The 68,252-nt window shown below is 37.1% G+C and overlaps 10 protein-coding genes and 2 long non-coding RNA genes across 18 annotated transcripts; 6 read left to right on the top strand and 6 right to left on the bottom strand.

Moving 5' to 3' along the window:
- Positions 1–5,870: 5,870 nt before the first annotated feature.
- LOC139195195 (uncharacterized) lies at positions 5,871–7,572 on the bottom strand. Its single transcript, XR_011579832.1, has 2 exons — positions 7,416–7,572; positions 5,871–6,369 (listed from the first exon to the last, which is right to left on the bottom strand). It is a non-coding gene; the product is annotated as an uncharacterized lncRNA (long non-coding RNA).
- Positions 7,573–10,710: 3,138 nt separating this feature from the next.
- LOC103427645 (thioredoxin H-type) lies at positions 10,711–13,955 on the top strand. Its single transcript, XM_008365712.4, has 5 exons — positions 10,711–10,932; positions 11,835–11,901; positions 12,258–12,380; positions 13,331–13,453; positions 13,653–13,955. The coding sequence occupies exons 2-5, from the start codon at positions 11,881–11,883 to the stop codon at positions 13,803–13,805; spliced, it is 420 nt and encodes a 139-aa protein (XP_008363934.2). The 5' UTR covers positions 10,711–10,932; positions 11,835–11,880; the 3' UTR covers positions 13,806–13,955.
- Positions 13,956–15,251: 1,296 nt separating this feature from the next.
- Positions 15,252–18,582, bottom strand: LOC103427709 (receptor-like protein kinase FERONIA). Its single transcript, XM_070819981.1, has 2 exons — positions 18,342–18,582; positions 15,252–18,230 (listed from the first exon to the last, which is right to left on the bottom strand). The coding sequence occupies exon 2, from the start codon at positions 18,117–18,119 to the stop codon at positions 15,444–15,446; it is 2,676 nt and encodes an 891-aa protein (XP_070676082.1). The 5' UTR covers positions 18,120–18,230; positions 18,342–18,582; the 3' UTR covers positions 15,252–15,443.
- Positions 18,583–20,766: 2,184 nt separating this feature from the next.
- Positions 20,767–22,335, bottom strand: LOC139194913 (uncharacterized). Its single transcript, XR_011579695.1, has 2 exons — positions 22,196–22,335; positions 20,767–21,056 (listed from the first exon to the last, which is right to left on the bottom strand). It is a non-coding gene; the product is annotated as an uncharacterized lncRNA (long non-coding RNA).
- On the top strand, positions 22,039–24,858 carry LOC103433770 (mannan endo-1,4-beta-mannosidase 6). Of its 2 annotated transcripts, none has more exons than XM_008372055.4 (6): positions 22,039–22,993; positions 23,087–23,369; positions 23,452–23,646; positions 23,793–23,915; positions 24,006–24,217; positions 24,306–24,858. In XM_008372055.4, the coding sequence occupies exons 1-6, from the start codon at positions 22,821–22,823 to the stop codon at positions 24,739–24,741; spliced, it is 1,422 nt and encodes a 473-aa protein (XP_008370277.3). In that variant the 5' UTR covers positions 22,039–22,820; the 3' UTR covers positions 24,742–24,858. The 2 variants fall into 2 exon arrangements, with proteins under 2 accessions (XP_008370277.3, XP_008370275.3); XM_008372053.4 differs by having other exon boundaries at positions 22,789–22,999.
- A 1,492-nt stretch (positions 24,859–26,350) lies between these two features.
- On the bottom strand, positions 26,351–28,805 carry LOC103433769 (serine/threonine-protein kinase STN8, chloroplastic). 2 transcript variants are annotated; one of them, XR_011579694.1, is made up of 5 exons: positions 28,186–28,805; positions 27,752–27,925; positions 27,199–27,603; positions 26,692–27,135; positions 26,351–26,596 (listed from the first exon to the last, which is right to left on the bottom strand). XR_011579694.1 is itself a non-coding variant. In XM_008372052.4 (5 exons), exons 1-4 carry the CDS (start codon positions 28,762–28,764, stop codon positions 26,708–26,710), a joined length of 1,506 nt encoding a protein of 501 aa, XP_008370274.3. In that variant the 5' UTR covers positions 28,765–28,803; the 3' UTR covers positions 26,351–26,596; positions 26,692–26,707. The 2 variants fall into 2 exon arrangements, 1 of the variants encoding a protein (XP_008370274.3); XM_008372052.4 differs by having other exon boundaries at positions 26,692–27,055; positions 28,186–28,803.
- Positions 28,806–29,117: 312 nt separating this feature from the next.
- On the bottom strand, positions 29,118–33,443 carry LOC103433768 (serine/threonine-protein kinase AtPK2/AtPK19-like). Its single transcript, XM_008372051.4, has 7 exons — positions 33,137–33,443; positions 31,301–32,239; positions 31,007–31,089; positions 30,801–30,921; positions 30,527–30,700; positions 29,975–30,079; positions 29,118–29,601 (listed from the first exon to the last, which is right to left on the bottom strand). Exons 2-7 carry the CDS (start codon positions 31,964–31,966, stop codon positions 29,314–29,316), a joined length of 1,437 nt encoding a protein of 478 aa, XP_008370273.1. The 5' UTR covers positions 31,967–32,239; positions 33,137–33,443; the 3' UTR covers positions 29,118–29,313.
- Positions 33,444–35,110: 1,667 nt separating this feature from the next.
- Positions 35,111–37,672, top strand: LOC103427644 (uncharacterized). The gene is made up of 7 exons (XM_008365711.4): positions 35,111–35,787; positions 35,918–35,998; positions 36,094–36,168; positions 36,462–36,506; positions 36,590–36,679; positions 36,790–36,891; positions 37,301–37,672. Exons 1-7 carry the CDS (start codon positions 35,155–35,157, stop codon positions 37,478–37,480), a joined length of 1,206 nt encoding a protein of 401 aa, XP_008363933.3. The 5' UTR covers positions 35,111–35,154; the 3' UTR covers positions 37,481–37,672.
- A 2,521-nt stretch (positions 37,673–40,193) lies between these two features.
- On the top strand, positions 40,194–41,370 carry LOC103433766 (high mobility group B protein 6). 3 transcript variants are annotated; one of them, XM_029101338.2, is made up of 3 exons: positions 40,194–40,820; positions 40,906–40,974; positions 41,076–41,370. In XM_029101338.2, exons 1-3 carry the CDS (start codon positions 40,374–40,376, stop codon positions 41,205–41,207), a joined length of 648 nt encoding a protein of 215 aa, XP_028957171.2. In that variant the 5' UTR covers positions 40,194–40,373; the 3' UTR covers positions 41,208–41,370. The 3 variants fall into 3 exon arrangements, with proteins under 3 accessions (XP_028957171.2, XP_070676080.1, XP_070676081.1); XM_070819979.1 differs by having other exon boundaries at positions 40,237–40,820; positions 41,064–41,370; XM_070819980.1 differs by having other exon boundaries at positions 40,237–40,820; positions 40,906–40,975; positions 41,071–41,370.
- Positions 41,371–43,701: 2,331 nt separating this feature from the next.
- LOC103433765 (phospholipid-transporting ATPase 1-like) lies at positions 43,702–51,300 on the top strand. 3 transcript variants are annotated; one of them, XM_029101336.2, is made up of 11 exons: positions 43,702–44,224; positions 44,308–44,360; positions 44,463–44,565; positions 44,730–46,700; positions 47,019–47,358; positions 47,727–48,519; positions 48,696–48,819; positions 49,051–49,270; positions 49,628–50,086; positions 50,186–50,490; positions 50,784–51,300. In XM_029101336.2, the coding sequence occupies exons 4-10, from the start codon at positions 44,978–44,980 to the stop codon at positions 50,385–50,387; spliced, it is 3,861 nt and encodes a 1,286-aa protein (XP_028957169.2). In that variant the 5' UTR covers positions 43,702–44,224; positions 44,308–44,360; positions 44,463–44,565; positions 44,730–44,977; the 3' UTR covers positions 50,388–50,490; positions 50,784–51,300. The 3 variants fall into 3 exon arrangements, with proteins under 3 accessions (XP_028957169.2, XP_028957170.2, XP_017187165.3); XM_029101337.2 differs by lacking the exon at positions 44,308–44,360 and having other exon boundaries at positions 43,743–44,224; XM_017331676.3 differs by lacking the exons at positions 44,308–44,360; positions 44,463–44,565 and having other exon boundaries at positions 43,743–44,224.
- A 7,379-nt stretch (positions 51,301–58,679) lies between these two features.
- On the top strand, positions 58,680–60,626 carry LOC103433764 (WRKY DNA-binding transcription factor 70-like). Its single transcript, XM_070820722.1, has 3 exons — positions 58,680–59,273; positions 59,928–60,032; positions 60,145–60,626. Exons 1-3 carry the CDS (start codon positions 58,816–58,818, stop codon positions 60,614–60,616), a joined length of 1,035 nt encoding a protein of 344 aa, XP_070676823.1. The 5' UTR covers positions 58,680–58,815; the 3' UTR covers positions 60,617–60,626.
- A 5,385-nt stretch (positions 60,627–66,011) lies between these two features.
- LOC139195080 (uncharacterized) lies at positions 66,012–66,984 on the bottom strand. Its single transcript, XM_070820269.1, has 2 exons — positions 66,694–66,984; positions 66,012–66,611 (listed from the first exon to the last, which is right to left on the bottom strand). Exons 1-2 carry the CDS (start codon positions 66,982–66,984, stop codon positions 66,012–66,014), a joined length of 891 nt encoding a protein of 296 aa, XP_070676370.1.
- Between the last annotated feature and the right edge of the window lie 1,268 nt (positions 66,985–68,252).

The following is a 68,252-nucleotide window of genomic DNA, read 5'->3' as shown; positions in this document are numbered from 1 at the left end:
AGTGTATGAAAAAGCAAATGTGGGGTGTACAAAAAATCTAATCTGGACAATCACCTTAAGTGTACGAAACCCACCAGATCACTTCTTGTGGCACCATGAGAAACATAGAAGATTTACGGTCCGGTCGGCTTACCATGTGGCAAGGAATTGGCTACAAAACACAAAATGTGGGGCATCGTCCTCGAATGGTGATGGAGCTAAGGTGTGGGTGAATGTATGGAATGCACAGGTACCACCAAAAGTCAAAATCTGCGTATGGAGACTTTGCCAATGAATTGGTTCCTACTGGGGCCAATTTGGTGGCGAGACATATTACCACAGATGTGGAATGTGTATTGTGTGGAGCCTATGGTGAATCTACCATTCATCTAATGAAGGATTGCCATTATGCGAGATGTGCATGGATGAGCTCGTGGGTGGGTACACTTTTGAGAAACAATCATCCTTCTTCCTTTATGATATGGATCAATGAAGTGGCTAACCTTATACCCAAGGCAAGTTTCGATGTTTTTCTGATGGTCTGTTGGGCATTATGGAGGGCACGAAACATGAAACACTGAGAGGAAAAACTGGAACCACCCGAGGTATGCACTGATCGTGCCATCCAATGGTGGCTGGAGTTTACTAGGACCACAAACGCAGGTTCGGAACGCGATATGAGGTTGAGGAACACCCCCCAGATGGAGTGTCCCACCGCAAGGTCAAATCAAGATGAATATTGATGGGTCCTAGAATGCAGGAAGACTCATTGCAAGATTCGGGGCCATTATCAGAGACAGCAATGGGTGTTTTGTGGTTGCTCGTACTGGAAGCTTTGAAGATATATCCTCCCCATTGCTCTCAAAAGCTATGGCAGTGAGGGCGGGTTTGCTATGGGCGATTGACAGGGGCTATCAATCCCTTATTATTAGCGTTGAGGGATCCTACTCTCAATTTGTCAATCATTGGGCAAGTTGTGGAGGATTGCAAAGTTTTGCCCAACACAATCAATGAAGCAAATATCACCCACATTCGTCGTAATGCGAACGCTGCTGCTCACCACCTTGCAAAAACATACACCCCACAATTTTTAAATCTTATCACAACTCAAAATATAAAAAATAAAAACAATTTAATAAAAACATAAAATTGTTGATTAGTAGCAGTAGTGGCAAAATCATACACGTCAAAATCATTTAATCTCCAGCAAACTGATAATTATAATACTTCTATAAGGTATAACATTGAAAATGGCAAAGGGATGTTAAGGAGGGATGGCATATACGAAAGTGCAGTGAAGGGTTTCAAGGGTGGGGTGTGTTGGATAATGAACATGCGAGATCCAGGAAGAGAAAGGGAAGGATCAGTTCAGCGGCGTTCTCGACAAATAGCAAAATTAGGCTTAAATAATTACCAATGTCGTTGAAATCACTAGAACAATGAAAAATATGAAATTTTATCTCATATGAAGCTTCTGAACATCAATTTCGTGTTTCTTTCATAAAAAACTAGCCTTTCTGCACGCGCTTATGCGCGTGCGAAAGATATTTTTTACATCACGGCATGTTACGCGCAACATCTAGAGTCATTTTTTTTCTTTTTACATTCACTAATGCATAAAGACATAATACGTGAAGTAAATATATTTATTCATGTTAATTGTTTTGTTCTTGCGCATGCAAAGACCGCCCTAAAGATCATATGTTTGGGTGAGAGGGACATCAAAATTCCAAAGAATTAAGGTCAAATTAGTAAGGAATGAACTACAAACTATTAAAGAAGAAAACAACTGCACTTCGTAGGCATTATAAAGGTTTGTGAATGAAGGTATCAGTCATTCATAACTCCTATGCCTTTTGTAACAATTATGTAGGGCATCTATCTAACATTTCTAGTCCATTCAAGACTAACTTGACCACATTAATCCCTTGAAATAAGTTCATTACCCCAATCATTAAAAGGGTGTCAAATACGAATACAAAAATGAACTCAAATTATTTTCAAAGTCACCATGTAGAAAGAGACTTAGTTCTCATGGAAGACAACAATAAAGTTGGAAATGATATCATATTACTTCGAAATCACCAACTAATTCAATTCATGTTCTTATAATAGCTGATTGAATCTGAAAGCAATCTTTCTCCTATAATACATAGTTCCCATACCAGAGGGCTTGAAGTCACTGTTCCTGCCCATACCATTGCCATACTCTACAAATAATGAGGATTTCATGCATTTGCGCACGGCAATTTGTAATGACAATTTTAAGAATGCAGTGAAGTATTTAAGGCTTGCTCTTCACTCCACATCCCCCAGTACTACTGGCCTTGCATCCTTTGGTACAGGTAAACATTTGTTCTAGTGAAATAATGTACTTGCAAGGATTGATATTTTTATCTAATAAAATAAAAATTAATAGAGAAGGGAAGAGGAGATCACGTCATACTTCAAAAATAGTCTTCAACTTGCCCTGTTCTAACTTGAGCAATAATCTTGAGAGTACTCAAGCTTGGGCAAAAGGAAATCAGCTACTTGTTGAACCACCTATTAAAGTTAGTTATAAATATGTAATTAATTGGTCCAAGAAAATTGACGAAGGCATATAAACAGAAAGTTAATAACTTTTCGCAACATTACAAAACGGAAAATTGTAGTACCTTTCAGATATGGGAATCACGAATTTCTTCCCTCTTTCTTCTTCATAAGCATCCAACACTATTGCATACTGTAATTATTCTTTTATCCTCGCTTTCTACAATCTAAACTGAAGTAAATCCCAGTGCTGAAAAAGCAAGCCAAAATAACATAAAAAATAGTTAGTAAAAAAGCTTCCACTGCAATGTATTGCCAATTAAATTTTACCAACTGGGTAAATACATATAGGGTTCTAGGTTCTGACTGCCAAGAAAGCGTGAGGTCTGAAATGGGATTTACGGAAGTTACACAGTTTGAGGGAAACTGTTTTGTATGGAACATGGTGCAGTTTTCTCTAGCCTTTTCCCACGTTTGAATTTCTTTTTTTTTTCTTCTTTTTTTTTTATCAATTTTTTTTTTGGTTTTATTTACACAAATGCCCATGGAACATTTAGATTCGTAATTTACTTCAATTTTAAATTTTTTTGTTTAAAGGGCTTTTATGTCTAGTTTTTTTTTGTGAAGCCTTAAGACACCAAAACTCACTTCTGGCATTCTATTAGTAGAGATAATTGGGTAAATTACAAAAAACTACCACAACTATTGGTGTCACGACACTTTTATACCTCATCTTTTAAAATTGACAATGTCATACCTCATTTTACGAATTTGTGCCAATGTCAGACCTCCGTCAAATTTTCAGTTAATTTCGCTGTTAAATGCTGACATGGCCAGAGAATAGACTCATTTTTTATTAAAAATTTAATAAAATATTATTAAAAACTAAAAAAAAATTTAATATTAAAAATAAAAAAAAGAAACCATCAGTTCTTCCCTTCCCCCTTCTTCTCTCTTTCTTCTCCTCCATCATCGTCTTCCCCCTTCTTCTCTCTCTCGCCCCCCTCTCTTCTCCCTCTCTGCGCACCTACATCCCCAAAACCCAGAAACCTTCCCACCCGTCCCTTCCCCCCAACCTTCCTCCATCCACCACCCTCTCTCTCTCCCCTCTCTCCTCTCTCTCTTTCTCTCTCTCTCTCTCTCTCGCCTCTTTCTCTTCTCTCTCTCTCTCTCTCTCTCTCTCTCTCTGTGGTCACCTGCATCCCCAAAATCCCAAAACCCAGAAATCCTTCCCACCCGTCCCCCCCCAACCTTCCTCCACCACCCCCTTCTCCCCACTTGTCGAATCAGGCTCTGCATCCTCGTCGCCTTGCAGATCTTGTCCCAGACCCGACGGACCCGCTGCAAAAAAAAAAAAAAAAACAAAACAAAACAAAATCTGGGTTTTTTTTGTCCAAATTTTTTAAAATAAAAAGGTGAAGAATGGACAAAGGAAGAAGGTGAAGAATGAAGGTGAAGGTGAAGGTGAGAGAGATAGGAGAGAGAGGTGAAGGTGAGAGAGATAGGAGAAAGAGAGAGAGAGAGAGAGAGAGATGGAACGCAGGGGAGAAAGGGAGAGATGGGTTAGGATTAGGAAGAAGGATGAGAGTGTAGACATCGAAATTTCGGTAAATAAATGTTGACCGATAAATTAAAGTTTCAATGCTCATGTATTACATAAATTTTACACGTAGCGTGTGTCTAAACAAAAAATCGAAATAAGTTGGAAAAGTCATCAAACAGGACACGTGTCAACACCTGGCAGAAACGACTTATTTCATCTGGAATATTATATTCAAAATTAGGCCTTGAAAAATTCTATAAATAGAAGCCAATTTCATTCATTTCGTTTTCACCAATTTGATATTACACCAAAACCTTGAAGCTCTGAAGCTCTCAAGCATCCAAGTTCACGAAGAATCAAGAAAGCCTTCTTCGTTCTTTGTTCATCGTTCTTCCAAGATCAAGCATCGACGGCCCTTGGATCAACAATCATCCACCTTCAACATCAAGCCCCGAAAACCCTTTGAAGAACTTCCACCAATTCAAGATCAAGCCCTAAAGGCCCTTGAAGAACTTCCACCAATTCAAGATCAAGCCCCGACGGCCCTTGAAGAAAGTGTTCATTGTTCATCATCCGTTCATCCTAAGATCAAGCCCCAACGACCATTTGGATCAACAACGTCGACAAATCCACACATATGTCCTTTAAGATCAAGTCCAAAAGCCCTTGAAGATCCGTTCATCATTGTTCTTCAAGATCAAGCTCAAAAGCTCTTGAAGATCCGTTCATCACTGTTCTTCAAGATCAAGCCCAAAAGCCCTTGAAGATCTATTCATCAATGTTCTTCAAGATCAAGCCCAAAAGCCCTTGAAAATCCGTTCATCACTGTCATTCAAGATCAAGCCTCAACGGCCCTTGAAGAAACTTTCAACCGTTCATCCAAGATCAAGCCTCGACGGCCCTTGGATCAATCGCACATCCACAAATACACACCTGGAGATCGAATCAAAGGATCAAGTTATAAAGAGATTGTAACCCCTAAATCATTAATACAAATATTATTTTGTACACGTTGTTCTTGTCTCGTTTGTTTCAGGAAAATTTCGTGTTTACATAGAGAAATGGAGAGAATTATTGGGGGTGGGTACCATATGTTTAAAATAAAAGTATTAAAATAATTTATCAATATTTAATTAATATTTTTATCCACTTGGTTAGGAAGTGGATCACGTCTTAAGCCACGTTAGCATTTAACAGAAAAATTAACAGAAAAATTGATGGAGGTCTGACATTGGCACAAATTCGTAAGATGAGGTATGACATTGTTACTTTTAAAAGATGAGATATGAAAGTGTCGTTCGATCTATAATTGAGGTAGTTTTATGTAATTTACCTAAAATAATTTTTCTCAATTAACGTATTTATAGTTTCATCAGTTAGAGTTTTGTTCAACAATGGAGGGTGGGAGAGTTTTTGATAGTTGAAAAAAATAAAAGTGATTTGGGGTGTATGTAGAATTTTTTTTATTTTTTTTAAACCTAAGAAGGGTCATTTAATATTAAATTTTGATGTGGAATGCATTTAACATTATGTGTGGTGCTAATATGAAAAGTTATTTATTTTTTATTAATTTATTTCACAAAAGGATCATCTCCTGATCGATCCGGGAGATTAATCAATCATTTCCGTTCATCGTACATCGTGCGGTCAGAAATCATTTAAAATTTAAAATTTAAAATTGAATATAAATAGTACTTAATGAAAAATGACCGTACGATGTACGATGAACATACATGATTGATTGATTTTCTAGATCCCCACAAAGAGGATTCGGAGAGGATCCTTTTCCATTTATTTCATACGTACAACATAGCAATATCATTGTGAACCGTTATTATAACACGTAAAATTTCATACCATAAAAAAAAAAACATGGGTAAATTACATTTTACCCCCTTAAGTTTGGGGTCGATTTCAATTTCTTACAACATCTTTAAAACATTTTAATTTCATACATTTACTTATAATTTTATTTCAATTTCATACTCCTTCCCTGCAACCCAAACACCCCACCCCACTCCACCCAAAACCCAAAAAAACCCAGCTATTCAACCCGCAACCATGGTTGGTGAAATCAAGCCGAAGACAAATAATCGAAGTCCAAACCGCCTCTGCTCCCGCAGCCCATCACCATCTTCAAGCCTAGCAAAACGTAGCAGCAATCCTGCACCCACCATCGCTGCCAAGTCTCTTGCACCGCTTGATTTGAAGGTTTATGGTTTGTGGGGCTTAGTCGTGGAAGGAGGCACGAAGACAGAGATGATGGTCGTTGGTGGATGGAGTCGACGATGAAGAGGAGAGAAGGGTGGATAGGGCTGTAGATGAGAGAAGGGAGAAAGAGGGTAGGGGTGAGTGATAGGTAATTATAACGCACCACAAAGTAGCACACAATAATCCTATTAATTTTCCTTATTAACACTAAGATTTGTCAATTGTAGCATATGAAAATAAGGGTCTTTCCCGCAGAAGATTGTTTTATCCAAATACTTAAAAATGTCACAAAAACAGGGTGGCTGTCTCCACTGACCAGCCACCGAACAATAATTATTAAACTAACTTACACTTATCCAAATGCAACAAAATTTTATACACATAAACTAGACACACAGTACGACAGTCTCACAAATTTTTGGGATTTTTGGAGTTGATTTGCTATTTAAATTAAATCGTACAAAAACAGTACAGAAACAGATTTTAAATAATACCAATAGATTTTAATTCACAAGTTAAGAAAACAAGTTAGGGGACATGCTATCCACCACCAAATAATCATGTAAGTATGTTATGTTTCATTCAAATCCCTTTTATTTCCAGATGAAGATGCTCAAGTTGGCTCACTGTTAGAACTCAACCTATTACTCTTTCTTACGTAGTATGTTAAGAGAATGGTGTTTTCAACTTAACTTAGTCCCTAGCATGCAATCTAGAATTGTGTGTTCATAGATTTAACAAGTAGAAATCATTAAGAATAAAAAGAGTTTGAGTCATCACAAGGCATCGTAAGTACTGGTGTTGTCTTACTTATCATAGAAATCGTTTCACATGTTAACCACAATTAACAAGTGCTACTCTAGAACATATGTAGGTCCTCATTCAACAAGGGCAGACAGACATATATTCATAGCATTAAAATCCTAGATATGCTCACTATGTATGCATCCATAGAAACACATAAAGAATTTATCAATGACATAAGTAGTGAAACAATTTTCATCCTTTCATAAAAATCATTCAAACAAAATATTACAACAAATTTACGATCATATTCGGGGCTTCAAAACAGCCCCTAACTACTAAAAATTAGTTACACATAATTCTTAAATTAAACCAAAAGTTAAACATGAATTTGAGAAGATAAAACCAAGAAAAATGGAGTGAAGCTTCTTCTCCCTGCTCTCTGCCGTTGTCTCTCCCCTCTCTCTGCGCTTCTTCGCACTGCACTCCTGACTTTCTTTTCTCTTATTTTGCTGTCAGTTCTTTTTCTTCCGCACAGTACATGCCCTCTCTCTTCTCTCCCCCGCCAGTCTATGTCTCCCGTGCGCTGCTCCTGTCCTCCTCTTATTCTTCTTTCATTTTTTTTTATTCCTTCTTTTCTTTTTCTTGTCTGCCATGCCTCTTTCTTTATTCTTCTCTGTTTTTCTTTCCGTTAGTCCTCCACTTCTTCCACTTCTTGCTTTTCTTTTCCTATTTTATTTCCACCAGTTCGTGTCTCTCATGCCCTGCTTTCCGTCCCATTTCTTTTATATTTGTTTTTTCTTTTTCTTAGCAGTAGATGCTCTCCCACTTCCGTCCCATTTATTTCTTTATTTTTTCTTTTGCTGTGCCGCACTCCCTTCTTCTTTTGCTTTGATTATTCCTCCATGAGTCCATTATTTCTGCTCCCTTGTCTTTTATTTTCTTTTCAGCGTTTGAAATTAATCCTAAAACAAAATTAACTGTAGATTAACACAATTTTAACACAAAAATATCACAAAGACTTTAGAAATGAATGGTATAAATGCATGAAATATATGAGTGATCAGTGAGGAGGAGAAAGAGCTCGAAAAGGACGATGGGTTTTTTTATAGGTTAAATTATTATAATATTTTAAAAGGAAAACTAATGAAAATGGTTTGAAAATTTTGAGTTTTAACGATAAAGACAAAATAAAGGGTAAAGTGAAAAGTACTAGGATTGACTTTGGGAAATTTTATTTGAACCCACATAACTTCTGTCTACACCCAACTTACCCTCTACACCCATATTATTTTTAATGAAAGAATTAATATCTCTTTAAACCCAATTTTATACCTAAATTACCCTCACAAACCCAATTCAAAATATGAATTTATCTTTACACCCATTTAAAAAATAAAATTCCAATTGAATAATTTGGTGATCGATGTCCAAATTGAAAGAGAGATAAAATTCCAATGGAAGATTCGAAATGTGAACGAGACAGTGAATAATGGAATAATTTGGAGTCTGAGCCTCTAAGGTGGTTCTTTTCAAAGAGCTTCAGACTTGAACTCAACCAAACACCTGTATTCGATGAACCCAGAGTGGCCACTGCCATGCCAGTTGTTGAACTCAACCACACGCTCGTATTTGCTGAATCCGCAAGAATTGCTGCCATGCTAGTCATCGAAACTGAAGGTAAGGATAATCAAATTCAACCTCAGGCTCCAAGCTTGAACGAGACAGTTAATAAAACTCCAAATTCAATCCTCTGTTCCAATATGAATCTTCTATATACTTTCTTGATATCCATGTCCTCGTGATTGTATTTGCATAAGCATAAAGTACATGCTTTCATATGTCTATACTTAAAACACCACAAAAAATAAACTAATAATAACTTTTCTTTCTATGGAGATAATGTGATATGTGGCAGTTAGGCGGGAATGCTAGGGGTATTGACGAAGCTGCCATAGGTATAGAGAATGGTGATGGACAATTTGTGTGGCCCGTAAAAGTTGAGGATGAGCTTGCCAAGCTCTACTGTGAAGATGATGTGTTATACTTAGAGGTGACTTATCTTCAGGAACACCCACCTCCTTCTCAAGCTGGGAAACATCTTTTCTGTTGAAATATTCAACCAAGAAAAGAGTCTTAAGTCCAAGGTGACGCTTCGCCACCACCTACACAACAAACCTAAACCCCCCATCTTCTCAACTTTCAGTGTTGATGATTGTAAATTGAAATTCAAAAACTCATCTTCTCAACTTCATAAAAAATAGAAATCAAACGAAAAAAATAAAAGCATTTCAACGTAGGATCAATGTAGGGTTTTAGCTAACGTAGGATAAACGTTACATGATGGTAAGGTTTAATTTGGGTGTGGGTTTATTGATAGATTTCATTTTGTTATTAATTTCATCTTGTACTTAATGGTAATCATGCAATAAGGTAAAAAAGACAAATCACATTTAAAGTTTAACTTGGGTGTAGAAAGTGGTTATATGGGTTCAAATAAAATTTCTCATTGACTTTTTAATGTAAAAATGTGGTTTTTCGTTAAAGTGAACAGTAAAGTTCCCTATTTAAAATGCATATTTTTGTTTGCCACGTGACACAAATTTGACAGCTAAGTCAGCACAAATGTGGATCTCATATTTGCCACATCATCACTTAACAGATTTTCTAACGGATGTATGAAATTGAAATAAAATGATAAGTAAATGTATAAAATTGAAATATTTGAAAGATGATGTCAAAAATTAAAATCGACCTTAAACCTGAAAAGATAAAATGTAATTTACCCAAAAATCAATGATTAATGAGATGGAACCAAGCAAAGCCCCACATACCGACTTTTTACCTTCGAAATTTTGTCCTCATTTGAATTTGAGCATTAGAAACATGTCACAGGAAAATGACACTAAATATGGTGGCATAGAGATTTGATGAAGTTGACCTAGTCAAATCAATTTTTTTAATAGACGATATTATTTATAATAGGGGAGTGACGAAATGTAATGAGCTAGTAATAATATGGGTTAAATTAGTTTTTAACGAAAATCAAACCTAAATTCTTTCACTACAAGTAAAAAAGAATATCATTATACCATAAATGGTAGCCAAATCATCTTTTGACTCTTTTTTTGGTCATCATGGAATTAACCAAGTTAGAGGGAAGGAATTGAGGGTAATTATGAGAACAATTATGGATCTAATAAAGGTATATGATGCCATAATATAAAGTCTTATACTAAAATTAATAATATTACAATTATTTTAAAAATACGCCATAGAGTCGGGTTTATATCAAATTTCCAATAATAACTTTATAATTCTCACAAAGTGCAAGAGCTCAAGATAAAAATTAATAATAAATTGAATAAATACAAATAAATAGGACAAAAAGTAGGAAAACTATATTTTATATCATCATATTAGTGTATTATCTGCTTTGTTTACTAATGAATTTATCTTAATAAATGTTAATTATGTGTATCATTTATCACGTTTTGTAGAATAAAAATATAAATTTTTATCATTAAATAAAAAAATCAAAGGTTATTAAAAATACTTATGTCCTAACTACAAGCAAATAAATTGCCAAAAATGATGAGAATTGAATTAACAAATATATTGATGGTAAGTAGGATAATAATTAATTTGAAAACAAATAAATAAAAGTTAAAACTCCTTAATTAGAGGGGTCTAAATTCCATAAAAATGGAATTAACAAATTAACTTGCACCGACGGAAAAGTTAAAACTCCTCCTTCTTCTTCTAGAAAATTTCATACCATATTTCTCCCTGAAAAATTGTTTCTATCATAAAACGCGCGTTTTGGTTTGTATCCGTACCCTCTTTATCTCTGCCGCAATCTCTCTCTTAAATTACAGCCGACTCGCTTCGTATTACAATTTCAGCAATTCGATCTTCTGAAGGTAATTTCTGATTATATTGTCGCGCATATGTATTTATATATATATATATATATGTATATATGTATATATGTATGTATGTATATCAATTTATTATTGGAGTTTCTCAATTTAGAAATGTGTAAATTCTTGCAAGCCAATGCATAATAAGACGTTTATTAGCGATGAAATTGATTATTTTTTCTTTTTATGGGTTGCAAAATTTTGTTTTTAATATATGTTTTCCCTTTGAATTTCAAATTATTGGATTCTGGGTATGAATTTATACTGATAAAATGTTCCAATTTTGGTTTTTTAGTTTTTTGGGTATTTAAATTTTGATACTTGCCTTATCTCTTGATATTTCAGCTGTATTTACTGGGCATAATCACTTGTGCTTGTTATAATGATTACTTGAGCATAATCACTTGGATAGTGCTGTTAAAATGATGAATGACTCGTTTAGATGTGCTTTCAAAATGACTGAAATTGCTTTTAGAGAAAATGTTTTTGGGTTCCAAAAGCACTTGAAGTGCTTTCTACAAGAAGCACCAGTTATGCGCTTCTTCCAGGAAGCATTTAAGTGCATTTCCAGGATTTGCTTACATTTTTACTAATGATTGGTTCTAAAAACATTTTGACCAAAAACGCTTTCAGTCATTTTGAAAGCATATCCAAACGAGCTCTAAAATGTTTTTTTTTTATGCTTTCGGACTAATTGAATTAGTGGAAGCAGTACATCTTTTGTGCTAATGAGATTGATTATTTCGAACAATCAATCTGTGATGTGTTATCTTTCGATGTTCTTCTTTGCCGATTATTTCGAACAATCAATCTGTGATGTGTTATCTTTCGATGTTCTTCTTTGCCGACGAATATTATGGCATGCATTTACATTTGTCCTAATGAAATTGGTGGATGTTTAGGCTTTCAGCGAGCTGCTCTGTAACTAGTTTGGTGTTGGACATCAAGATGGGAGCTTGCGGGAGTAAGGTTGGTGTTTCTTTCGTTCTTTCGTTTTAATTATTTACCTTCTTAGGAGTGGCTTGGTATTCAATGCGGTAATAGAATATCTTCCTAGCCTGATTAGGACAAGTCCGTATCGCCTGTTCAAGCTTACGAAGTTGATGGATGATTAGTGTGCAATAACTCGTATGATTCATGCAGTAGAAGTCTATAATCATCCCTCTGGGTTTAGCCTTTAATAGTTTATGTCTGCAGCCTGCCAAGAAGAAATTATCGCTGCATGATTGATCTTCTCAATAATTGGGTGTTTCGTTGATAATGTTGAACTTTCTTGTATTTTTTCTTTTGTAATCTGCAAGTTATAACGTTCCTGATACTTGTAGCCTAAAACTAAAGAAGACGATTCTGAAGATAAACTTGAGTTTACTGGTGCCAATGTGCACCTCATCACCACTACGGAAATTTGGGATCAAAAGATGGAAGAAGCAAAAAGGGATGGCAAAATTGTAAGTTTAATCACTCTTTCTTTCCAATAGAAATATACTACGTTGAATAATGTCTGATGCTTCGTTGTCAAATTTTTAATATACTTCGGCTGAACCTAATTCATTATTTTTCTATTGGTAACGAGTTACTGCATTTAAAATCTGGTAATCATTAAGACTTTTGTGGTTAGTGATAAAACCTAAACCGGGACTCATGAAAAAAGATACAAGTCCCATGACCTTGGGTGGGATCCTACGCAAAGCTGCACGTTTTGAGATATAAAATAGGGAAGAACAGTATGCTTATCAAATCTCTATAGATTCTCTTATCTACTGAAACCTTGAGTGTCCCATCCAGGCTGTCAAATTTAAGCTTTGGCGACCAAGGAAAAATAGCAAAGAATTTAAACCAACACAATGGGTGGAATAGCAAAAGACTAGTTCTTCTAATTGATAGTAAGAGATCATTTTCTTTTAAGTTTTGATTCAGAAAACTTCCCAATGACGTCTTCCCCTGATGAAAAGATGCTAGTATACAGGGACTTTTTTCATCATAATTTGACCGGGAGTACAATCTGTTGCAGTAATCCTGGCTCCTTTATAACAGGCTTTAAAGAATTTTAGAAGATTGCGTTGTGTATGAGACTATGTTTTCCCAGTTTGTGAGGTCGTACTCATCCCTATTAGTAGTAGATCATTTGTTAAGAATGTGTCGATATAAATGCATCAGCAAAAAATTCTCTCTGCAGCTTGTCTCCAAATAGACATTCATCATAGGTCAATGATATTGTTATGCAATATGGTTACATATTGCTCGGAATTCAGTTTGCATTGGATGTTGTTTCCACATTCATCGTCTTGGATCCTCGTTTGGAAGTATATTATGTGCTTAGTAGGCAAGTTTTGTGTTGAATGACTTGTTAGCTTTCTTTTCTAGCTCTTTATCTATTTGAAATTGATCTGCCCAACAGGTGATTGCAAACTTCAGTGCAACATGGTGTGGTCCTTGCAAAATGATTGCACCACTATACCGCGAGTTATCCGAGCAATACCCTTCTCTAATGTTCCTTGTGGTTGATGTTGATGAATTGACTGTAAGTTGTACCCAGTTATGTTAATGTAATCGTATTAGTGCTATTGCATGCAAGTTATCCTCTTCTGACCATATGCCTGGTAATCAAATTACTCATTAATGTACTCGGGGTTCCGCCACAGCATTATAATTGTGCAAAACAATAAGTGATGTTTCCAGTGGATTGATGCTCGTTTACACTTGGGTTTTGTATGGTGCAGGACTTCAGCACTTCATGGGACATCAAAGCCACTCCCACTTTCTTCTTCCTTCGGGATGGGCAGCAAATCGACAAGCTAGTTGGCGCCAACAAGCCGGAGTTGCAGAAGAAGATAGTTGCTGTTGTAGATTCAATTCCAGTGAGTGAAAAATAACTACGATAGTGGTTTCTATGTTTTGCAAGATTGTTCAATACCTCCTTTTACATGTCGCGAGTTGGTGGATATGTTTGGCGTGAAATTGTTTTTTTTATGTAAGTTGGTTTTGGATTGTAAATACGAACAATCGCATGAACAATTTTGGATGGCAAGTGCCTTCGCCTATGAGCGGTAGGTCTCGGGTTCGAGACTTGGGAGCAACCTCTCCATAAATGGGGGCAAGGCTAGCCGACATTCACCTCTCCCAGACCCTGCGTAAAGCGGGAGCCTTGTGCACTGGGTACGACCTTTTATTCTTTTGAGCAAAATTGTCGTGATTGTGTTATGCTCAAAGTGCAATGCAATTGCAATAACAGGTCCAACAGCCATGAAGTCTCAAAATAGTCCAAGTGGTCTAATCTCCTCTCCACAAATTTGTTTGGACCCATACGTTTTCTCTTTGAGGGTCCCAATGTTAAAAGTCAGTTTTTTGGATAAAAACATAACGCAAAGCGCGTAAATAAATTTCAGTTTATTAGATTTCATTGATCAGTTGGTGATCTTGTTGTCGTCAAATGAACCATGTTGCACATATGTCAATGGATATCAACATTTGTCGAAGCAATCTAATAAGCGTGATCGAGAACTTTGTCAAGTGTGTCGATACAACTTGCTAAGTACTACGAGATATGCTACATGCATTGCATCAAAACACATACTGGTCACAAAAGATACTCATACAAAACATTCGGAGAGTCCCCAACGACCTTTGCATGCTTGTTTGGGGCTCCAAGTGATCCTGAAACCATCTTGGTCGCATAATATATCCGTCCTTGTATACCAAAACGTACCCCCAGCAATCTCTCCATCAAGCGATAGTGACTAGATTATACATAATCAAGTTAGGTTAATAAAGACAACAACTTTTAAAATCTAAGGAAAACTAATGAAAAGAGCTTGAAAACTTTGAGTTTTAAAGATAAGGACAAAATAAAAGGTAAAATGAATAGTACCATGATAGACTTTTTAGTGTAAAAATATGATTTTTCGTTAAAGTAAACAGTATCGGAAACTTTTCGTTAAAGTTCCCTAAAATCTATTGGTGATTTTTTGTCACAAACCAAAAGGAGCGCGTGGAAAAAGTTACAATCCCACTTAAGGCAGGCTAGCCAGCCGTGCTATGACAGTCAAAATGTTCGAGTTTCTCCTATAATTCTACCTGTTCATACCTAACTAAACAAATTAAATGTCGTCTGTCTTGCATTATATCTGAACATGGTCCCCCACTCACATGTTATGGTCCTAGACGACGGCAGACACATACATGAATCATCAATTGATCTGATTTTATAATGCGATCCGAAATGCATGGAAGCGGAAATGTGAATTAGGCTAGTTGGTCGAAACGGACAAAAGAAAAATGAAGGCGAAATCGATGATCCCATGGCAAAAAGAAATATGAAGTAATAAAACATATTCTCAAACTCTTCATATAATTATAGATACAAAATTACAACTTAACGCGAGCAAATCATATCAGATGACTTCAAAATAATATTAGAGAAGAACATTAACTTAATGAATGGAAAGTGGAACAAAGTAAAACAGCAAACTTCTTTGCCTGAATTGATTGAGAGATGAGCCGTGTTTTCGATCCTAACGTCCTTTAGGGTTCATGATTTGTGAGAACACGGCACTTGGCGTCAATCCGTCAGAGTCGTCGCTGGCTAGGCTCCGGCCGCCTATGCTCATGCTCATTCCAGTGCTCCTTGAGTCTGTTACATTACCATCATAGCCGGGCATTGCTTTGGGGTCCTTCCCTTTACTGCCCATGAAGGGCTCTTCCTCGATGTCCATTCCTCCACCGATACCCTCGCCACTCTCTTCTGCACTCTCCTGTAGCTGCAAGGCGAACTCGAGGTTCCAGAGCACATCTCCCATTGATGGCCTGTCGATGCTTTGGTCCGACACGCATTTCATTGCTGTCTCAGCAAACTTCTTGAAGCATTCTGGTGTTATCTTGCCCTTGAGATGAGGGTCAAGGATGTGCTCAAGAATGCCTTTCTTGTGGCAATGTGCAGCCCACTCTGCTAAGCTCACTTGCTCCTTTGGAAGCGTTGGGTTCAAGGCTGGGCGAGCACATAAGATTTCGAAGAGAACAACCCCAAAAGAGTAGACATCAGATTTTTCGGTCAGTTGTTGCCGCCTGAAGTACTCTGGATCCAAATATCCAAAGCTACCTTTCACAACAGTGCTGACGTGCGTGTTGTCCAATGTAGGACCTGTTTTTGACAGCCCAAAATCCGAAACCTTTGCAACCCACTTCTCGTCTAAAAGAATATTGGTTGTCTTCACATCTCGGTGAATGATTGTGTGCTTGGCACCAGTGTGAAGATAGTGCAAACCGCGAGCAGCACCAATACAAATCTCAAGCCTTTGCTTCCAGGGTAGAGGGGGCTTTTGAGTCTTGTACAGATGCTCACGCAGGGTTCCATAAGCCATGTAATCATAAACAAGGATCATTTCACAGTTCTCTTCACAATAACCAATCAGAGATACAAGATGACGATGGCGAAGTTTCGAAAGCATTTCAATCTCAGTTTGAAATTCATGCACACCTTGGTCAGAGAGTGCGCTTCCACGCTTGATTGCTACTTTGGTTGTTCCACCATCAATTTCACCCTTGTAAACCTTTCCAAAACCTCCAACCCCAAGGAGTAGAGCCTCATCAAAGTTGTTGGTGGCAGATTTGATCTCAGCAAACGAGAAATGTCGACAAAGGTTTGAAGGAAGGGAGGAAGTGTAACTTCCTGTTGTGTTTGTCTTTGCAGAACCTGCTGAGTGTGAATTTCCATATAAAGAAAGAGGAAGCCAGCCAGATGGACCATCACTTGAACTTGCGTCCTTCCCTTGTCTACGTCGGCGTGACACACAAATAGCCAAGAAACCAAGGACGAGGGCTAAGGCAATTCCACCACCAACTCCCCCAGCGATAATTGCTGTTTGACCACTCTTTCGCTTGCCATGACCTGATGATGGTCTAGCCTTGGTTGGATCAATGGTATCCTGCTTAGGAAGAGGAAGAGGATTAGGCCCCCCAAGGTTACCGGTTGTATCATTAATCTTGAATATCTCAACTCCGTTTAGGATTGAATCATCGTAATTTGGCTTATCAGATGTGTTTGGATGCAGTTCAAGCCATAGATCCACCTGTGGTTTCCCATTCGGAACAAACACCACATAATCCTTGTACACTGGAATCCCATTGCCTCCCGCCCAGGCAATAACATCAGCTCCAGCCATAGCAGTTTGCTTGTTGAGAAAGATATCAAACACTCGTTGATTAATCTTGGTTATATTTTGGGCAACCTCACAGAAATGTAGTCTAACCAGGTACGAGAATCCAGAGTCGATTGAGAAAATCCAAGTCAAATTGTAATTGAGGTTGATTCTTTGATCTGGCCCCATTGATCTGGCAGTGGAATAGACATCCTCTGGTGCAATATATGTAGGCATGCCCGAAGGGTAACTAATCGTCATGTTTGGATCAGTAGTTTCGGGAGCCCCATATGCTGCCCCTAAGAGATACTGAGTGTCATCGTACCAGGACCTAAACAGACCCGTATCTTTTGGCGGCGAGATATCATTCCCACCCACATTTATCCGATAAACATTCTCAAGAGCAGTGCTGTTATCAATGTAGAAAGGAGTCGATTGACCCACAATCATGGTAGTACCATCAGTGGCACTGTAAATATCAGGCATTGACACAATCTCAATCCCATTCACAAATGCAAATGCATTCGCAACCCGGGAAGAGGGTGTAAACGATACGGCCAACGTCTCACCCTCGACATTGACAATAAACTCCTTAGTAATAAAAACATAATCCAGAGCCTCAGTTGTCTGAGCAACACTGAAGTTCTTCAGAATAGTATAGGACTGAGCAGTGACAGTAAAAACAGCATTGGAGGCATTAAGCTCGGCATAGGAAGCAGGGTAAAAGTAAAGACGGATGAATTTTCGACCGGATGCAACTGGGAATTTGTAGGTGAATTGGGAGCGGAAAACCCTCGCAGTCATGAAGGGAACTTCAGGGACTGCAGGATCCTGAGTGGCGGCGGGGGAAGTGGTGGAGGAATTTCCACCGGATGCGAACTTAGATCCCACATCCGATGTCCATTTCACGCCACTGGAATCCGTCGTTTCGGCAGGACCGCCGCAATTTAGGAAGATTTTATCAGATGGGACATAATTAGCAGCAAAAACAAGATGGATTGAAAGAAATACAACGATGAATACAGCTATAAACCCAGCAGTGTTCATAATCATACCCTCTTCGGATTTGAATATACCCAGCACAAAAAAGTGTACCCAGCAGAAGAAAACTACTGAAACAGATCAAGATCTATGCTTTTCCGACAACCCAGATCGGGAAATCCACTGAAAATTCAGAAATCGAGCTGAAACTTATCAAAGTGACGGAATTGGACTGAACATCTTAAGCTTTTCAGCAGACAAAACAGCTGGAAGAAGGTGAGAGTTTTGGTTTACCTTGTCGGAGAGAAAACGCCGGAGAAAGCCTCGGGTTTCGGGAGAGCTCTGTGGATCGGCGATTTGGGAAAGGAGCAGAAACCTAACTCAGAGAAGCTGGCTTTAATGGCTAACTTGCTATTTGCTACTAGCTGTTTGACTTGCTGGGTACTGAGGTTTGGTTTGCAATGGCCCATAGGTTGCTGGGTATTTACAAAGCGATGCCATCCCCAGCTCCGAGTCGGTGGCGGTTGAAAGTGCTTTTGATTGGTTACTGGAGGACAGATCAGTAAGGGAGTGGTTACAGGAGGGATACGCGTTTTAAGTGGGGCCCATTAGGGTTATAGGTTAGGGATTTGGATTCATCCATAGCTTATAGGTTAGTGGGTGGATTCTGTATCTGGAGTGTTGGTTGGGATCACTGTTCTAAAAATCCCCGCTTAGCGCCGTCTAGGCCCTGCCTAGGCGTTAGGCCCCAGCCCACCGCCTAGGCACCCGCCTAGGTTGCAACTCACTTAGACAGAAAATACATAACTTTTATTTTGCATTTTGTTTTTTTCCAATAAATTGTAAGAGACTTGTTGCATACTTGAATGAACAAACATTATATCCTTATTTCACATGTTTTCATTATGTTCCAATACTTCATGATATATATGCATTCTATTTTGTAGTTTATGATAAAATTATATATATTTCAAGTAGAAGCAGACACTTATTTACCTGAAATATGATAGATTTACTTAAATCCGCCTAGTCCGCTTAGGCTCCCGCCTAGCCGCCTAGGCGCTAGGCCCCAGCCCGCCGCCCGACTAGCGCCTAGCGACTTTTAGAACCTTGGTTGGGATTACTACAAATAATCACGACTAGTGTTATCCACACACACATTTATTTCTCACACGTGTCTTTTAATTCGGTTATCAGATTAAATGAATTGAAAACGATCAATGACAAAAAAATTAACAAGAGAATGTAAGAGGTAAAAACGGATATATGAATAGCAATTTCCCTAATTAATATGTGATTGCAAAATTTTAAGTCTAAAAAGAGGGGTGTGTTTAGGGATGCGCAAATACCCATTGGTTATGGGTAACCGCGGTTACCCGCCCATTTAAATTAAACGGTTACGGTTATGGGTAACCGTTTAGATAAATAAACGGTTATGGGTATAACCGTTTACCCGCGAAATTTAAATGGCGGTTATGAGTATTAACCGCGGTTATAAACGGGTAACCGTTTACCCATTTATTTTATTTATGTAAAACTAACACAAACCATGTTCTCGATCCAATAATACTTAGCACCCAATAAATTAGCAAGGAATTCATCGATCATTCTCTTAATAACACTGCTACAGGAATGATGATTCTCATCATCAAGGAATTTGCCAAATTAATTTAAATTCCTTATGGTTAACCGTGAAATTGACAGAAATGCTTTGACAAAAATGTCTTCTAAACAATTTTTGTAACCCAATAATACTTAGCAAATATTATATTTACCTTCATTGATAACAGTTAAAACTATCGTCCGTAAACTATTATTTCAATTATTGGAATGGTATAAGAACTTAAAAAATTAAAATACGGAAATGTATGATGAATATACCTATAACGGTGTTTAATTGTCAAAAAAAAATATGATAATTTTTTTTTTAAATTTTCAAGTTGTTAAAAAACATGTAGACGGGTGAAAAATGGGTAATGGTAAAAAAAAAAAGATAAACGGGTTAAAAGGGTAAATGGGTAAACGGATATTAAACGGTTAAATGAGTATACGGTTATGGGTATGGTTAACCGTTTATAAACGGTTATGGGTATGGGTATAACCGTTTAGGCAATTACTTAACGGTTAAACGGTTATGCAGGTATGAGCATAAACGGTTATGGGTAAATAACTGCGGTTACCTGCCCACCATAACTGTTGCCCATCCTTAGGTGTGTTATCCATACACTCCTTGTTAATTTCTGTCACTTAATCTTCTTTAATTCATCTAATCAAACAACCGAAAATTAACAGGATGTATAAGAAGTAAAAATAAGTAGATAAATAGCACACTCCTAAAAAAAAAAAAATATTTAAGGGCACGAGCCGGCCCAAAATTAAAGGGACCGAATCGGATGTGTTTGAAAATTGCACACCTCTACATTAAGCTATCAAAACAAGAGAAGAAAGGGTCTTGGCATGTCATGACTAGAAACTTATTGGAGGACAATGGCCAAAAGCTAGGTGCATTTGAGATACACTTCTTCTTCTTGTGTTTTTCTCTCATCATGTGCTTCTCTCTCTCTTGGTTTGAATGAGACTACTTTATGCGGGAACACACTCACATAGGTTGATACCAAATGCAATGAATTATTCAAGTCTCTTTGCGTGTTGCATTCAAGTTTTGTTTTCGTGTTCTTAGGCTCCCTATAAGGTTGCCCAATGCAGAAACACACTTATAGACTGTGGTAATATTCTTAGCCAATGTTGCAATGAAATGCATTTTAAAATTTTCACACGACTGTGTAATTAGTTTGAGATAAAATCACAATAACATTAAAATTGTAATTAATATATATATATATTTGTGACGATCTCTCCCCTCATGTGTCGCGCTATAGTCTTATCTCTCTAGAATTTTGGATGAGACTCAAATGCTAAAGATGTCACTCACCTGTGAGCGCACGGCAAACCACGTATACCTTCAACGAAGACCTTCCCCACTGGCATGAGACGCATGCATGGCAAGCGCTAACAAGTGAAAGGACAAGGAAATTTTCAAAAACACACACACATAAACGATAAATAATAACAAAAATGCTACTCTTATTATATTTTTCATACATTTGTACCGTTTTTATAATAGAGATAAGACCCATATATATTGGTGTACCTTACCTCTATTACAAAGATGGTATGAAAAATATGATAAGACATGATGTTAGGATTGGTAAAAAAAAAAACATAAAATTTATCGAACAAACGACCAATGATTACGAAAGTATTTGTACCAAAGAAAACAAATTAATCGAGACCAAAAGGGGATGGCCACGAAGGGATCAACAGTGGGAAAGCACGTTTTCCTTCACAAAGACAACATCATATTGTGATGAACACCGGCACCCAAACTCTCCCAACTAAAAATGCTTGACCATTGAAAAAAAAAACTCCCTCCTTCTATCTGTAGTCTGTATCATTCGAAAAGATTATAGTACGTCGCGTCGGCGACAGACATAATACGGACTGGAGATGAGAGTCGACCAACGTTTAGACACACAGAGGCATTGAAAAGCGGATTTAAAAGGAAGTCGACAAAGAATTTCAACCAACACAAGCTGGGGAAGATCATTGATATTCATGAATTTTGAGGACGGTTTTGGTGATCTTTTTGATCTTTTAACGTCGGACGGACCATGATCAAGACCGATCTACTTTTGTAATTGTAGGATAGAGAATTAAGACGGTATACAATTAGACCAAAAAAAATTAAAATAGAAGGTATACACAAAGTTACAAACGTAGATTAGACCCGTGGTCTGGCATGGCGGATCTACCATAGGCCAAGGTGGTCAGTTGAACTGTGGCGGCCCGAAAAGTTATCGATAGTGTCTCCGATGACCCTTTGGTTGTTTGGGTAATAACCACTTCGTGGGCATAAAGTGTTAAAATACATATGTAAGACTCGGCATTTTTCTTTGGGTTAGAAAATGGGGCACAAAACCCAAGCAACTGCAACACGAAAAGAAAAACTTAACCCTAGAGCTAGAACAAACAGCGGTCTTGTGGCCAAGACACTCCAACAGCACTCCGCAATCCTTGTGGTACTGAATATTAATACGTGTAGTCACAGAGTCTCTAAAGGAAAAAGAAAAGGGAAAAGAAAAGCTTACCTTTACGATGCACTGCAACCGACACAAATACATTCATTCCTTCATGAGCTGGTAAGAAAATAACCAAGTTTTGCAGAAAAAAGGTAAATCATCCATGTTTCTTTCTTTCTTTCTTTCTCTCTGAACTTTGTTTTTTATGCATATATAGAACCAATCTAGTTCTAGCCTTCTAGGGTTTCTCTAGATGATCAGATGCACTCTACTCCATCAGATGTAATGATGATCAAGACATCTGAGCTGAAACTGAAAGCAACACACCATCTAACTTCACATAAAAACATAGTATTATCAGTTTTACATTATCTTCTAAAAGGTCGGTTTTTCGCTCATCAGACGCATTAATCTTGTCATCTCAATTTTTCAGTTTTTAGAACTACGTTAATTTTGTTACTGCTCATCCCACCTTGTCGTAGGACCCAACTGAAAGTGCCTTCGGGATTGATACTGGCTAGCTGCAACTTTACTCCTACACTTGAAACAGTATACATTGTGGAGTCAAGAAGCAGTTTGTTTTGCCTTCCCTTCAAAGTTTGAAATGTGATCATGTGTAGACATCATCTGATCCATATGTATAAATACGTTGCCCGAAAGAACATGCATTGTCTTGCAAGTTCAAATCAATGTCATGGATGGCCGCAAAAGAAAAATGATGACACAGAACATTGTTTTGGTGACCATTTTTATGATTTTCATCAGCCATTGTAGCTCTACTTTCTTTGATGCCAGTGGATTTGAGCAATTGGAAACAGTGGTGGAGAACGTCGAAGATCATTTAGCATATCCAAGCACAAATGATTGGTACCCGTAAGATTGGGTTTCTTTTTTTATTTTTTACTTTTACTTTTATTTTATGTGCATAATGTTTAAGCATACATGTTCCTAATTGTGTAGGGTTGAAGAGCTGAATGATGGAATGGAAGATAATGAGTGGCAGTTGGTGCAGAAGAAAGGGAACCAATTTGTGTTGAATGATCAACCTTTCTATGTGAATGGATTCAACACTTACTGGTTGATGGTGTTTTCTGCTGATCAATCCACAAGGGGAAAAGTCACTGATTTGTTCAAACAGGCAGCTTCGGTTGGACTAACTGTTTGCAGGACTTGGGCTTTCAACGATGGCCAGTGGCGAGCTCTTCAGAAATCGCCATCAGTTTATGATGAAGAAGTTTTCAAGGCAAAGTCCCTAACCACTTGTTTGTTCAATGCTTTCGAGTTACTCCTCGAATTCTAAGTGAATTTCGTACGATGAGTTGCAGGCTTTGGATTTTGTGATAAGTGAGGCAAGGAAATACAAGATCAGACTCATATTATCTTTAACCAACAACTGGGATGCATATGGTGGAAAAGCACAATACGTTAAATGGGGAAAAGCAGCTGGTCTGAATTTGACTTCTGATGATGACTTCTTCACTCATCCAACACTCAAAAGCTACTACAAGGCCAATGTTAAGGCAAGTCGAAAAGCATTATTTACAAGCCTTGATCATCTTACCATCGTCGGTATTGTGCTTAATTTACCTGTTAATTAAGTTTGTAGTGATTATATATTTTTGATATTTCCTTCATGCGTATTTGTTGTTATACTTTGTTGTTGTAGACGGTGCTTAATAGAGTTAATACACTCACAAACATAACTTACAAGGACGATCCCACAGTTTTCGCTTGGGAACTGATGAACGAGCCTCGATGCACCTCAGATCCTTCGGGCAATAAACTGCAGGTTTATGCTCTACAACAAATATGACCGTGTATCTTTGTTTTATCGGAATATATCATTTTCTTGTAGTTGAAGGAATGTTCTGTCTTCTAGGATTGGATACAAGAAATGGCAGTTTATGTTAAGAGCGTTGATCCGAAACACTTGGTAGAGATTGGACTGGAAGGATTTTATGGTCCCTCAGCACCTGCCCGAGTTCAGTTCAATCCAAATACATATGCTCAACAAGTTGGAACTGATTTCATAAGGAACCACCAGGTTTTGGGTGTCGATTTTGCTTCTGCTCACATTTATGCAGACTCTTGGTAACTTTCGAAACTAAATTGTCCAAGTCCCTAACAATAATTCGAGTATTCAATTTCTGATTGAAGTTTTATAAATTCATCGACGAAGGATATCACAATCAATCTCTGACGTGCATCTCCAATTTACCAAGTCATGGATGGAAGCCCACATTGAGGATGCAGAAAAGTATCTTGGAATGCCGGTGGTGTTTTCAGAGTTTGGCATATCTTCGAACGACCCCGGCTACAATTCATCATTTAGAGACACCCTTCTCAGCACAGTGTACAAGACCATCCTGAATTCTACAAGGAAAGGAGGGAGTGGAGGTGGGAGTCTTTTGTGGCAGCTCTTCCCAGATGGAACCGACTACATGGACGATGGTTATGCGATTGTTCTGTCAAAATCTCCTTCAACAGCAAACATCATAACCCTTCACTCCACAAGACTTGCCCTATTCAACTCTCGATGTTCTTGGAAATGCCGGTGGGGTTGTAAGAAGAAGCATCCAATAGAGGGATTCTTGCTACGTTATGATGAACTGTAAATGCTATACGCTTTGAATTGTCATTTCTTCGTTGACATGTATTATGTGATCTTTTGTGTATGAAAACAACGAAGATGGACTAGCTGAATTAAATAAAAGAAAATTACGTTAACGATACTAGTTGTTCATCAAATCTTAACACCTTGTTCATGGATGAAGAAAATCAACATTTCTATGCAATCTACATGACAGACCGGAAATTGGCACCTTTTCGATGAAATCTACCAATTGAAAACTAACGAAGTAAACTACATTAGTAGCTAACTAACTTGACAACTTATAATTTACTGCCATCCATTAACCATATGATGTATTAAATGTAATTGTTTACTTATATGCCATGAGTTCTTCACCCATCCCACACTCAAAAGCTACAAGGCCCATGTTAAGGCAAGTCAAAAGCATTATTTACAAGCCTTGATATATCTTGCAAAAGAAGGGAAAATTGGATGAAGACCTCAATCATAGAATACAAGCTTGATGGATGAAGTGGAAGAGTGCATTGGGTGCGTTGTGCGATCGTCGTATGCCACTAAAGCTCAACGTAAAATTTTATAGGACGACAATAAGGCCAACAATGCTTTATGTCACGGAATATTGGATGGTGAAGCATCAACACTTACACAAAAATGCGTGTAGCGAAGATGAGAATGCTTCATTGAATGTGTGGGTTATGAGAAATGACAAGATTAGGAACGAGGATTTCCAAGGTAAATTAGGAGTAGCCGAAATTAAAGATAAGATGAGAGAAAATCGGTTAAGGTGGTTTGGACATGTGAAATGAACACCTACAGACGCTCTGGTTAGAAGATATGTTTATGAGACAGAGGCTCATAGCCAAAGGGACATAGGAAGACCTAGAAAGACTTGGAAGTAGACTCTAAGAAAAAACTTAGATTACTTGGATCTAACGGACGACATGACACAAAACCAAATGCAGTGATGTTCCAGGATTCATATAGACAACCCCACTTAGTGGGATAAGACTTTGTTGTTGTTGTTGTTTACTAATGCCATGAGTCATATCAATCAATCGTGCAGGCATAGGTTTGTTCACCTGGTAGCGAAATCTCTTGTCAGTATTCTCTGCGGCGAAATCTCTTCTCAGATAACGAGTATATTCTTGAGTTTGGTGGATCATGGCAAGGTCTCTGATGAACGGGAAGCTTTACATAATAGCTCTCATCGCAGGTTGTGCAATAACGTTTCACTTTTCACAAGCCTGCCTTTGGTACCGCTTGCAGGCATGGCTAATGTTTTTCAGCTTCCACCTTAGAATTGGGATTCAAAGTGACGTCTTCCCGGCAACTTGTGTGCTTATACCACGGGAACCACAATGGCTGCTCGGATCTTCTCCATCAGCAATGCGCTACTGGTGCAAGGGACTAGCCCTTCTGGGGTCACTTGCTGCACTTACGATTCTTTGGAAGATGTTCATGTGTTTATCTAGCTGCTTTCGTTTATTTTTCATTGTATCAAGAAGTTAGTATAACATGTTTTAAGCTCTTCATGATCACATGAAAATCATGGACATGGACTTGCAAGCTGTAATTTTTGAGTTGATCATGAACAATTTACTGTTATTTATTTGTTCACGGACTAAATGAGCTTTTTCATAGGGAGAGTATTAATGAATTTAAAGTGGATTAACAAAGTAGGGTTTAGGGGATGTGTGTAAACCTCCTCTGCTATAGTATCATCGGTGACGGAAAACATTTATAAAACTCTAATTTGCATTCGATGGCGTGGTAAACTGGAAGCGAAGAGCTTAGCTCACTCGTTGCAAAAATGACAGCATTCATATACTGAGCAGGCAACCCCTTGCATATCTGTGAGCCTCTCCATTCTTGAGTTGCTGTAACAAAAGGAGAGGGAAATAAAATAAGATATTGGCACGTCCCGAGAAGTAATGAACCAACTACAATTACTCAGGCAAATGCATGTACTTACATCTTGAAGTAGTTCACTATTTGGTAAAACTTAGTTTTGAAAGAACTGCAGCTGCCTGGTCACCAGCTAACAAGAAATAAGGATGCCTCAGAGCAGCGGCCGCTGATAAACGCCCCCTTCTAAGAGAACCTCTCTCGGAAACAAGCTTTGTGGCCAGATCCCAGCCTTTACCCGAATCGAGATCAAGAAGTGACAAGTCAGGTCTCAACCGAGTGCAGTCCTTCCATTTATTCAAGTCATATTTAACCATTTTTATCTCTGAATTGAAATTCTTTAAGCCTGCTGAAGACCTTAAGGATGGTATTGCCATTTGCAATAGTATAATTCCAGCAGAATACATATCAAACAGATCAGGACTGTTGAGCTGCAACAATAATCACAACGTCTGATTCATTGCTACGCTTTAAAACGAGAATTCAAGCTTTTTTCTGATCCAAATACCTCCTGCAAAGCAGCATAGCTTTTGATATGTTTGGCATCACAAATAAAGGGTTGAAAGTGTAGTACCTGCCAAAGAATCGGAGAAAGTAATGCAGCAATAGGCTCGGGAGGAAGATTTGGTGTGTCCTCTGGGAGCACATATAGTTCAGGAGGACAAAAGTCAGGGTCTAGCAGGGTGCAGTCTGGTATATAATTCTTTCCAATCCGGAGGTCAGTGGCTGCCCCGAAATCTATGAGCTTGATCTGTCCCTTCTTCGTCACTACTAAGTTTGCTGGTTTTACATCCCGATGAACAATGCCTGTGTCATGGATTTTCTTAAGCGAAGTAATAATTTGACGCATTATTTGCTTGATGATCAATGCACTGCGTCTGACGGAGTCTACATCTTGCAGGACACGTCCAAACATGACAGACTCTAAGTTAAAAGGGAATTTCCTATCTTTCATGTAATCATCAAGGTTTTGGTTTCCCTGTCACGGATTCAACATCACATGTAAAACAGCACTGAGTTCTTAATAATCATATATATCAGTCTGTCATGGATTTATCTAAATAATTTGAATATAGAGCAAAATGCTTTAGATTTTCGAACTCGTGATCCATGAATGCATAGAGTACCTCGAATTTCCAAACGAGCCACTTTCCACCCTTTGTAAACTGTGACTTTGTTTTATCAGCAACGAAACTTCCCAAGAACGCAGCACATGTTTCAGGTGCTGCTCTAGACAACCTGTAATTGAACCACTCCTCGAATTCGCCAAAATCTTCAGCCCCTTGAACACCAATCTTCACCTGCATTTTTCCTTGCCCAAAAAAGTCCGATCAATCTTTTTACACATCACAGAAAACACTGATAAACAAGTAATGGTCAAATCTACAAAGCCACCAATAAAAGAAAACGATTAACAAAATTGTAGTACCTTAGAAACAACGCAAAAATAAAGCCGGTTAGATTTTGACTAAAAGTCTGCAGGCGGTTCTATTTGTGCATATTTCCCAAAACCGTAAGTAGTAATATCATACCATGATAAATCACGGAATAACCTACTTACCTTCTTGAGGATGACCTTCTCCTTAAACCTCTCATCCAACTGTGGAGCCCTCCCCCTTCCTCTCCTCTGCACAGTCTCCTCGACATTCACATTCTTCGGAACAACTGCCCCGGAATAAACCACACCGAAAGACCCTTCTCCCAATTTTTCCCCGATCACAAAACCCGTCCTTTTCAACCTCCTCCTCCCAGTCAAACTATCCAACCCCAACTGCAGAGGAGCAAGAAGGTATGCATCAATGGCGCCAATGAGAATCCCCGGCCTTGCGGTCAAGTATATCCAAGTAATCCCAGCAAAAACAAGGAAACCCCATTTCTGTGTTTCTGACAGCTCCTCTGTAATTCTCTCAAACTGCATGAAACCATATTGCAGAGGAGGAAATTGGTCCGACTGGAGGGTAGTTTCCATAAGATTTTCAGGGATTTCGCCGAAGAATGCATTGCATCTGTGAGGGGAGATTCTGAATTGGGTTGTGAAGCAGCAGAGATTGTGAAGTGAAGAGGGTTTTGAAGGAGGGAAGCATGCAGGCTTAGGGTTGTGTTTACGTGTGGACAGACTTGGAGAGTGCAGATAGGCCATGCTTGTAGTTTGTTGTAGAGGTTATGTTGTCTAGTGTGTACTTTTTGTTTTGTTGGAGAACTAGTACAAGCGTCAGCAAAGGCTGACATTTTGACACGTGTACTCTGATTTATCCACATGTGAAATTTGCTTCCGAAAATGCACAAAAAATTTGGAAAATAAGAGAAAACATGAGAAAAGAACATTGCTGTAAGAAAATTGGCTCCTGATGACGATTTGTAGTCGTCTATCGAGAGTTGGATGATTATTTTGGAACATTAATAATAATTCTTTTTATATGTTATTTTACGATATTACCATAATATCTCACAAATTTAAATAAAAAGTAAAATGCTAACATTCAGAATTCAGAATTCAGCAAATGAAATGTGTCTGCAAAGATTTCATATTTGTCTAATCTCAAGAGAGGACTGCTTAAGGAAATCTCTCTCCCGGATGCTGCTTTCAAGCAACTTACATAAGTTCATAGTTAAGAAGATTCTACAAGGGAAAGGATAAGAAAGGTCAAAAAACTTGCATCTTGGGACAACGCACGCTAGCGAATGTCGTCTACTTCTGGAGAAAAGAGGAGACCGGCCTAACATAACTGAAGCCTGTGAAGGGGTTTCCAGCAGCATTCGGGCTAGCGGCTGGGGAATCCACAACTGACATGTCGGTCCAGCACTTATCAAAATTGGCGATGCAGTGCCTCCCGGCAACATCTGGGCGAAAGCTTGGTTGGATTTGCCGAGCCTCCAGTTTTTTCCAGTTTATTGGCTTGAACCATTTGTGGCGCTTGATGTCCTCACTCCCCAAAGGCCCACGACCGAGGCGCTTGGTTGGATCCTTCTGCAGCAGCTGAAAACATAACCAGGCCAAGTCAGTTCTCTCATAGTTAACTAAAAACATCAATTGAAAAAGGCTCAAAAGAAAGACTCGAGGATCAGCATTGACGTTCCCAACCACCGACTAAACAAAAACAAAAGGCATTGATCTTTTCATATCCAAAGTAGCCATCATCTTCATTTTGAAACTATTGGGTTCTACTTAAAGTGATGGCTCATAATATTCTAGATTCAATACATAGATTAACATAGAAGGAAACCCCGTCATATAGTAGCAGTAAGTAATCCATACGAAGGAAGCTCCATCTTATTGTTGCAGTAAGTAATCTCATACAAAAGCTGAAACTATCCAGAAAAAAGGTTGATCGGGGTAGATGAATATATACCGCTTTCAACAGTGAATGTGCTTCACTTGACAAAAAGGAAGGCAACTTGATCTTTTCCTTAACTATCTTCTGCTGAATTTTCTCCCTGTTCCCAGTAAAAGGAGGCTGCAAAAGCAAGAGCAATGATAAATTAATTTCATGTTTGATGCTATTAGCCATAGAACAAATGCTCCAACTTCTAAGATCCATATTGACATAAAAAATAAGGACACAATTCCTAAAGTGCATTTCTGTGCGTGGGTTACCCAATTAACAAACAAAATATTTTTCTTCATTTTCATTTTTCGCAGAAGTTTATTCATCGTGGATGAGATGTCCAACATAAACAGTACATACAGACAATATGACAATTAGCATAAGAAACAAACATGGATCCCCACCTAATAAAAACAAATTTCACAAACAATGGCCTTCCATTATAATAATTTTTGTCATATCTACAAGAATATAATGATTGTTGAATTGAAATTTAGACAGAATTTCCACCTGACCATGAAGAAATTCTCTCTATATCATCGTGATCTATAAGAAGAAAATGAATAAAATGCAAACCTTTCCAGTAAGCATCTCAAACAATAGGACTCCCACACTCCACCAGTCTGCAGCCTTATCATGTCCCTTTCCAAGAACTATTTCGGGTGGCATGTATTCTACGGTTCCACACATAGAATTAGATCTTGTGTTCTCTTCAAGTTGCTTCGCAAGACCAAAATCAGTCAACATGGCCTGTTTAATAAACCAGTGATCATGACGTCAGTTAGACTTCATAGGGAGCGATTAATCAGAACAATAACATGGAGAGAGGGAGGTGGAGAGAGATATATACGTGGCCATCTGCATCCAAAAGGATATTTTCAGGTTTAAGATCCCTATGCATTATTCCATTTGCATGGAGGTGAGCAACCGCAGAAACAATCTCAGCAGCGTATATTCGTCCCAGCTCCTCTCTGAAAATAAGAAAAACTAGTATTAAGTGTCTGCATATTTGAGCTTATAAATAAAAAAAATATTGGAGGTCGAGACAAAAGGTACCTAAAAAGGCCATGGTGATAGAGCTGAAAGAAGAGGTGACCACCATTAACGAAATCCAGCACAAGATATAGTCTATATTTGGTCTGCATAACAAATTAAACTAAGTTAGTAGTCTAGTCATCATTAAGAAAGTCACCAAACCAGCACATTGGGTTGAAATATCTCAATTGATAGTATCTTTTGAAAGATACTTTTTTTTTTTTACCAACATGGATTCTCGTAAGTCTCATATAGAAAAGCAGATCAGAAAAAGGTAAATAGGAATAAATACTTCCAGAGCCGGGCGGTAAATACCTGAAATGAGTATCTAAGTTGGATAATGAATGGATGATCAATTTTTGTTAAAATATCCCTCTCAGCTTTCATGTATTCGGCATGATTCTTCTCCATGATCTTGTCCTTTCGCATGACCTTCATTGCATATATTTCTGATGTCCCCTTCTTCCTCACCTGATATACTTTTGCAAATGCACCCTGCCCAACAACTTTCAAAACCTCAAAATCTTCAATGCCTACACTCTCGATCTTCATGGGGTTTTCATCAATAACTTCAAGAGGCTTTTCATCGACACCAATAAAAGGTTCCTGAAATTCTTTGATGGTGTCTCCATTGACACACTCTACCAGTTCCACTGAATCTTCTGTGTCATTTATGGTCAGTTTGCTGAGCTTCAATGATTGGTTTACAAACGATGAGGGGCCAACCAAAGAATGTGATCGGTTGTGAATAACCACTGGATCGTCATAAATAAGATCAGTTGCATCTTCAATCGAGGCAGAATTAGCCACGTTCACTTCTACTGAAGCCTGAACTGGTAGAGGGCCAAATACATCATCAAAATCAAGCTCGAGGTGATCTGAAACTGCAGCATCCACTGTTCCCATGGAAAAAAGCAACTGGGTCTGAATTGGTTTGCACATGTGGGCCTTGGTTAAACCAGGTAGCTGAGAGGAAACCATGTTTTCAAGTATAGAGCAGGGATGCAAACTTCAGTGAAAAACCCTTGAATTGATCCCTGCTATCGATTTACCTATCCAAAAGTCTCAACGGCCAGTGCTCTAGACGGACACCTATCAATTGCCAAGTTCACAATTGCAAAAGGGGTTCCTAGGAACTTTGGCAATAAACAGAACAAAATCCAGACGAAGAAGAGGTTATTCTTGTTTCCCGATTTACAGGAAAACACGGATGCTTCAGAAGTTCTTGAATTCATGAAGAGCAGGCTGTCAAATCTGAGTTCAACACCACACACAAGGAAAAAAAACAAACTTCGTTAGTAACTTTGTACCATGAGACCAAAAAGAACTCAAAAACAAACAGGCGTCACTAACATGATAACATGATCTTCACAACAAAAATAAATAGCAAAATTCAAATAGAAGAATCCGAAAGTCAAATATGACTTTAGTTTAACCTGCTTTATAACATAAATCACATCAAACAAAACCCCTACTCCAGTTTTTATATCAAAAGTTTGGTTAAGAGCCTTCATGCTGAAGTCTGATTTCTCTCCAAAACTTATTGGAATTTCCCATATTATCCTAACAACGTCATTAACTATTTGTTCCCTCCAAAATTTATTTCCCTCCAATAAAATTTCGACTCGAAACATATCGAGGAATCCCAAACACTTAACTTGTTTGCCAAAATGTTTAGCGAGAATTCGAATCATTCGATATGCCATTCGGTGCATAAAAAACATACAATCAGAACCAAAACTAAATCGAAAAGAATACATAATACGAACCAAAATTAATGCGTGAATCAAAACGCATTACGATAAAAGCAACCCAGAATTCGAAACCGCAGAAATTCCAGACTGGGAAGTCGAAATTGGATGAAGGAATCCAAAGTTTTCAGATTTCAAGCTACGATTGTGTAATCCGCCATTCTAACGACAAAAGAAAAGCAATTCATCCCAACAATTACCAGATCCCAAAACCACCGCACAATTATTTAATATAACCGAAAAAACGAAACTTTAGATCTAAAAAAAGGTGGTTGTTTCAGGCTAAAAAACTCAAAACTTTCTGTCACTTTCCTACCGTTTCTCGGAAACCAAACAGAAAACGTAAAACCCAGAAGGATTAGAGAGAGAGAGAGAGAGAGAGAGAGATTGATTTGCTTACTTGGGAAGGATGCAGACGGAGCAGGAGAGGGAGGGACAGAGCAGGTGAGAGAGAGGAGGGAAAGAATGGAGGTTTTTTGTAAACGCTGTTTTCACGAATCCTGGAGCGGAGGGGACGCGTCGCCGCTTATATTTTCCAGCCACGAATTTTTTTTTGGATCTCCGAATTTTGACGATGGCGACGTGGCGGGAGGGGATTGGTTGGCGGACGAGTTGCCAAGTTGCACCTGATTCCGGTTTTCTGAAGGTGCTTTGAACCTCGTGGGAATATGCTCTTCTCCGATTGGTTGTTGGCTCTACGAAGGCGTGCTTTGACCATGCGTCTACGATTGGGTTTTGGTTTGCTTCGGACAAAATTAATATTTTTAGGGAGATTATTGACATAATCATTCAGGAAAATTAATTTTGTAAATCATGTGATTGTTGATCGATCCTCTTTGTGAGATCTCGAAGATCCTCTAATTACGTTCGTTTATCGTACATCATGCGATAAAAAATCATTGTTAATTTTTTTTAATTGAATTTAAATAGAACCTGATCAAAACTGGTCGCACGATGTACGATAGATGGATGTGATTGGATGATCCCTGGATCCTCACAAAGAGGATCCTCATTCGATTGTTAAGTGTGGATTAATGTGTTATTTTCTATTTAATTTATGTAATTTAGTTTTAAAAATGTGTATACAATTGAGAATTTGAGAGATTTTAATGGATTTATAAATCCATGGAGTTTAAGGGAGTTTAATTGATTTGTAGAGATCCCATGAAATTACATTTTTGCTCCATATTTCTTATTCATGTTCTGTTTTAATTAGAGAGTTAAACTGGTAATTTCATAAGGTTTTGGTTGAACAATAAGTGTTTTATTAATTAGTAGGGATTATTAGGTTTATTTAGTTGTAAAGAATTGAACTTTTAATTTTTTTGTTGGAAGTTTTAGGGTTTTATTTTTTTTTATGGAAAAGATGTTTTATTCAAGTACTAATAGATGGTGCATATTGAACTTCATAAAAGCTATTCACAGCTCAAACGTGACTATCAAAAATTAAAGCTACGTCTTTTAAAAAAAACAAGTTGTCTTAACAACTATCATGGAGCAAAAAAATAAAATACAAAATACAAACCAACATCGTAAACCTAGTCATGTACAACTCAAACGAGGACTTTGAAGGAGTTTACAACCTTGCCATTTAATAGTTGTGAGGGAAGATGTGCATTCCCATTTGCCATCCCTTTGTGGCCAACACCAGTTAATAAACTACTACACTTCTACATATAGCTACCATTTTTGGTAATCTCATGCTAATTTGCTTTCGTTCCTACAAATTTAATCTTCCCTTGAAACAATCAATTATTGTTTTGTATAAATCTGATTTAGCGTTTGATCAGTGTTGTTTTTTGTACTTTCATTTGTACTTGGAGCATGTTGTAAAAATGTGACTGATTCAAGATAGCAACTTAAAGATGCATAAGCATTTGTCCTTCTAATTTTGTTTTGTATGTTTGTTTGTCGAAAATGTTATAATAGCGCATCTAAAAACGTTTTTTTTCTCATCGTTCAATATATGTGTTACATGTAAATCGTTTTTCGTCATATGATCTCATATCGCTTCTTTCATTTTGAATCAAGCAACTTTTGAAAAACAAAAACACATAAACTGAAGTTGAGATACTAAGATTATTTGATAATCATTTCATTTTCAATATTCCAAATTTTGTTTTCACGTTTTTTGAAAAGACTGAAAAACTTAATAAAATCAAATCAAAATTTAAAAATTAACAATTGTAGCATTCTATTTTGATTTTCGGCTTTTCTTTTTTGTATAACTAAAATATGAATTATTTATCAAACAATCCCAAAATTGAAGTGTTTTAGTCTATAAATAAGTGAAAATAAGAAATGGAAGTGAAGAACATAACAAACGACTTGGCGTTTCCTTTGCCTACAAAACGACTTCGTCTTCAGTCACACCTTAATCCCAACTGATTCCGTTGCAGTCGACAGTTTGAGTTGACCATGTGCGAGTGTCTTCCCTCCAGCCCCCTTTCTTTTCCGCTCACAAAATCTCCAAAATTAGGGTTTACCAGAACCAATTGGAGCCCCCAAATCCAACCGCACCCCAACTTTTACACCCCAAATTGTTCTAAGCTATCAAATTTCGCGAATTCAGAAATCACAAATTCCAGAAATGGGAGGTCTTTGTTCCTAAGCAGAAGGGCCAGCGAGAATCCGAAAGTTGACTTTGGGATTCCGGCCGAGTTAGGGTTTAAGGAGAAAGGGGAAAACCTCTTCGACCTCGAAACAGAATCAATTGAATCAGTAACGCGAAATGGGATTGACCCCAGGGAGGAATCCAATGCTTCATTGGGTTCGGAAAATTTATTGGAATCGGAGGCCGGTTCGGGGGAGGATAAGCGAAATCGGAAGAGCAACGAGAGCGTAAAAGAGGAGAATCGGGTTCGAATTGAGGGTACGGATGGTGATGCGTTGGAGAAGGAGGAGAATTTGAAGCACATTGATGAAAAAGTTGGGCTGAGAAAAGGGAGACAGGTGATGAGGAGGTCCAATATTCTTGCGAAGCAAGTTATCAGTATCCGAAGTGCGCTCAGCTTGGGATTTGTCTCGCAGCTTTGGGTCAATACCAACTCTGTAAGTATCAAACTTTCGAATTTCGTATTCTGTGGTAAAAGTTGCTAGCTTGATTAATTTGCTGCCAGTTTGTGAAAATTTTTGCTTGCTTTAGTAAGTTAAACTTAGAAATCTTTCCTTTTTTCTGCAGTGGATGGTAATGTTTGTAGAAGTAAGACGGAACTTGCTTTCGGGGGATTTCGAACGTTTTCTTCTCGATGATATTACCCAGGTACATTGTGCTTGGAACATGTATGTATTTCATGCTTGTACTCTATGAACGTTATTCTCTTATGGAAAAGGTGTTCAATTTGTTCTTCTTTGCAGGTTGGTGATGTTGTGCTTGTTGAGGACGAGAGTGTGATTGAAGACGAATTTAAGATTGTTGGACTGGAAACGTTGGTATGTTCTGTCTCCCTGTGACATATGTGTATATGCTTGATAAGAGCTTCCACTCTTGTCTCTTTCTTTCCAAATGGGAGTGTATTCTATGTTTTTTTTTTGTTTTTTCTCTCTGCATGTTTAGCTTAGTTTTCTGCATCACCAAAGCTTAAGTTAATGTGTTCAAGGATAGCTTATTTTATTAAATGGTAATTTGATCACTATACGTAGGTGTTCGGTGTACCATGTACCTTGTTCAATATCTTTTAGTATCAATTTTTACCATTTGAGTTCTTAAGTTGTGATTTTGCTAGGTAGGATACCAAGTTATAACACCAGGCAGACGAACTATTGGAAAGGTGTGTCTCTATATTGCTCTAATGTCTTCATACTTATTTTCCTATTCCTCAATCATCTAACTTGTTTCATGCGCCATTTCTAGGTGCGGGGGTACAGTTTTAACGTCAATTCAGGGGCTGTAGAATCCCTTGAATTTGATTCATTTGGAATTTCCTATATCCCATCAAGTTTGGTAGGTGAAATGGAAATTTTACGCATTAATGGTACTAGAATTGGCTTGCATGTCTAGGGATTTTTTTTGAAAACATTCTACTTGCAAAGCTTAATTCCATCTAATTATAGGTGAGTACCTATGCGTTGTTTGTTGAGGACGTGCTGGAAGTTGTCTCTGATGCCGTCATTGTGCATGAAGCTGCAGCTTCACGCATACACAGGCTGACCAAGGTGCTTCTTAGCTGCACAATAAAACCACTAGTCTTGATTTGTAGTTTGCTTTATTTGCAACTTAGTGTTATGCCTGCAAATGAAAGTTTATCTGCCATCATAGTTTGCCTTTTAAGCATTACTCGCTGTTGTTTCAAGTATGGTAAATCGAAAAGGAATTGTGGCCATTGTTCATGCTAGACATTTTAATCCATTTCTTGGGCACTTACATGTTTAACCACAGAAATTTGTTTCTTACTGCACCTTGGTTCCCTTTTACTTCTGTTCCATAACTGTGCCGTTCGGCCCCTTCCACGGCCCTAATATGTCAGTAATTGGGGCTTCTATCAAATCATGAATGGATCTAGTCCAGTGAGATTGTTTACATGTAAAATAACGGAAACTGACATTTGGATTTATGTGACCATAGGGTTTCTTGGACAGCCGAAATGTTGCAACCTCCATAGATGATCTCGATGAATATTCCGACTTTGAAAGACCCGTAAGATCGGATAAGCATACAAGAAGAAGAAATTTTGGTAACCAGAAGTTCGATTCCAAGAAAAGCAAGACCAATGATGATTGGGACCTCCCAATGGATTACTTCTGAGTTCTTATCGTCAAGGTTCTTTGTTGCCTTCTTGTAGATATATACATAGATTGGAGTAGGTTTATCTATTGCAGTGCATTCATATATGAAAAATATCAACATAAAATGTCGTGTTGTTTTAGTCATCATAGGATCAGAGACCTCTATGTGGTACATGTTCATATTTCAATTCAAACATTGTTTATCAGCAAATCACAGTCTGATACACATACATAATGTATTAAAAACACCAAAAGAGATACGCATACACACATCGAACCACGATTTGTCTACAAGTGGAATTAGCTCGCGTATCGGAGAAACGTGCTCTCCTTCCTCCTTTGGCCCCTCCTCTCTCTTACAAATTGGTTAATTCAGCTCCACTCGTGACAACTTTCTTATTGGACGGCCCTACAATCCCGACTACTTTGTTATTGGATGGCCCTGCAATCCCGACCATGTATCTTCCTTTTTTATGATCAACTCATTAGTAGAAATTCAAATTGATCATTTAAAAGGAGGCAGATTGTCTGTCTTCTCATCTTTTCCTATTTTGTGCGGTCACGGTTAAGCCACGTTAATATTTTATTTTGATTTTTTTTATAGAGATAATAAGATAAAAAATAATAAGAATATAAAATGTTGACGTGGCTTAACCGTGACAGCACAAATAGGAGAAGATGGAAAGGGCACCCAAACAAGAGGGTAGACAATCTACCTCCCATTTAAAATCATTCAACTTCAGCAGATAATCAGTGAGGAAAATTTTTTAGTATGTGGGAAATATGATCTGGTACACCTACATTCATAACATAATTGATGTATTGGATCGTGTTCTTGACATATTGAAAAATCAATGAGCCAGTGGATCAGTCAAACTGTGAATTAGTACTCTTGAAATCCGTGACATGTACCAGAGAAAAACCTTAATTAGGGTTGAAACAGTTGAAATTTTTACCGCCTTTTATCTTTTATCCAATTAAGCTTCCAATTTAATATCGCCATCTCCATAATGACCAAACAGAATATTTATTACGTGTCGTTATCTGGTAGGACATAATGAGTGTGCGGGTCCCGCCATGAGCATGTCTTTCGTAATTGATTGGCACGCAATCATATCCTGTTAAATGGACATAACTATCCTTTTTCTACACCCAACTAAAAAAAAATTCTTTATTAAATTTTTAAGTTTGCTCTTAAATAAATAGGAATAAGAAAATAAAAGAAAATAAACATTAGTGCTTTTATCTCTACACCTAGTAACTCAAAAAAATGACATACATCTACACTCCTCCATTATTTCATGCAAAACACACTCAAATGACAACAAAATATTCTTCTGAGTTCATCAACAAGAAAGCTTGCTAGAAACCATTGTTGCTAGAAACCCTTAGCGGCCCTCATTTATAATTTCAACGGAGAAAACATTTTACCAATTCGTTGGACATGAAACAAATTCATGTAATATGAGAAAAAAAGCTTCCATGTCAGTGTCTATTTAGAAGAGATAGCAACAATGGTTTCTAGCAGGCTGACTTGTTAGTGTTAATAATTTATGCAATTAGCCAACTCCCAGATAATGGCTCAAACAAGGAAACATATTAGTTGAAAACTTACGCTGAAACTATAAATGAGGGCTAATAAGGGTTTCTAGCAAGCTGACTCGTTGATGAACACGAGATAATATTTTGATGTTATTTGGGTGGGTTTTGTCGAAAATAATGGAGAAGTGCACTGGTGTGCCAGTTTTGAAGTTATGGGGTGTAGATATAAAAAACACCAATATTTATTTTCTTTTCTTTTCTTATTCTTATTTATTTAAGGGCAAACTTAGAAGTTTGGTAGATAAAACTTGTTAGTTGAGTGTAGAGATAAGATAACTAAGTCCAAATAAAATTTTCCATAAAATAATAATGGCTTTTTATATTAGCACCCCATAAAATGTTGAATGCACTTCATATTAAAATTTAATATTAAATGACTTATTTACCCTACCCTACCATGCAATGACAATTTTGACCTTATTAGGTTAAAAAAATTAAAAAATTCTATATACACCTCAAACCACTTTTAATGTATTATTTAACTTATTCAACTATCAAAACCCCTCCGATCCTCCATTGTTGAACAAAACCCTAACCAATGAAACTACAAACATATTGATTGAGAAAAATTATTTTTGATGAATGAAACATGAAATCAATGTTTCAGAAACTTCACATGAGGTAAGACTTCATATTTTTTATTGTTTTAGTGATTTTGACGACATCGATAATTATTTAATCTTGTTTTGATGCGTTATTCAAGCTTCTATGTTCGTATTCATCTTTTAGGAATCACAGAGATTACATGAATAATTAAACACGTAAATTTACCACCAAATATTAAAAACAGATGACATAGGTTTTAATGGTGGAATTGAAAACAACCCACATATGCTTTAAATCTTAGGCGGCATCTTTAGTCAAAATTATAGTCGGCATTTTTTGTCCAAATTAAAAACTTTATAAGGTTTGAAAAATGTGAGGTGTATAGAAAATATGGGGTGCATGTAGAAAATGTAAGGTATACTATATTAAGAATGTGGGGTGTAAGAGTATTATAGGAAATTATGTGGGGTTTATTAAAATAATTAGTAATTAAAAAAGTAAATGTATGGTGTATTAAGTATGTGATGTTTATTCAACAATTTATTAAGTGTTAATATAATAGCCAATAATCATCGTTGGAATCTGGAGCTTGTTTATAAATAAACTTTCTGAACGCAAATTAAAATTGTAGCCGTTAGCACTTTGCGCCTCTCCACTTTCAAATTCAAACACACTCTCTCTCTACAATTCCCTCTTTCTCTCTCTCTCCTCTCAAGTATAACAACCTCAACTGGCATAGCATCTTTCACGCATCCACCAAAGCAATGCAGGCGCTTCAATCTCCTGTTGCCGGGATTGCCGGAATTGCCGGAATTGCCGGGAACCTGGTTGTTCGGCCTAGAAGCGGCCGGACGCCGCTCCAGCTGAAGAACACTCCGGCGACTCCGACAAACTCCGATGTCAAAATCAAGCCGGTACAGCAATTGATTGGTGTTGGGGATGATTCGAACAAGGAGAACCGTCCGGTATATGTGACTCCGGTGAAGATGGAGGCGATGGACGCGTCGCTGGCGGAGGAGCTGAGCGCGATCAGGAAGAAGATGGAGAGGATGAAATCGGACAGAGAGAGGACGGAGAAGATGCTCAAGGAGAGGGATCTGATGATGGAAATGCAGACGAAGGAGCTCGAAAACAGAGGGCAGATTCAGAGGATGCTGGAGATTGAGCTCGATCGGATTTACCGATTGAACCAGCTCCATGTTCGATCAATCGTAAGCTCCGATTGAATTTCAAACACTTTTTCATTCCCTTTTTTGTTCCTTCAATTTTGATTTAATTTTGAGTGTTTCGGAACAGAGAGTGTCGCCGATTCGATCGCTCAGGGAGAAGGAGAAAGAAAAGAAGGCCGCAGAATGGCCGTCGCAGGTGAACCATAATCTCGATTTTTCTTAATTTTCTATCAGATTTGAAATTAATTATTGTTTTTAATTCGTTTTCATTATTTTGTTGATCAGGAAGCGGAAGAGGAAGCGGAAGCGGAAGAGGAAGCGGAAGCGGAGGAGGAAATGGAGGAATCTGTGGATGAAAACTCACCGCAGAGGGCGGAGAGTTGTGCTGCGTCCAGTTCCGAAATCGTTACAGAGAAAACAGAGAAGTGATAATTTTATAGGGTTTTGGTTTGTGAATTTTATTTGAATTTTATTCGTTTTCATAATAATATAATACCTCATTATGTTTTAATGTTCTTGGTATGTTAGTGCTTGGAAGATATACTTATAGTTCATAACTTCATATATTCATAAATTTCAACTGTTTTTCAAATATTTATGTCATCTAGTCGAGCGCAGTGGTGCAAAACCGAGCCTTATGATGTTTTAGGGTTTATAGAGTCAACCTCACTTAGTGTGATAAAATAAAAATATAAGTTGTGATGACTATTAACAATACGTAGATTTGTTTGTATATATACTTATGTAAGATTGTAAAGAATAAATCGTTTGCTATTATGAGATTATATTTAACTGAAACTTAATCCTAATTAACAAGATGAAATTTTTATGTTAGAAAACTTAATCGTTTGATCCAACTAAAATGTGTGGATGTTGAGAAAATTAAAAATGTTGAAATGTTGGCTGCTTTTTATTGATGTGTCGAAAACCTATTGAACCAAATCAAATGAAAAATGGTGTGGTTCCACAGTTTCAATTATTACTGATCAAAATTGAACCAAAATGAATAATTGAATGTTAGGGGATGCGGTTATATTTTTAGTGTCAAATCAAATCAAACCGAACCACGTTTAACTACTCATAATTTATGGCCTTGCATGTGCTTAAAAGTAATTGGACTACATCATAAAATCAATTGACAATACGAGGAGTAGCACAATTTCTTATAAGCATATGCAATGTCTCTCATTTTTTATACCATATTGTTAACACACCCTCTAGTGTGGTCAATTTTTAAGCCTAGCTCGTAGTTAACACAAATCAAGTGGTGTGAAACATGTGTAACCGTTGAACTTTACATATGAAACAACTTACTCTGATACCATGAAAAAAAATTACAAGTCCACTTAAAACCATTTAACAATACGAAAAAGTAACTTAATTATTTATAAACACTTGATTCTTCTTGCGTTATTGATAATTTTATGACACAAATTGACAAGGGTATTATGGGAACCGCAATATCTTCTTCTCCAAAACGACAAGAGCAAAAGCAGCAAACATTGCTCGAGGTAACCTCGTCCTCAAAACCACTACACATATATGTCGGTGCCTTACACAAGTGGGAATCCCACTGAATACAAGACGGACTCCCACACAAATAATTATCCCGTAGACAATCTCACCCGCACGATTTAACTCATTGAACAGAGGATCACCCATCAACGGCTGAAAATCTACACAGGGCTTTACACGTCACTATGTCCAACGGGTTAGGGGTATACTTGGAACAGAAATCCAAACTGTACTGTGAAAGAGACAAACTGGTTCGAGTTAACTTGATTAGTCCTTCTAGAGGGATTTCTCAGTGTGCACGGAATACGAAACAATACATCATATGCCATTATACAAGTAACATAACACATAACAAAAATAAAGAGAATTATTATTAGCACTCCAAACTTTCTATAATTAGAAAGAAAAATACACTTGTGAGAAATGTAGAATGAAAATTTTAAAGTACTAATAACAATTTCCAAAATAAAAATTATCTCAACTTATATAAAACATATGGTACGACATATATGTCCGTATTTCTGGCGCACTAATAAATCTCCCTTCCTCGTGCAATCCAAAGTTTAAGGGGTTGGGATAAATCTGGAAGCAAATGCAGCAGTCCATACGTACCACAGTCGAAGCTACGTCAGATGTCTTAAACTCTTGGAATTGATATATGCATGACGAAAAGGCTACAATGCATTTGGCAAAAGAAAAAGCATAGAGTATGGTAAAATAATTTGTACAGCACATGTGTACTCCCACGTGTCAATCGTACAAAAAATTATTTAATTTGGAGATAATTTAGTTATTCATACGTGTTAAATTAATTAACGATTTTGGTAACAAGTAGTATTCTTATGATAAACCGTCTTTTTGATTTATGCATATAAAGAGTTAAAAGATCTCCAAATTAAATAATATTTTACATCTATAATCTCTAGATAATGATAAAGAAAATGATTCTGATTATTAGATTTGAACCATAAAAATTAAATGGAAGGAGAAACAAATCTCCCATGAAAAGACACACGCATTATATAAGGAAATAGAATCAGTCCTTGGACAAACGAGTCTCCCGCTGGCATAAACTTTTTTAAGAAATATTTTTTAAAAAGTTAGGTAATTACAAATTTACTAGATTTAAGGACCAAAATACGTGTTCAATACGTCTACATATTTAACTATAGATTCACTCAAATTATAATACGTAAATAAGTACGATAATTAATATTTACCCATACATTAGAGATTTTCCCTTGCGAAAAAGTAAACGAAATCGTGAAAATTACTACGACGAAAACCCATTTTGATGTGTATAATTTAGAGGGGATTGTAGATAAAATGAAATGAACAACAATTTGACAATAATACCCCCAAGTAATTACGATATAATATAAAAATAATAATAAAGAAAATAAAAAAAAGCGAGCCCAGTTAAAGAAAAGGTTGGCTGGCAAAAAGCTCAGGTACAGATTGACAAACCGAGAAAGGAAGAGTCCGTCAGTAGTGACCGGGCAACGCCCCAAGATTCGCGCTCTGCCGCTCATCTCTCTCTCTCCACCGCCTGCGATTTTCTCGCACTTTTCGTGCCGCCCACCCACCAACTCCTCCTTCCTCCTCCCCCCAATTTCCCCCAAACAAAACTGAATCGCTCCCCTAAATCTGGTTTTCTCATCGAACCCAAGTTTTTTCTTTTGCTCGATCCGTTCCCTGAGAATTTCTTGTAAAAAAAAAAACTGGAGAAACAAAAGAAAAAACTGAGGGTGAGATCATTGCTCCTGATCTTTTTTCTCACCTGCCAATTTCCCCTTTTCGTGTTTACGTTGTGACATTTCGTATTCAGTTCCTTGGAGGGCATTTGGTACCTGCTCTTTCGTTCAGTCTTCTCGTTTCGCCAATTCCGAGACGATAAAGCTCCCGTCTTTTGTCTGTATTCGGATTCGGAGGTACGTTGCTTTTTCTGGGTTTTTTTTATTTTATTTTTTTTGGGTTTTCATTTATTCTATTTTTTGGTATGAGAATATTGCAGAATTTCTTGGTGCATTTTGGTGTATGTGGTTCCGAGTCGATTGGGAATTTTGGGTATTTCTCTGATTTGGGTTTTGATTTCTGGGATTTAGGGTTGTGGGGGCAGTGATTCAGATTGCTCATTGGCCGTGTTTTCTTGTCTATCTTTGTTTTTAGGTTTGGCATTGCTTACTTGGGGATCTGCGGAACTTTGTTGTTATTTGAGCAATTGGGGCTTTCTGTGGGCCTCTTGATTCTCCCTCCCTTCGATCAAAGGGTGGTCTGTATCTGATCTGAATGCAATTTTTCTTCTTTTTGTTTTTTGTTACATCTCTGCATTTCTGAAATTCTGAAGCGTATCTGTAATGCATGCTCTAAGTGTACTTTTAATATGTGTTCTGGGTGGTATTACTGAGCTACATTGTCTGTTTTTTCGGTTTGCAGGAGCTTGAATCTCACATCGTGAATTTGAAAAAATTGCAAACCCATCATTAATTTTGGGATTAGAGGGATTTTGGATACTGGGTTTTTAAGCAAGTAGTGCTTGATTTCTTTGGGTTTAATCGGTGTTTGCCTGAAGCTGGATTTGGGAAATGGGATTTCTGGATTGATTGGCTGTGTTTGTTCATGGTGGTTAGAAGTGGGGTGAAGTGTATATGTAATTCTCCAATGACCTCATTGGAGAATTATTTATGACTTCTGGGCACCCGTTGCTGTCTTCGTCTGATTCTCCATCAGCGCCACTGGTTCCATCCTCTTCTCTTACTAAGAACCTTGCCCGTATCTCCTCCAATGCTTCATTTTCTTCTTCCAGTCTTGACAACAATGATGATGCTCAAAGTGATTTACTTGAGGTGAAGGACGACGTTGCTGTTTCTGGTTGCTCTGAGAAACCCTTAGAAAATTCCACTACTCTTGCAGGTCCATTCGGTTCTTGGTTATTGCCGCAGTTTCCGTTCGAAAACCCCACGCGGGATAGAAGACGCCTGGTGTCGTGGGGTGCCATGGAACTGCATAATGAAAATAGAAATTCAGGAACTCTTGAAATCTCCCAGGGTTCATCTAGGGTTCAGGAAAAGTTGTCTCAGAGGATCCGTCACAAAAGTGTGCAGTTCGATGATAACTTGCTGCATGATGACAATCCAAGGTTGATCTATATTAACGATCCAAAGAGGACAAATGACAAATATGAGTTCACTGGGAATGAGATTCGAACTAGCAAGTACACCATCATTACCTTCTTGCCCAAGAATCTTTTCATTCAGTTTCATCGGGTTGCTTATTTGTATTTTCTAGCTATTGCTGCCCTCAACCAGCTTCCACCTCTTGCAGTCTTTGGAAGAACAGTGTCTCTTTTCCCCCTTCTGTTTGTGCTCTGTGTCACAGCTATCAAAGATGGCTATGAAGATTGGCGGAGACATAGATCAGACAGGAATGAGAATAACCGGGAGGCTTTGGTGTTTCAATCTGGCCAATTTCAACTGAAGAAATGGAAACATATTCAAGTGGGCGAGGTTCTAAAGATTTGTGCCGATGACACAATTCCTTGTGATGTGGTCTTGTTAGGGACAAGCGACCCTAGTGGAATTGCCTACATTCAAACAATGAATTTGGATGGTGAGTCGAACTTGAAAACAAGGTATGCCCGGCAGGAAACAACTTCAGCAATATGTGAAGGGTGTACATTTTTAGGGCTCATCAGATGTGAACAACCTAATAGGAATATCTATGAGTTCACTGCCAACATGGAGTTTAATGGGCATAAATTTCCCCTGAGTCAATCAAATATAGTTTTGCGTGGTTGCCAGCTGAAGAACACAGCCTGGGCAATTGGTGTCGTGGTATATGCTGGACAGGAAACCAAGGCAATGTTGAATAGTGCAGCTTCTCCTTCCAAGAGAAGTAAACTGGAAAGCTACATGAATAGGGAAACTCTCTGGCTGTCGGTTTTCCTTTTTGTTATGTGTGCAGTTGTGGCCACTGGCATGGGCCTGTGGCTCATGCACCATAAAGGTCAGATTGATACCTTGGCTTATTACCGGAAAAGATACTACTCTGATGGGAAAGAGAATGGAAAAACCTATAGGTTTTATGGGATACCTATGGAGATCTTTTTCTCCTTTTTGAGTTCTATCATAGTTTTCCAGATAATGATACCAATCTCTCTTTATATTACAATGGAGTTGGTTCGATTGGGCCAGTCATATTTCATGATCGAAGACAGGCATATGTTTGACAGCAGCTCTGGCTCAAGGTTCCAGTGCAGATCGTTGAATATCAACGAGGATTTGGGTCAAATACGATATATTTTTTCAGACAAAACAGGGACACTTACTGAGAACAAAATGGAATTCCGAAGAGCAAGCATATTTGGGAGGAGTTTTGGGACCTCTTTGCAGGAAGCAAATGTTGCAGGTATAACATGTCACGCCTTCCTTTTTCCTTTTAATTACTGAAAACAGTTTTTATTTGCAAGAAATCATAAGTGGCCCTCCTCCTTTCTGTGTAGTTATGAAAAGCAGAAAACATACAGCAAAAACATTACTAATGTACTCTTAGTTTATGCTAGTGTTTGCAATACTATTTTCCTCTTTAAAATTGCTATTCAGAGGGAAACCTGTTTCAAATTGCTTTGAATTGTCTGCTTTCTGAATCTAGACGATACTTTCATTTCATAAATCATATCCAGATTTCCTTTTTGTACAAGCCCTCATTGTATGTGATCATTGACAGGAATAGGATTAGGTAGAAAGAGATGGAAGCTCAAAAGCGAAATTTCTGTAGATAATGAGCTTGTGGAATTTTTGCACAAAGACTTAAGTGAAAATGACAGGATTGCTGCGCATGAGTTTTTTCTTACATTGGCTGCTTGCAATACTGTGGTTCCTATTGTCAATAACAGTACATCTTCCAGTTGCGGAAAAAGTGAATTAGATGATGTAGAAGCTATTGACTATCAGGGGGAATCTCCTGATGAGCAAGCATTAGTTTCTGCAGCCTCTGCATATGGATATACGCTTTTTGAGCGCACATCTGGGCACATTGTTATGGATGTCAATGGTGAGAAACTAAGGTAGGAAGTCGTTCACTTCAGCTCCTATTTTCTTTTTGCACCTTTCTTCGTTCAATAGCTATCCATTCTACATCATTAAAATATAAAAGGATTGTATGTAATCATGTTAATGATGACTTATGTTGTATTTGAGTGTGCTATAGTAGCAGTACTTTAACATCCTTCCATGATTTTTTCTTAGGGAGTTTTAACAAAACACTCCCGGTACTGTTCACTTTTAATGAAAAACCACATTTTTACCTTTAACTGGCACTATTCACTATACCTTTCGTTAAAAGAGTTTTTTCGGACTTTTCGTTAGTTTTTCTTTTTTCTCTTATTGATATTTATTATTTATTTATTTTGAATTTATTTGTATGTGGTTCTAGGTTGGATGTATTGGGTCTGCATGAGTTTGATAGCATGCGAAAAAGGATGTCCGTTGTTATCAGATTTCCAAACAATACTGTAAAGGTTTTGGTGAAAGGTGCTGACGCTACTATGTTCGGCACTTTAGCAAATGACTCTGAAAGGGATGATCATCTGACTCGTTCAACTCAAAGCCATCTGAGTGAATATTCCTCAGAAGGTTTACGTACTCTTGTAGTTGCTGCCAGGGATCTTACAGATGAACAACTTGAGCAGTGGCAAAGCATGTATGAAGATGCAAGTACCTCGTTGACTGATCGGTCCTTGAAATTACGTCAAACAGCAGCTCTCATTGAATGCAACTTAAACCTTCTTGGGGCGACTGCGATTGAAGATAAGTTACAAGATGGTGTGCCGGAAGCTATTGAGTCTCTCCGGCAAGCAGGGATCAAGGTTTGGGTTCTTACTGGAGATAAGCAAGAGACAGCTATTTCGATTGGTCTATCATGCAAACTCTTGACAGCAGATATGCAACAAATTATTATAAATGGAACTTCTGAGGATGAATGCCGAAATCTTTTGGCTGATTCTATGGCAAAATATGGTGTAAAATCGTCCAATAAAAGAGACCCAAGTTTCAAACTGAAAAAAAATGCTGAAAATGGCTACCTTGAGATACCTGGCAATGCAAAGACATCCAGTGTGCCTGAATGGAATGGAAGGAAGGAAGAAGGAAAAATGAACGCACCATTAGCACTCATAATAGATGGGAACAGCTTGGTATACATTCTGGAGAAAGATCTGGAGTTAGAGGCAAGTCCGCTTTCCATCTATTGAACAATTAGCTTGCAGTGTGTTATGCTGTTTGTTTATAAGTGGCTGATTGCTTGCTTTCGTTTTAAACAGTTTTCTAGCTGTACACATAATACTGTTGAATTGGATTCACTTTATGGTGAAGATTAACTTGGTAATTTCTTTTATTTCCACAGCTATTCGACCTTGCCACATCCTGTAGTGTTGTGTTATGCTGTCGTGTTGCACCTCTGCAGAAAGCTGGAATTGTTGATCTGATTAAGACTCGTACTGATGACATGACATTGGCTATAGGTGATGGTAAGTTATCCATTGATAGTTCTGCTATGATTTGCCTGATTGGGAGGGGGTGGAGTCCATATTGGCTTTGTTGTTTTCTTATGCAATCTTGCATGACAGTGGATGCAAAACCAAGTCATATTCTGAGTTTACTGTTTCTTATTTATGTGCAAACTGTGGTCCTAAACTATGCTTTACTTTTGTTTAAGTTCTCTACTTCTTTTCCTCCTCTGATCACTGACATGTCTTTAGGGGCAAATGATGTTTCAATGATCCAAATGGCGGATGTTGGAGTTGGAATTTGTGGTCAGGAAGGACGTCAAGCTGTGATGGCTTCAGACTTTGCTATGGGACAGTTTCGGTTTTTGAAAACATTACTTTTGGTGCATGGGCACTGGAATTATCAGCGTGTTGGCTATATGATTCTGTACAACTTCTACCGCAATGCAGTTTTTGTACTGATGCTATTTTGGTATGCCTTGTTCTTTGGTTTATTTTCATGGAAGGTTTCTGCACGTGCATCATCGTTTTTTTTTTTTTTTTTTTTTTTAAATCCAAATGTGATGTATGAACATGAAGTTGAACATTTGTGTAACGATATCTTCTTAAGTTCAGTTACATAGCAAAACACTCTTTCAAGATCGAAATCTATTATAAGTTGTCACAATAAAATCTAAGATAGATCTTTCATTGTGCATTCAAAGCATTGATACATTATGTGTAGGACACCAAAAGCTGTATTGAGCCAAAGAATCATTTTTTTATCCGAGTTAACATGTTGCAACATTTAGCGATGCTGATTGTTTTATGCTTATCTGTTTATCTGCAGGTTTATATTATCCACTGCTTTTTCAACAACTTCCGCTTTAACAGATTGGAGTAGTGTTTTCTATTCTGTCATTTATACTTCACTCCCCACAATTGTTGTTGGTATACTGGACAAAGACTTGAGCCACAGGACACTGTTACAATATCCAAAACTCTATGGTGCTGGCCATAGACACGAGGCATACAATTTACATCTCTTCTGGATCACAATGCTTGACACCGTATGGCAGAGTCTTGTTCTCTTCTATGTACCCCTCTTCACCTATAAGGATAGCTCAATAGACATATGGAGCATGGGCAGTTTATGGACAATTGCAGTTGTTGTCCTAGTCAATGTACATTTGGCAATGGACGTTCATCGTTGGGTATTCATCACTCAAATCGCAGTATGGGGTTCAATAATGATCACATATGCCTGTATGGTGGTATTGGATTCTATACCTGTCTTTCCTAATTACTGGTTAGATTCGTTGACTTCTGCTCTTCTTTTTCTGATTTTAAACATATATTGTTTTATAATGTTGATCTGATTTTCCCCCTCATTTTCTTTTGGGTGCAGGACTATATACCATTTGGCAAAGTCTCCCACATATTGGATCGCCATTTTGCTTATAACTGTTGTCGCGTTGCTCCCTCGCTTTGTGTTCAAAGTTGTAAATCATATCTTTTGGCCTTCGGATATCCAGATAGCTAGGGAAGCCGAGGTTTTAAATAGGCAACGTAAACATTTGAGCTCAAAGCAAGATGACAGTTCAAGTTGACATGTATTACTGGCTTCGAGGCAAATTTTCATTCTGAGATGGCTTCCCTTTTGTGTGTCCATCATACATCTTTCCAACGGCATGCGGTTATAAAATATCAAAGGTGAGCATTTTTTTTTTATAGATACAAAATAATTGGACAGCAATCTTTATTCTATTATTTGCCTTCTGGGAGGAATTTGAGTTTAAGCAATTACTATTAGCCAAGCCTATCTGTTAGCAATGAGTTGCTGTCTTTATGTCCAAACCACGACTGAACGTTTTGTTCTATAATTTGTTATCATACATGTAAAATCCAAATCATAACTTCGCATTGGGTTTAATTAGATGCAGCTGTCTCCAAAGTTGTGAGATTCTACTGGACCCTACTGATGTTTCTTTCCTCTCGTTCTGCAGATGAGTTGCATTAGCTGACTACATGCAAAATAAATCGTAAGTATTTGACAACAGAGTGGGGTATCCCGTCAGAGGATAAGAAGACCGGAAGGTGGATGGTCTAGGCCGAAGGAGTGTGCTTGGCGTGTACAGAAAACTCGTTTGGCCAACTCTAGCCGGGGAAGGGAAATCAGGTGGAAGAGAAAGAAGAAAGAAACCCGAGTTGAGGAACCTCAAGCAACTTGTCGAATACTTTTTGATGTCGTCAGGCACTGACAATAGCGAAAAACTAAGATGGTTGTGTGATAGCATTATCATGATGCAGTGCATAGAGAGGGGAAGAGAGGGAGGAAAGGGAAAAAGAAAGAAAAACCAGAGTATATAATAGGTGTGTGTAGAGATCAGATCTGCCTTTTTTGCTTTTTACAGCTTAACATATAAAATGAAAAAAGGAAAGACATGTCATTTCTCTCAATTGTTTTGATGATTTGCTAGTTCTAATCTTTCTCACATGTTAGTGGAGAGATGCCTTAAATCATCCTTTGCGGTCTAATTAGGCTTTTAGATAACAAAGGTTTACTATAATGTTAAAAGAAAAACTTAAAAATACTAGTGGATGTCTATAAAAGTACTTTTGCCGTATGGTAGGCGCCTACTTGAGAATGGGTAGAACCATCGCGGAGCGGTCCAGTAATTGGGGACGAATTTCAAACTCATATTTTACACGACACGTCTTGGGTTAGATTCTTGGTGCTGGTGAATCACGAGATAGTGGTTTAAAGGGAGGTTGAAATGTTTCTGTGAGTTTTCTTGGTACTAGGAAGGGTGGACTGTTTTCACTAGCCGGTCCCAAAGGAAGAACGGGTAGGAAATTTTGAGTTTAATTTCAAGAGCTTCTTCAATGTAAAGACTCAAATTTTAGACCAATATTTTTATAGTTGGGTCCGAGGTGGTAGATTTATGTATTTTGGTTCTTCTCCAATGCAAAGACTCAATTATTGGACTCAAAACTCATATTTGAGTTTTAATAATTTGGGTTTTATGCATTGGAGATGATTGAATTCAAAATTCAAATCTCATTTTTTATTAAATGAAGAACATTTTTTCTAGTTGGCATAGGCTTCATCTTGGGCTCAAATCTTATATTGAAACTCAAATTTGGGTCTCATTTTGCCTTGAAACCAAATATGAGTTTTAAATCTTGTGTGGCACGATACACCGTCACGGTGACGTTTTGTGCCAATGAATAAAGACATGTGAAACTTGTCTCCACATGTCTTATATTTTATTGGCATATAACACCATGTGGAATTAGTGTCAAGTAAGTTATCATCATAACACATGACCTAGTTTTGTAATTTCACGAAAAAAAAGAACAAAGAAATCGCTCTGTCACTTTATTCAATAGAGATTTTCTTAGCGTGAATCAGAAAATTTCAATTCAATAGAATAATGGGAACTTTAACGAAAAGCACCCGGTACTGTTCACTTTAACGAAAAACCACATTTTTACACTAAAAAGTCAATCCTGGTACTATTCACTTTACTCTTTATTTTGTCCTTATCATTAAAACTCAAAGTTTTCAAGCCCTTTTCATTAGTTTTCCTTAGAATAAGTCCAATTATTGAGTGTAATACATCAATGCCATGCTTTTGATTTCTATAAAATAAGTACCGCACTTATTAAACTCACCCTCTGACAAAAGCACTAAAAGTAGAAGTACTTTCCACAAAAGCATTTCTAAACGGGTTTTATTTTGAAATTTGTTGACGGTGTTTCCTGGAAAGAAAATCTACCCCAGTTCCTATGGACCTAGATAACAACTAAAGCCTAAAGGTGAGTTTGCTCAAAATTTCTAATCAAATTAGCCGACACGGTATAAAAACGATTTCTTGTATTGACCAATTTTTGGCATCATATCACAAACCATATCTTCCAAATACTTAAAAAATCAAGTGGCATACAACCGCTCGATCCTTCTCGTTGACATGATTAAATTACTATAACTTGATTCCACAAAAACAAAAATATAAACCAGTGTGAACGTGTTCTGGGGTGACTGGAATTTTCTGCAACAAATGTGCTCACATTGCCATATGGGCAACTGGTCCAATTTTCTATTCCGTACAGGACAACATCACAGCTAGCTGTTTTCGGTTTCAGATTCAATGACCATGAAGCTTTGTTAATGTCACATTCTACAGTCAGCATCCAAATGCAACCACCATCATTCATTATAATTTGTAAAAGGCTTGTTGGAGTTGCCTGAGAGGCGAGGCTTGATACAATGGAAATGTTAATTTTTTTTTTTAATCAAAAGATCACGGGTTCGAGCCGTAAAAATAGTCTTTTTACAAAGTAAGGGTAAGGCTGTGCACGATAAACGTTTCCTCCGCGACTCTGACAAAGTAGGGAGTCTTGTTAACTTGAGATCGCTTGTTAGAGTTACTTGAAATTGAATTTTGGAGGCTTTTCTTTCTATTTCTTCACCAAGGAAAGGTAATTTTCGATCATTTATCTTTTTCATCTATACTACCATATAAAGCCAGCTGCCTATTTGGGGTCATGGGCTTCACAAAAAATAATGGGACAAAAATGCCCCTCAAATAAAAAAGTTTAAAAGCAGCCCAAAATAATGCAGGGTATTTTTGTCATATAAACAATGTTTTTTATAATTAATTTTTTGTGCGGTTTATTTTATTTTACTTTTATAATTAGTATCTCACAATAGGCTAGCAATAAAGTGATTCAATCAGTTGTTTATTAAATATTATTTTCTTTATATTTAAACACGTTCAAAACATCTTAAGAGGCGTAGTGCCGGTTATAAAAAATGTCTTTTTCACACGCATAATAATGTGATTCAATTAATTGTCAAATGATTTTTTTTTAAGAAACAATATTATCTATACTAAGGGGGAGATGGTTGGCTTAACCTCATAATGAGATAGCAATAATGTGATTAAAAAAATGTGTAGTCACGCATAGCACGCCATAATTCAAAAAATGTCTTTTGATTAGAATTAATAGGTCTTCGAATCGCACTTTTGACACAATCGAAAAGTATATTCAATAATATAAAATAATGAACCATTTCTACTTATTTTCAAAATTCCACTCTAAATAGAGATAAATTTTTTTGGTCAATAAAACAGATATAACTTATTAAAAACAGCAACAACAAAGTCTTATTTTACTAAGTGGGGTTGGCTATATGAATCATAAAACGTTATTGCGTTTGGTTTTATGTCATAACTTATTAAAAACGCAAAAATTAAAAGTTCACATAACTCTTTATACAAGAGTTAAGTATATATGGGCTCGTTTAGAAATACTTTTAAAATGACTGAAAGTGTTTTAATGAAATTGATTTTGGAAGACTTCTTGCAAGAAGCACTTAAAGTATTTTTTTTTAGGATTCATTTAAATTTTTACCAAAAACGAAGTTATTTTAAAAGCATTTCCAAACAAACTCTTATATCATTTGACAAGGACAACGAGTCCCTACACTGTGATGAGGTCCACTTCATTCAAGAGCAGAATACATTGCAAAGGTGTGTAAGCAAGAAAACTACTTCCTTTTGACAATTAAGGTGTGTAATAAAGAAAACTAACCCATTTTATGGATCAACCATGTTAGCTGTCTATTGACAAATAATTGTACAATCTTTCAGTAGTGTGCTCTATGTAGCTCTACAGTTCTTTTAGGATTAGTCTTTGAATAATAATATAGTAAATTTAAAAATATATCTCGACAATTACAATTTTTATACGAAAACATGGTTGGTCTGACAACTACAAGTTTTATTTACTTGTCATACTACAATTGATTCTTGGTTGTGAATTCTTTTCTCGATTATCAAGTTGGTTGTTCCTTCTTCTTAATCATTGAATTTATATTGTTTTTCTTTACAGTGTAATGTTATAATTGATGAATAAATCATCTAACTAACACTTGTGTTGACTCCTTTAGGGTTAAGTGGCAACGAATAGTGTGAACGATCTTTTGACTCTTTAATATGTTGTTAACTGCTCAGTCACTGACTCTGAAACCTATTTCAAGTTACGTCTCGATGCTGAACACATGTTTTTATCTTTGTTAATATATTGATTGCTTAGTGCAGCATTGCCATAATTTTGTCTAAATTCTTTAAATGAAGAAGATACTTTTTCATGTTAGATGGATACAATTAATGTGCCCTCGGCACCCTCTTTATGGTGGATGTGAGATCCAATCATATTAATATTAATGCTATGGAGATCATATTTTTTTTTGTTACATTCTTGTTCTATTTCATGTGATAAGTGATATGTACAATCGACATTCAGTTGGATAAATCCATTCATTGATGACATATACACCTAAACAACACAAATGTGGTGACATAGAGCGCGTGTGGCTTTGAGCATCACACATGGGATAACCTATTCTAATATTATGAAGAAAGTTAAGGCTCCAGTATAAAACTAATTGACAACATGAGAAGTAACTTAATAAGCTCATCTAAGGTCTCTTCTTCCATTATTGTGTGATTTATTCTCAACAGTATATATGAAGGAGGAGCAGAAAAAAAGTGATGGGAAATAAGATATTTGAGCATGGCTTATACCAAATCACCAAACGATAATATTTATTCACACAAAAAGAAGACATTGAACGAAAAGAAAAAAAATTAAAAAGAGGAGGGAGAAGGAGAGGAAGCAAAGGCGCTCTACCTCCTCCTCTTCACCAGTGGTTAGAGATGTTTTTCGTTTACAAGAAGCGACAGTGATATTGCTATTGGCAAACCCGAACAAGTACAAAGGGTACCTCTTGGATAATTTTATAATGACCAATACGTTAACTTAGAGATAATTTGTACAAACTTTCATAAAGAATAAATTCCTGCACGACCTCTACAAGGGGATATGAATTTATTTATTTATTTATTTTTCACCAGAGATGGAGAGTTTCTTAGACCTATGAAATTAGTAACATATAATTAACGAGGCATGTTTTGTGGGCCAGGGAGGGAGGGTGGTGAAGAAGTGGAGGTTCTATCGTAAAATTAATTGACAATTTAGGGAATAATCCAACTATTTATTAGTACATGCAATGTCCCTTGTTTCCTCGATATGAGATTCATACTCTCGACATGCTCCTTCACGTGTGGCGAATTTTTAAGCTAATTAAACATGTGGATAACACAAATTGGGAGACATGGAGCAGGTGTGGCGTTAGGCTTCACATGAGGGACAACCTACTCTGATACCATGAAAAAATTGAGGTTCCACCATAAAACAAATTGACAATATAAAGAGTAATTCAATTACCTATAACCACATAAAATAACCCTTGTTTTTCCAATTTGGAATTCATACCATTTAGTCATTTTCTATGAATAAATTCATCCGGGTCACGTGGTTGCATTGCCTTGATCTCAAACATTTGTTTAAAATCACATGAGTGCAATAGAGGCTAGTGGTCTAACTATTATTATATTTTTTATTGTATCCTTTACATAAACGAAAACTATTAAATTGTTTGTTATTACAGTTCACAAATCTTAGTTAAGATCGATGCAATTACCCCCTGAGACAGGGGCTGCATTATACAAAGTACTTGAGCTGGTGCAGATCAAATTAGTCTAATTTACTTTAAGGAGGTTTCTCTACTGAGATCATGAAAAGAATTGTCATCGAGTTTTGGTTACCAAGAGACTTTGTCCTTTTGCTTAATCTGAATCTACCTATTATTTCACCCAATAAACACGTTAAGTGTAAGATTTAATTTGTGTCAAAATGCTCAAACTTCTCTAGTGAGAATAGTAGTATTCACACCCATAATATGTCAACAAAAATTTGATGAAGAATTTTATAAGTAACAAATCCTATTTCGACCAGATTAAAGATGATGTAAATGTAAAATTAAGAAATAGGATAGGAATTTTCAAGATAAGGAAGGTAATCAAACCAATTCTTATTCATACTGTATTTATTGATCACATTACCACTGACTAGAGATCCAGGTAAAAAAGGGAAGAATAATTAGTTATATTAGAAATGCATGCAATTAACATTACATCATGATTTACATCTATTACAAGCACTACCAAAGTTGAATATTGACAATATTTATATTACGTATGAATAAAATACTCTATAAAAAAAGTTGATGAAGTATTACCCTTTCACGCATAATATTTTTTTTAGTACAACCCTTTCATGCTTAATTAATTGAAAGATAATATTTTCAAATAAAAATGATAGGCATCAAAGTAATTTTGCACAATTTTTTTTTACTTATTTTTTTTCTCATTATTCACATTTCATCAAAACATATCTCTTATTTAAAAAAAAAAATTCTCTTCCTACTCTCACAATTTCTCTCTTTCTCTCTCCCTTTCGTATTTCCTTCCAGCTTCTATTTCTTACCTATGTACTTTTTCTTTTTAAATCTTTTATATTTATACACATGTCTACTGAAAGTTGAATATTCCAACCAACCCATTAATATATAAGAAGTTTTGCTACAATGATGCTTAATCCCCACTTTGAGACTTGAACAGAACAAGGACGAGAAGAGATCTTATTTGGATCTCTTCCACCAAGATTATCGAATCAAATGATCTGGACTTTTAAAATTTCATCCAACGGCCAACCTGTTTTGATCATTTAAAAGCTATAATAATTTTTGACCGTTGAATGAAATTTCAAAAACCCGGATAACTTGATTCGATGACCTTGGTAGAAGAGATCCATAGAAGATCTCTTCTCAACAAGGACCTTGGAGATTTAACTACCACCAACATATTTTCAATGTGTTTGGAACACGGAGTGGTACACCACGTGTCATTATATAAGTGGTGAGACTTGTTTTAGGAAATTAACAACTTAAAAGATAATACTTCTCTTCACTTATATAATGAGACATGATATACCATATGTTTCAGCACATAATGAAAATTTTCTCCTCATATCTTATCAACAAAACCATTATGCCACTCTGTTTGCCATTTATAACGTAACAATCTACCTCAAAGGCTCCAATCACACAATCTCCCAAAGGATGCAACCGTAATTTTGGCCAACTATTTTTATATGGTCCAACTGGGGATGAGAGTATTATTTCAGTATTTGGAGATAATATGATAAAACGACTTAGAGACTTTTAAATTTTTGAGGAAATTGTAATAATGTTTCCTTAATTTTAATGTAATTGGAGTAATGATCATTCAATTAAAAAATTCATGACCAATAATCACTTAATTCTTCAAAATGTGCATCTATAGTCATTTTCGTCAACTCCGTTAGAATTTCCGTCAAGATGAATCACATGTCACACATGTGAGGCTGAATCAAGGGGCAAATATGGAAAACAAAATGATTCATCAACTTTAACTTAATTAGAGCAATTATCCTTCAACTTTAACCTAATTGTAACAATGATCCTTCCAACATGACTCAATTTGACGGAATTCTGACTGAGTTGACGAAAAGAACCATAATTGTACGTTTTGATGAATTAAGAGACCAATGGACATGAATTTTTAATTGAAAGACCATTACTCTAATTGAATTAATCATTATATAATTTTCTCTAAATTTTTGGTTTAAAAAAGTGAGTAAAATAAAAAATAATTAAATAACGTCAGACAACGACAGGTAAGAACACCACTCGCTGACGACTTTAGGGCTACCTCATGGCAATGACGTCGTACAACATTTGTAGCATTACGTGGAGGTTCATCTAACCGTTAGTGGGACGAAAGACGTTAAGCTGGATAAGCATGTCAGATTGTGTCCCATGTCACTGTCCGTCTGGAGCACAAGAAACTAAATCTGGACCGTCTAGGGGAGAGGGATTCGGATAATAACGACCGTAAGATTTAATTTGGATGGTCTGAATTTTTTACTTCTTGAGATCGGAGAGGATCATAACTTGTAACATCAGGAGCTCCTCTTGACCGATCTATAAGGTTACCTCCCAGCAATCACTTTGGCCACAGCAAGCACACACTAGAAACTCTCCAATATACATAATCTGGAGTTGTTCCAAATAGGGAGAGAGCGATGAAGAGTGTGATACCAAATAGGGAGAGAGCGACGGAGGAATTGATCCAAGGGCGTGAACTGGCAAGTCAACTGAGTAAGGTTTTTGAAAATAGGTCATTTGTTGTTGATGGTGATGAGGGGGGATCCGCTGAAGGTATTGTTAATAAGATTTTGGGGTCATTTGTGAATTCCCTTTTGATTATAAAGGGGATGGAGTCTGATCAGGAGTTTGTTTCTGATCAAATTCAAGGGAATAGTAGTGGTGTTAGTGGTGGTGGTACTGAAATTAGCGGTGGTGGTATTGGTGTTAGTGACGGTGGTAGTGGTGGTGGTGGTGGTGACGGTGCAGATTCATCATCTTGGGATGCTAATCATGATCATGCGGCTGTTAGTAAGTCTGAAGATTATACTGAGGAGGAGATCAGTTGTAAGAGCACTTCAACCTTCAAGGATCGTAGAGGTTCTTATAAGAGAAGGTAATTAGTTATAGGTCCTTTAGATCCGGGTAATTAGTTATAGGGTTCTCTAATTAAGTACTACCTAGGTAAAATTCATCAACATCTGCATTAACATAGTGTTCAAAGTGATTTTTTTTTATTTCCAGTTAAAGACTCTTTCCATGTATGATTTGATTGTTCAGTCTCAAACATTTGTGTATGAAACGCATAACATTAAAGAGTCCCTTATTTTGGCAATCATCATCATGCGCGTATGAACAACTGTAGTTAATTTGTTCACCACAGTTGTTAGATTTATGTTAATGTGTGAACAACTATAACTATAATTAATTTACTCATAACAGCTGTTAGATTCTTGTGGATAAATATAATTATTTATTTATTTATTCAAGAATGCATAGAATTTCTATTGAAACAAAAAAGTGAAGACTACCACTTGCTCTCATACAGGTTCATGTTTTGCCAATTCTGCCAAAATTTGGATGCTTCTGTTGTTCCTTATATTTAATGATCTAAATATCCAATACCTATATCCCTCTTACCATGGTAGCATTTCCACTTAACCTCAACCCTTCATTTCAAATCAATAGATAGGGATTTTGCCTAATTCGGTAAATTAATATTTTAGTTTTAAAGTTCTAATAAAGAGTTGCAACTTCTTGTTCCTTGCAGAAAGACTTCACACTCTTGGATTAGAGACACTCCTGCTTTGACGTACGATGGTCATGCATGGAGAAAGTACGGGCAAAAAGTTATCCACAATGCTAAGCATTCAAGGTACATACATATAGTAGATTTATCTAGTAAAATTGTTACAACTGCAATAATTAAAGTGGTAATAGTTTCAAGATTGAAGTTGGCCATAGTTATATGTGTTGCATATATGCAGAAACTACTTCAGATGCACTCACAAATCCGAGTGCAAAGCAACCAAACACGAGCAACAAATTCAAGATCATCCACCACTGTTTCGGACCACATATTTTGGGAATCACACATGCAGAGACTACGTCAGCGCTTCGAAATTTGTCTTGGATTCCACAAGTCCTAAAGATTCTTCAAAGTTCATTTGTTTTGACAAGACCAACTGTTTGACAAACAAAGAAGAGCACCCCTTTTTCTCATCCTTCACTTCATCGGTTAAAAATGAAGCGTTCGTCAAAGAAGATATGCCAACAACTGATCATATGCTAAAAAGCAACCACAACCATTCATCACCACGTGATCATCTTGTGTCGAATGATCTGACGGTGTTCGAGTCCTCTAGTCCCATGAGCGGGTTTTCATATGATTATGACAACATGTTTTCATGGGCTGTCGATTCTTACTTTGATAATGAAGTTTTGCAATACGGATTTTGAATTAAGTTTTGATGATGAGTGCATACTTAGTAGCCAGCTACTCCGTGTAGTAAATTGGATTTTACGTTCAGTGATTTGAAGAAACTTGTTGCTTTCTTGGTGTATAAAAATCATGTAAACACAGTTATTTTCGAAAGAAAAAAAAAACAAACGAAAAGAAGAAGCAACCTTTTTCTATTTCTTCTTGTGAAGTGATTAATGGAAGCTTAATTATGCTCAACATATACTTTTTTCATATACAATGCATGACAATTCTTAATTTGTTGCAATTATATTTAGAATAAGAATGTGATTGTGTAAATCATAGTAGATATGAGAATGTATCTTATATTCATATTAGGAGTAGATTACCTATTAAATGTTGTAATCCTAACGGGAAAAGTTTTTACCTATCCTACTACTATAAATAACGGCACAATGGGATGAATTAAACACACCTCATAATTAAATCACTCTCTTTTCCCCCTCAATATTGCCGGCCCCCCCTCTCTCTCTAAACCCTAGATTGTTCAATCAAATAGGCCTACAACATATTATCAGCACGCTCTTGCCAAAAGCTAAGGAATTGATGCATCGTAGGAGGAGGCTATCTTCCACCAAATTCAAAGGCTTATTTTTGTTTTCCGCTAATCAGGTTCGCTTAAAATAAAAAATATATTTGAAACGTTCACGAAGCATGAAAACATTCCCCATAATGCATGAACATCTCTATGTTTATATTTTCCTTTCGATATATATATATACATATATATATTGTATATGTTCATATATTTATCAATATATATATATATATATATATATATATATTTGTTTCATGCATTGCACAATTAAATTGTTATGTGGAATATGTGAGTCAATGTATAAAATTAAATTAGAAGCATATTTAGGGTTTCCTCAACCCTAAGGGATTTCAAAAAAAGGGGAATTGGACATGGTACGGCACACCCACCGCACCATCACTGTGCACGCAAAAACCAGGCCTCAGCCTGGGGTCAATCTGATGGGCTTAAAGCCTTTCGCCCGTTTGCACCATGGCCCACGCCATTTAACCAGCCCAGATTGACTGGGTTTTTCCCCTTAATTCTAAATCTAATAGCTTTGATAGGTATAATAACATTATTTTTAGGAGCCACTTTAGCTCTTGCTCAAAAAGATATTAAGAAAAGCTTAGCTTATTCTACAATGTCTCAATTGGGTTATATGATGTTAGCTCTAGGTATGGGTTCTTATCGAGCTGCTTTATTTCATTTGATTACTCATGCTTATTCGAAGGCATTGTTGTTCATAGGATCTGGATCAATTATTCATGCGATGGAAGCTATTGTTGGATATTCTCCAGATAAAAGTCAGAATATGGTTCTTATGGGCGGTTTAAGAAAACATGTACCAATTAATCTGATGGGCTTAAAGCCTTTCGCACGTTTGCACCATGGCCCACGCCATTTAACCAACCCAGATTGACTGGGTTTTTCCCCTTGCACACAGCAACCTTTATGGTTAATGGGTTTTGTGTTGCCCAGGCCCTCATCCTGCACCTTGGCCCGCGTCACGACCCGTGTCCTCCGCGCCAACACACAAGGCTGGGCTTGGTCCTTGTGGCCCACTCCGCACATCACCTGTAGCCAGCCCATGCGGCTGGGCTTCCCGTGCCAAACCCACAGGCCAGCTTTTGCTGGGCCTTGTGCCGTGCCCTCCCCTAGGCCAAAATTGAAACCCAGTTGCTGCTAGGGTTTCTCCCACCCCACCCCCCCGGTGGCCTGCAGCCCACTCCCGAGGCCCTTTTGGGCCTTGCTTTTTACTCAAGGCACCCATCCCAAGCCCAAATATTTTTTGATCCAATAATATTATTTAGCTTCTACAATCAACCCCGTATGACCTGATTTATTGAATTAATTAAAAGTGACATGCAATCCATTAATCTAATAATGAATCCAAAATTATTGACCTGAAGATCACTTTTTGACATTAACGATTCAATAATTTATTTTTATACTTTGAACCGTAACATACTTTCGTAGTAACGAAACTCTCACACTTCAGTTCCCGAAGAACCTCAAATCCACTATATTTAAATTAGTATGTTGCATTCTGTGTTTCTTGCAGAAACCTCTCATTATGAACTAATTGTTCATAAAAACTAAATTGAACCTATAGTTTCAAATTTAGTGCCTTTGAAACCTGAAGTTTTCATTCAAAACATACCACATGAAACCTGTAGTTTTCATGTATAAAGTAAACTAATACATGTCTATAGAACTTGTATGTTCTACGATATATGTCTATGGCTTACCATATGACTAATCACGTTTTTCTCTTTGTTTTAGGGACATGTTGAACTTGAACAAGCTCGATTTCTCCGCTCTAGAAGTCTCTGGAAGAAACTATCTGAAGTGGGTTCAAGACGTGAAGCGTCATCTGACTGCAAAGGGTATTAGAGCTACCATCAAGACACCTATTGCCGACAAACCTGTTGACGAAGCTCAGAAGGCTACTGCAATGATCTTTATTCGAAGACACATCCATGATGCATTGCAGACTGAGTTTCTCGCTAAAGAGGACCCACGCACCCTCTGGCTTGCTTTGGCCGATTGTTTCGATCACCAAAAAGACACATACTTGCCTGAAGCAATACACGACTGGCTGCATCTTCGCTTCTAGGACTTTAAGTCTGTAAATGAATACAACTTTGAAGTTTGTAGAATCCGTTCACTGTTGAAATTCTGCAAAGTGGAACTAACCGAATTAGATCTCCTGGAGAATACCTATTCGACCTTCCATGCCACCAATATTGTCTTGCAACAACAATATAGGGCACATAAATTCACCAAGTTTTCGGATTTAATCTCTGTTTTACTTCTCACTGAAAAGCAGAACCAGCTTTTGATGAAGAATCATCAAGCTCGACTAATTGGCTCGAACGTCGCACCTGAAGTGCATGAGATTAATTCTAGTAGCCATAAATGACGAAAGAATCGTAGTAGCAGTGGCAATGGGTGGCAAGCCCCACCACAGGACCAAGGTCAATAAAGTGCAGTACCTAAGGGAAGAAATGTGACCCAACAGCGTCCACCACTAGTCCCTAAGCCCCAAACCTCAAGAACAGGGGCAAAGCTCCCGTTCAACTTGCTTCTACTGAACTGGACATGTGTTATCGCTGTGGATCAAAGGATCATTGGTCAAGCGTATGCCGACCTTCCCCTGAGGCTATTGCCATGTATCGTTCCTATAGTGAGTCTAGCTTTGCACATGTGGATCATCCGGAATATGCAACTACATCAATGGAGATATCAAATTTTCAGAAGGCGTCAGCTCCTATGGATGAATAAATTAGACATGTTTGTAGGGTGTTTACCCCTAATGGCCAAACCCACTAGGAATGGCTGGCCCTACCCCTCCTATTTTTCTAGGTTTATGGTTTAATTTTGAACAATTTTTCTAAGTATTTGGAATAATTTGTTTGGTTTTGGTTTGTTTTGAATTATGGATTGTTATTTGAATGGATATTATTTTCTCGAATTGCTTAATTGAATGAATTGACTTATATTTATACATGTGACCAATTCAATCAATTTATTTCTAGGTATGTTAAGTGGGGAAGTTAGTTGTTTGGCAGATAGTGTAACCATGCACACCATCTTGTGTGAACGACACTATTTTACTAAAAAAATACCCAAGAAAACTTATTTGACAACTCTCTCAGGCTCATCAACCTGATTGAAGGATACGTAAAGGCACGTATCATGTTGTCCAATCGTACAATCTTGACCATTAAGGAGGCACTCTATTCTCCACGTTCCGGAAGAACTTTGCTGAGTTTTAGAGATATTCAAGATAATCAATATCATATTGAAACCACTGAAGATAATGGTTATGAATTTCTTTGTATCACTTCATACGAATATGGTCAGAAGCGTATTCACGAGAAGTTGGAACGTCTGCCAAGTGGGCTGTACATCACAACCACTCGCGGCATAGAAGCCCACAGTGTGGCCGACCTTATGCATGAGTTCCAAGACACTTTGTTGCTTTGACATGACCGTTTGAGACATCATGGACGTGACATGATGCGCCGTATCCTCAAATCTTCACACGGGCACAAGTTACATCCCTATGTTGGACTCCCGCCATGCAAAGCGTGTTCTTTGGGGAAGTTGAATACTCAACCCTCATATACAAAGATATTCATGACCCCCTAAGTTTCTTCAAAGGATTCAAGGGGATAAAATTTGATACGGTCTATTAATAGAAACAAAATGCACAAAATTAGAAATAAATAAAAAAAGAACCCTATAGTTTTAGAATTTTCCTTTTATTGTTAATATTTTTTATTGGTAAAAATAAAATTATTATATAAGAAGTGCACGATAAAATCTTTAAAGTGTCAATAATACCACTCAACTATATTTTTTTTTAATTTTATCGTTTTCAAATCTCAAAATTGTTCATGTGAGATGCCTTAAATTATCTTTTGTCGTCTAATTAGGCTTTTAGATTACAAAGGTTTATGATAATATTAAAAGAAAAGTTTAAAAATAGGATTATGAAAGTAATTTTGGCGTATAGTAAGGCACCTACTTAAGAATGCGTTGGGAATTTTGAGTTTAATTTCCAAAAAGGATTCTGAGAGCATTTTCAATGCAAGACTTAAATTTTGAATCTATATTTTTATATTTGGGTTGTAAAAAGATAGTGAATTTATGTATTGTGGTTTTCTCGTCCCATGTAAAGACTAATTAAGTCTTAAGACTCATTTAGAGTTTTAAGATTTGAGTTTTTGTATTAAAGTAGAAAATATTGGACTCAAAATTTTTAACAGTTTGAGTTTGTGCATGGGAGATGATTGACTCAAAACTCAAATCTCATTTTTCTTGAATGAATAACATTTTCTCTTGTGGCATGGGCTCCACATTGGACTCAAATCTCATATTTTAGGTCTCACTTTGCCTCAAAAGTTCAAAACTCAATATGAGTGGCATTTGAGATGCTTTGTATATGGACCAAAATATAATATTTGAGTCCTTGCATTGGAAATGCTCTTAGACCATCTCCAACCCTGACCTAAAACCTAAAAATATTTAGCCCATAAAATTTAGGTTTTAGCCTAGAAATAGTTTTTCTACTTCAACCCTTTTAACCTAAAATTTTAGCCCCAGATTATCAAAAAATGAATTAAGGCTATTTTTTTTAAATTAACTTTAAAAAAAAAATTATGTAGACTATCCTAAATTAATTTTATGAACATTTTAACCTAAAAATATTTAAATTCCGATAAATTTTGAAAAATCACTAAATCAATACATGAAAATCATGATAAACCACATAAACTTAAAAAAAAAAAGATAATTAATAAACCACATAAACTTAATACAATCGAAAACTCATAGACTACATACACCTAATAATGATATCCATCATCTTGACTTGGTGGTGGACTTGGGAGATAGTCTTGAGATGAATCATCATCTTGAAATATACTCCTTGGGGCATTCCTTCGTAAAATTTCTTTTTGCTTACCACGTAAGTATCTCTTCCTCTCTGGAGTGTATTTGTCGAGGTCCTCCATTATCAAATTAGTTTTGTACCTTTCTTGCTCCCTATCCCCTTCTTGCTTCATGGCTAAAAACATTTGGCCCGATTCTTCTTGCCGACGACACTGGTTTTCGTTCATTCTTGCCATTTCGCTAGCAAATTGTGCACATATCGGATCTTGGGACCTCCCTTTTCTCTTTGCTTCCTTTTGCTTATCTCTACCCGAGGGCCTTGGCAAAGAAGAAGTTGGGCTCATTTGGTCAATACCTTCATTGTCGGCAAAATTCACACCTTCATTGACATCATTTGGGGGTGGGGCTTCATTATGAAATAATCTTCCACATTGTTGATTCGCATTGGTTCCCCACCTCGGACAATCCTTGAGGATGTTCCAAGCATTATGTAACTTAAAAGCTTGATTTTTTGCTGTAGTTCTTGTCTTGTAAATTGCCATTGCTTTGTCACCCTATGCAACAAATACATAAAAATAATTAGTTGCAAAATACTATTATGTACATGACAAGTACAATATCAACAAAGAAACTGACAATTTCTGAGGCGCCCCTTCCACTAGGCATGTCAACCATGGCTCTCTCTGAGCTTCCCTTCCACAAAGTGCATGCTTTGTTGATAATCTTCCACCGATCATAAACACCACCAACTTCCCTTCGACCGGCGTTGGAGTTTTCATAGAATTTATCAACGATTTTACCCCACAAATCCTTTCTGTTTTGATTGGTGCCGACGGCACCATCTTCACTAACAGAAATCCATGCCAAACATAAAGCAATATCTTCATCAAAGGTCCAATTACGACCTCTAACATGCTCTTTTGCCATCTTGAAAATTTTGGAAATGAGAGGAAATGATAGAAAGAAAAATTGGAAGAATTGTAGGAGAAAAGTGAGTTTTGTGTGGATGTTTGAACAAATACATAGGTATTTATAGAGTTTTTGGTTGAATTTTAAGTTAAATATTTTTTTTTAATTATTTAGCTGTTGGATTTAAATTTGGACCGTTAGATCTTTTTTTTTACCGTTAGATTTGATTATATTCGATCTAAGCCGTTGAATTCAATAAATATATAAATATAAAACTAAAAAAAAAAAATTTGAACCTGGACCGTTGGCTTAACCAACGGCCCATTTAAATGGAGTCGTTGGATGAAGAAAAGTAGCTATTGGGCTACATAATTGGCTAACACCCGGGGGACAACCCCACGTGGGTGGGCCCGGCTTATGTTACTCTCTGGTGCGTGCATGGGCTGATGGCGATTAGAAGCTAGGCGGTGGGCTTCACAGCCCCTGTTTCAGTCTCATATGGTGGAGTCCAGTTTGCTTTGTGACCTAAAATGGGGCTGGTATTTGGCCTCAGAATAAGTTTTAGGTTTTAGGTTAGTTTTAGGTCATGGGTTGGAGTGGGTTTTTTTGGGGGGGGGGGGGGGAGAGGAATTTTAGGTTATAAGCCATGGTTGGAGTTGGTCTTAGACCATCTCCAATCCTGACCTAAAACCTAAAAATATTTAGCTCAGAAAATTTAGGTTTTAGCCCAGAAACAGCTTTTCTACTCCAACCCTTTTGACCTAAAATTTTAGCCCCAGATTATCAAAAAATGAATTAAGGCTAATTTTTTTATAAATTAACTTTAAAAAAAAAAAATTATGTAGACTATCCTAAATTAATTTTATGAACATTTTAACTTAAAAATATTTAAATTCCGATAAATTTTGAAAAATCACTAAATCAATACATGAAAATCATGATAAACCACATAAACTTTAAAAAAAAATTATTCTAGCCGTTGGAAAAAATATTTAAATTCCGATAAATTTTATGATTCTTCTAGCCATTGGATTTAAATTTGGACCGTTAGATCTTTTTTTTTTTTACCGTTAGATTTGATTATATTCGATTTAAGCTGTTGGATTCAATAAACATATAAAACAAAACAAAAATTGAATGTGGACCGTTGGATTAACCAACAGTCCAATTACCACCACCACCCGATGAAGAAAAGTAGTCGTTGGCTACAGGACAAGGCCCACTTTTCACTCTCATCCGTGGGTCCCAGCAGCTTTTGTGGGCTAAATTTGTGACCTATATTTATC

The sequence above is a fragment of the Malus domestica genome, chromosome 04, assembly GCF_042453785.1.
Source record: "Malus domestica chromosome 04, GDT2T_hap1".
Lineage (NCBI taxonomy): Eukaryota > Viridiplantae > Streptophyta > Magnoliopsida > Rosales > Rosaceae > Malus > Malus domestica.
Note: the sequence above shows the minus strand (reverse complement) of the source record. Positions and strands in the feature narration are given on the sequence as shown.

Coding starts and splice junctions, on each gene's coding strand:
- LOC103433766 (XM_070819979.1), top strand. CDS start 40,374: ATGCAGGCGCTTCAATCTCCTGTTGCCGGGATTGCCGGAATTGCCGGA. Junction 40,821..40,905: donor AGCTCCATGTTCGATCAATC/GTAAGCTCCGAT, acceptor GTTTCGGAACAG/AGAGTGTCGCCGATTCGATC. Junction 40,975..41,063: donor CCGCAGAATGGCCGTCGCAG/GTGAACCATAAT, acceptor TTTGTTGATCAG/GAAGCGGAAGAGGAAGCGGA.
- LOC103427645 (XM_008365712.4), top strand. CDS start 11,881: ATGGGAGCTTGCGGGAGTAAG. Junction 11,902..12,257: donor TGGGAGCTTGCGGGAGTAAG/GTTGGTGTTTCT, acceptor TGATACTTGTAG/CCTAAAACTAAAGAAGACGA. Junction 12,381..13,330: donor CAAAAAGGGATGGCAAAATT/GTAAGTTTAATC, acceptor TCTGCCCAACAG/GTGATTGCAAACTTCAGTGC.
- LOC139195080 (XM_070820269.1), bottom strand. CDS start 66,984: ATGGCAAAAGAGCATGTTAGAGGTCGTAATTGGACCTTTGATGAAGAT. Junction 66,612..66,693: donor GAAGGGGCGCCTCAGAAATT/GTCAGTTTCTTT, acceptor TTTGTTGCATAG/GGTGACAAAGCAATGGCAAT.
- LOC103427644 (XM_008365711.4), top strand. CDS start 35,155: ATGTGCGAGTGTCTTCCCTCCAGCCCCCTTTCTTTTCCGCTCACAAAA. Junction 36,680..36,789: donor CCTATATCCCATCAAGTTTG/GTAGGTGAAATG, acceptor ATCTAATTATAG/GTGAGTACCTATGCGTTGTT. Junction 36,892..37,300: donor GCATACACAGGCTGACCAAG/GTGCTTCTTAGC, acceptor ATGTGACCATAG/GGTTTCTTGGACAGCCGAAA.
- LOC103433768 (XM_008372051.4), bottom strand. CDS start 31,966: ATGGTTTCCTCTCAGCTACCTGGTTTAACCAAGGCCCACATGTGCAAA. Junction 30,922..31,006: donor TATCACCATGGCCTTTTTAG/GTACCTTTTGTC, acceptor TCTTATTTTCAG/AGAGGAGCTGGGACGAATAT. Junction 29,602..29,974: donor CACATTCACTGTTGAAAGCG/GTATATATTCAT, acceptor TTATGTTTTCAG/CTGCTGCAGAAGGATCCAAC.
- LOC103433770 (XM_008372053.4), top strand. CDS start 22,821: ATGGATGGCCGCAAAAGAAAAATGATGACACAGAACATTGTTTTGGTG. Junction 23,916..24,005: donor CTTCGGGCAATAAACTGCAG/GTTTATGCTCTA, acceptor TCTGTCTTCTAG/GATTGGATACAAGAAATGGC. Junction 24,218..24,305: donor CACATTTATGCAGACTCTTG/GTAACTTTCGAA, acceptor TCATCGACGAAG/GATATCACAATCAATCTCTG.
- LOC103433769 (XM_008372052.4), bottom strand. CDS start 28,764: ATGGCCTATCTGCACTCTCCAAGTCTGTCCACACGTAAACACAACCCT. Junction 27,926..28,185: donor AGAAGGTCATCCTCAAGAAG/GTAAGTAGGTTA, acceptor GGAAAAATGCAG/GTGAAGATTGGTGTTCAAGG. Junction 27,604..27,751: donor GGCTCGTTTGGAAATTCGAG/GTACTCTATGCA, acceptor AATCCGTGACAG/GGAAACCAAAACCTTGATGA.
- LOC103427709 (XM_070819981.1), bottom strand. CDS start 18,119: ATGATTATGAACACTGCTGGGTTTATAGCTGTATTCATCGTTGTATTT.
- LOC103433764 (XM_070820722.1), top strand. CDS start 58,816: ATGAAGAGTGTGATACCAAATAGGGAGAGAGCGACGGAGGAATTGATC. Junction 59,274..59,927: donor AGAGGTTCTTATAAGAGAAG/GTAATTAGTTAT, acceptor TGTTCCTTGCAG/AAAGACTTCACACTCTTGGA. Junction 60,033..60,144: donor CACAATGCTAAGCATTCAAG/GTACATACATAT, acceptor GCATATATGCAG/AAACTACTTCAGATGCACTC.
- LOC103433765 (XM_029101336.2), top strand. CDS start 44,978: ATGACTTCTGGGCACCCGTTGCTGTCTTCGTCTGATTCTCCATCAGCG. Junction 47,359..47,726: donor GTCAATGGTGAGAAACTAAG/GTAGGAAGTCGT, acceptor ATGTGGTTCTAG/GTTGGATGTATTGGGTCTGC. Junction 50,087..50,185: donor CCTGTCTTTCCTAATTACTG/GTTAGATTCGTT, acceptor TTTTGGGTGCAG/GACTATATACCATTTGGCAA.